The 72,089-nt window shown below is 45.3% G+C and overlaps 2 protein-coding genes across 3 annotated transcripts; one reads left to right on the plus strand and one right to left on the minus strand.

Annotated features, from left to right (window-relative positions):
- The first annotated feature begins 4,619 nt into the window (after nucleotides 1-4,619).
- METTL5 (methyltransferase like 5) lies at nucleotides 4,620-30,496 on the plus strand. 2 transcript variants are annotated; one of them, XM_040357785.1, is made up of 9 exons: nucleotides 4,620-4,731; nucleotides 8,302-8,460; nucleotides 9,865-9,966; nucleotides 13,248-13,362; nucleotides 15,797-15,981; nucleotides 24,487-24,569; nucleotides 24,740-24,791; nucleotides 28,492-28,541; nucleotides 29,698-30,496. In XM_040357785.1, the coding sequence occupies exons 3-9, from the start codon at nucleotides 9,867-9,869 to the stop codon at nucleotides 29,737-29,739; spliced, it is 627 nt and encodes a 208-aa protein (XP_040213719.1). In that variant the 5' UTR covers nucleotides 4,620-4,731; nucleotides 8,302-8,460; nucleotides 9,865-9,866; the 3' UTR covers nucleotides 29,740-30,496. The 2 variants fall into 2 exon arrangements, with proteins under 2 accessions (XP_040213719.1, XP_040213720.1); XM_040357786.1 differs by lacking the exon at nucleotides 8,302-8,460 and having other exon boundaries at nucleotides 4,630-4,731.
- Nucleotides 29,499-57,128, minus strand: SSB (small RNA binding exonuclease protection factor La). Its single transcript, XM_040357783.1, has 12 exons — nucleotides 57,021-57,128; nucleotides 45,201-45,274; nucleotides 44,432-44,535; nucleotides 44,186-44,360; nucleotides 42,582-42,689; nucleotides 42,396-42,496; nucleotides 42,149-42,220; nucleotides 35,215-35,257; nucleotides 33,410-33,550; nucleotides 32,219-32,408; nucleotides 30,498-30,620; nucleotides 29,499-29,937 (listed from the first exon to the last, which is right to left on the minus strand). Exons 2-12 carry the CDS (start codon nucleotides 45,264-45,266, stop codon nucleotides 29,831-29,833), a joined length of 1,230 nt encoding a protein of 409 aa, XP_040213717.1. The 5' UTR covers nucleotides 45,267-45,274; nucleotides 57,021-57,128; the 3' UTR covers nucleotides 29,499-29,830.
- Between the last annotated feature and the right edge of the window lie 14,961 nt (nucleotides 57,129-72,089).

A 72,089-nucleotide genomic window follows, 5' to 3' on the forward strand; every position in this document is an offset into this window, starting at 1 on the left:
CACTGATAGAGCCACACTGATATAACATGAGACACTGATAGAGCCACACTGATATAACATGAGACACTGATAGAGCCACACTGATATAACATTGGGGACACTGATAGAGCCACACTGATATAACATGAGACACTGATAGAGCCACACTGATATAACATGGGACACTGATAGAGCCACACTGATATAACATGAGACACTGATAGAGCCACACTGATATAACATGAGACACTGATAGAGCCACACTGATATAACATGGGACACTGATAGAGCCACACTGATATAACATGGGGACACTGATAGAGCCACACTGATATAACATTGGGGACACTGATAGAGCCACACTGATATAACATTGGGGACACTGATAGAGCCACACTGATATAACATGGGACACTGATAGAGCCACACTGATATAACATGGGACACTGATAGAGCCACACTGATATAACATGGGACACTGATAGAGCCACACTGATATAACATGGGACACTGATAGAGCCACACTGATATAACATGGGGCCACTGAGACTAAAGCAGTCCATATATACGGTCGAATTTCGAACAAATTTTCTTTTCAAAATCAGAAAGTTCGTTTTTCTGTGATCCGGTGTCGGTGATGCCGCCATTGATTTTCGAAATTCGGCGACCAAACCTTCATGTTGCTACAGAAAAGAATTTTCTCTAGCAAGGGATTATTCTTTTCTCTCCGGGAATTTTCTTTTCTTGCACATTTTTTTTTCTATTACATTTCTCTCACCATTCTCCCATCATTGATTAGAAAATCGTTTGTTTTTCCAAAAATTTCCAACATGTCCGATTCCTCAAATTTGATTGCCGCACGAAAATAGTCTGTTGCTGCAGCCCACTAACGGTGCGAAATTCGTACGAAAATTCTTTTGAAATTCGAACTGTATATATGTCCGGCTTTATCCAACACATGGCTGTGCGAACATTCAATCGTACCTCTTATATCTACCTGGAATTCATCTTTAATTCAAAGTGGAACTAAACCCATCGCTTTAACAGTTAAAAAAAAAACAGTTAAATTCCTGACACTTGCCTGCAATGTAAAGGCCACATGATTGTGTTCTTAACCACTTCATCCTGGGTGGACGTCAAATGACATCCTGGGCTTTGCGGGTGGATATCTGAATGATGCCTGCAGCTAGAGGCATCATCCAGATATCCTTTTGTCCTGCCGGCGATTCTGCGCAACATAAGAACGATCATAGCGGCATCCCCCCCCCTCCCGCCGCCATCCGGTGCTTCTCCGGGCTCTCCCGTGCCATCGGGGGCCCGGAGAAAGAATCGTCCGGCGCTCCCAGGAAGCATAGAGATGACTGGTGACCAGATGGTCATCAGTCATCTCTATGACCGTCGGAGGACCCAGGCGCAATGTGATGACATCACGCCCGGGTCCCCGTAAGTAAACAAAGCCGCGATTGCGGCTAGTAAGCAACAGTATTTATGAGATCGGTGAATTTTTTTCCACCGATCTCATGGTTTCCAACCTGGAGGAGAGATGCAGGGTCTTATTTACCCCGCATCTCTCCATAAAGAGGACTCGTCACACACATTTCCTATTACAAGGGATGTTTACATTCCTTGTAATAGGAATAAAAGATTAGAAAAGAAGTGTAAAAAAATAAATAAAAGAATAAAAAATAAAATTAAAACGCCCCTGTCCCCGGTAGCTTGCGCGCAGTAGCGAACTCACACGTAAGTCCCGCCGACATATGTGAACGCCGTTTCAACCACATATGTGAGGTATCGCCGCGTGCGTTAGAGTGCCAGCAACAAATCTAGAACTAGATCGCCTCTGTAAATCTAAACTGGTAACCTGTAAAAAAAAATTAAAGCGTTGCCTATGGAGATTTTTAAGTACCGAAGTTTGGCGCCATTCCATGAGTATGCGCAATTTTAAAGTGTGACATGTTAGGTATCTATTTACTCGGTGTAACATAATCTTTCACATTATACAAAAAAATTGGGCTAACTTTACTGTTTTGTTATTTTTTTAATTCATGATTTTTTTTTTCCAAAAAAGGGTGTTTGAAAAATTATTGCGCGAATACCGCGCAAGATAAAACGTTGCAATGACCGTCGTTTTATTCCCCGGGGTGTCTGCTAAAAAAACATATATAATATTTGGGGGTTCTGCGTAATTTTCTAGCAAAAGAATGAAGATTTTTACATGTAGGAAAGAAGTGCCAGAATAGGCCCGGTAATGATGTGTGTATAAAAGGCCGGTATTGAAGTGGTTAAACAAACTGTCAAGCCATTAAATGGCTGGTGTCATAACTGATCACATGTGCAGCACCATGGCAGTTGCAGATCAAGCAGAGGCCAAGATGGCAGCTTCCTTGGCTGAAAATGATAGGAGGGTTTAGTTCTGTTTTTTTTTTTTTAACAGAAGGTTTAGTCCTGTTTTAAAACTTCAATGGAATTTTAGTGATTAGATTCTCAGGTATTTTAACCACTTACTGGGCACATATACCCCCCTCCTGCCCAGGTGAAATTTCAGCTTCCGGCACTGCGTCGCTTTAACTGACAAGTGCGACGTGATTCCCAAACAAAATTGACGTCCTTTTTTCCTCACAAGTAGAGCTTTCTTTTGGTGGTATTTGATCACCTCTGTGATTTTTATTTTTTGCGCTATAAACAAAAAAAGAGCGACAATTTTGAAAAAAAAATCAATATTTTTTACTTGTTGCTATAATAAATAGCCCAATTTAAAAAAAAAAAAATTCTTAGTCTAGGCCGATATGTATTCTTCTACATATTTTTGGTAAAAAACATTAAAAAAAAAGCGCAATAAGCGACTATTATTATTACTATTATTTTTTTTACTAATAATGGCGGCGATCTGTGTTTTTTATTGGGACTGCGACATTATGGCGGACATATCGGACACTTTTGACACATTTTTGGCACTATTCACATTTATACTGCGATCAGTGCTATAAATATGCACTAATTACTGTATAAATGTGACGGGCAGGGAAGGGGTTAAATGTGTACCCTGCATAGTGTTTCTAACTGTGGGGGAAGGGGACTGACTGGGGGGAGTGACCGATCGGTGTCCCTATGTACAAGGGACACAGATCGGTCTCCTCTCTCCCTGACAGGACGTGGATCTGTGTGTTTACACACACAGATCCACGTCCTTGTCTGTGTAACCGCTGGTCGCGGGAGCCTGGCGGAAATCGCGGCCGCCAGGCACGCTCACCAGCATCTCAGTGATGCGGCGGGCATGCGCGTGCCCCCCAGTGCCCATATATAGACGGCCTCCCGGCAATTGGCATCCACACTGCGGCAGTACAACGTCGTACGCCGGCAGGAAGTGGTTAAAGATTTCTTACTTAGCTTTGGATAGAGTGGGGAAGGACTACTAGACCCTCTGTCAGGGTTGTATTGTCTGTGTCCCTGCTCAGTAGATTCACCCCTGTATTTGTCCCAGTGACCATTATTACAGACACAAGTCTTTAAATGGAGCAAATAATACATTTGAATGTTCTAACCGCCATGTTAGGAAAGAATTCTTCTCACCTTGGAGAGTTTTCATCTCACTTCCTGTTGCATATCCAAGACATTGGGCCAGATTCACAAAGAGATACGACGGTGTATCTACAGATACACCATCGTATCTCTGATCCTATCTATGCACCTGATTCATAGAACCAGTTACGCATAGATAGTGCTGAGATCCGACAGTGTCACACTGTGTTACACTGTCGGATCTTTTTTTGGATTTAAAAATGGCGCCGGGGGCGTTCCCGCTGATTTACATGATGAATAATATGTAAATCAGCGAGATACGCAAAATTCACGAACGTACGCGGACCCGACGCTGTGTTCTTACGTTGTTTCCGTAGCGCGGTACCCGTCGTATACTTACCCCTGCTAAAAGCAGGGGTAAGTATTGTTAAGTATGGCCGTCGTTCCCGCGTCGAATTTGAAATTTCCTACGTCGTTTGCGTACGCCGATTCACGAACACGCGCGTCGCAAGTCCCGCTCACGTCGCAACCACTGACGTCCTATTGACGTGGGAGCAATGCACGCCGGGAAATTCCCCGGACGGCGCATGCGTATTTAAATCGGCGCGGGAGCGCGCCTGATTTAAATAGTACACTCCCCCAGCCGCGGAATTAGAATTCCGCCGGGGGAGTTAGGATCCGCCGTCGCAAGTTTGGAGGTAAGTGTGTTGTGAATTTGACACTTTCCTCACAAACTTGCGAGGGCGGATCTTAAAACACATAGGTTACACGGATCTAAAGATCCGCTAACCTTTGTGAATCTGGCCCAAGAAGTGAAGGGAAATCTCCTAAGCAGGACTCAACAAAACATACGATTGGGACTCTAACCCCACTCTATCCTAAACTGAAATGAGTCGTGGCTCTGGGTGCACTTTGTTCTATGGAGCTGAACACATCCATAGCTTCTGTCTCAATCATATGTTAGCTTGTCAGGAACAGTGTCCAATATATCGGGAAACATTCATAGGAACATCATTTGTTCATAAACAACGTGGGATGTCGCCCACCAGGCAGCAGATGGCAGTGTAACACTCCCATCTGTCTCTGGTCGGATGTATTCTTCTCCGGAACTAGAAGCTGGCTTGTATTTGTGGGAGGAAGATTTATAGTGATGGACAGGACTCGTGTGGATGTGAGCCACTTCCTGTGTAGGATTGTATCCCTGCATAGAGAGATCAGCTGGAGGCTGTTGTGGTAGGTTGTGTGTGATTGATGGAAAATAGTAATAATGTTATTCTTATAGGCAGTAGATGTTTTATAAAGATGATCACATCCCATCACTGTCACCTGAGATTACATGTGACATTATACTATCCACATGTAGCGTGTGTGTGTGATATGTGACCACTTCAGCTCTGGAAGATTTACCCCCTTCCTGACTAAGGATGAGCTCCGGCGTGTTCGCATAGAACGCGTGCAGAGCCCGTCAGGAAGTCGGCACCAGCGCTGCGCTAATCACAGCCAGGGAGACATTGTCCGATGCTCGGCTGCAGAGATCGGGAAATGTCTGCCTGGCTGTGATTAGCGCAGCGCTGGTGCCGACTTCCTGGTGGGCTTTGCACGTGTTCTATGCGAACACGCCGGAGCTCATCCTTATTCCTGACCAGGCCATTTTTTGCGATACGGCACAACGTTACTTTAGCTGACAATTGCACGGTCATGCAATGCTGTACCCAAACATAAGTCCCTTTTTCCCCCCCACAAATAGAGATTTCTTTTGGTTGTATTTTTTGGGGTTTTTTTTGCGACTGACAATTTTGAAAAAAAAATTAAATGTTTTTACTTTTTGCTATAAACACTTCCAATAAAATTAAAAATTAACCACTTGCTTACTGGGCACATATACCCCCTTCCTGCCCAAGCGAAATTTCAGCTTTCAGCACTGTCACGCTTTGAATGACAGTTGTACGACGTGGCTCCCAAACAAAATTATATAAATATATATAAATAATAAATATCCCAATTTTTTTCCTCAGTTTAGGCTGATATGTATTCTTCCACATATTTGTGGTAAAAAAAATCGCAATCAGCGTATAGTGATTGGTTTGCGCAAAAGTTATAGTGCCTACAAAATAGGGGATAGAATTATGACTTTGGTTTAAATTTATTTTTTATTTTTACTAGTAATGGCAGTGATCTGTGATTTTTTTTATTTTTTTTGTCAGGACTGCGATATTATGGCGGCCACATCGGACACTTTTGACACATTTTTGGGACCATTCACATTTATACAGCGAACAGTGCTATAAATATGCACTGATTGCTGTATAAATGTGACTGGCAGGGAAGGGGTTAACACTAGGGGGCGAGCAAGGGGTTAAATGTGTTACCTGGAAGTGATTCTTACTGTGGGGAGAGGGGACTGACTGGGGGAGGTGACCGATCTGTGTCCCTATGTACAAGGGATACACCATCGGTCTCCTCTCCCTGACAGGACATGGATCTCTGTGTTTACACACAGAGATCCAAGTCCCTGGCATGGGTATCTGGTGGACATTGCGGCCGCCAGTGATGCAGCGGGCTTGTGCGCCCCTCAGTGGCCGGGAGGCCCGAGGACATCAATAGATGTTTTCCCGGACCTGTAGAGCCGCCTTGTGGCCGTCATTTGACAATGGCCCGGGCTCCAAGGAGTTAATTTCTTCATCAATTTAGGCCAATATGTATTCTGCTACATATTTTTGGTAAAAAAAAAAAATCTCAATAGGTGTCTACAAACTATGGGATATGCTCATGGTATCTTTTTATTTTTTTTATTTTTATTACTAGTAATGGTGGCAATCAGTGATTTATAGAGGTACTGCGGCGGACAAATCGGACACATTTGGCACTTTTTTGGGGGGACCAGTGACACTAATACACTGATCAGTGCTTAAAAAAAATGCACCGTCACTGAACTAACGAAACTGGCTGGGAAGGGGGTAACATCAGGGGCAATCAAAGGGTTAATTGTGTGCCTAACCAATGCTTGTGTAGCACTACCCCCGGAGGAGCTGCTGGTTGTTTTGGGTGACTCTCCCAATTCCTAGGGGTGTATGGTGCATATAGCAGTAGTAACGAAATGTCCGCAACAAGTGTCTTTTGCTGTGCTCTTTATTACCCAGCCGGGTAAAAAAAATAAAACTTGTGGTGAAGAAGGTAGAGTTGAAAGAAGAAGGAGAATAGCAAATTCAGGCGTAGTATAGGGAAACAGTCCTGCTCCCACGTGTAACACTTTTTGCGCCACTTCTGCCTGAGTGGAATAGCGTACCTGGACAGGCCTCTCTCACTGACCTGCCATCCAGAGTATCACTCGAACCTTTGAGGAAAAGTCTCTGCCACAGACCCTCCTGAAATGAATTCAGTGAGAAACCTCTGCCACAGGCCCTCCTGATTGTGATTATGGAGATAAACCTCCTTGGTGAAATTACGCCTGGATCTCCTTCAAATTGCCTTCAGGTACCGACTGACAGGTGACCAGCCTCTCAGTGTCCGGATACCTCGATCCCCGGTGGATTGTCGAGACCCTATTGGATCACCAGCCTTTCATTGGCTCTCCTCAGTTGGACTCCCCACCAAACGGCTATACCGCTTGGGATCTTCAGAATTGGGAACCCAGTCGACCACTGGGCTCCCGGCCACGACTTAAATGTTCCGGACCAGCCTGGTCCCAGAACCAGGAACTCCATGTGGCACGTGCGCCCCGGCCCAGTAGGCCATAACGCCGGGTCGCCGTGGTTCAGACACCCTAAAGGTGGATGCCGCACTTGAAGAAGGACCCACAACTAATGGCGTCTGCCCCATAAATACCCTCCCCCAGCATGCATAGCAAGGCTCAACCCTCCTGATTGGCTGCTGGGAAAGAGCACCCAAACCTTGACTCCACTGCTGCCATCTACTGCACTGGGGTGGGAAGAACACCCAAGCACAACAGAATGAGCCCACAGCACAGGCAAGCTGAGACAGAGACCCAATTTGAACAGTTTAACCAGATCAGAGTTTAACTACACTCTGATCTCCCTCTAGATTTAAATAGCAACGGTACTTTGAAGTAACCAGGAGCTATACTTGTGTACTGTGTAGGAGGTGATTTTACTGGGCAAAGGCAGGAACACAGGATCCATGCCTTCCCTACTGACAGAACGTCAATCTGCCTTGTTTACGTAGGCAGACTGCCATTCTGCCTCTGTACAGAATGATTGGCATGTGCCGGTGGACATCGAGTCTATGGTACCCGCTGTATAATCACAGTGGTAGCAAGCTGCCTGTGGCGTGCATTCCTGCCCACTACCCAGAAGAGACAGATCGCGTATGTATACACGTGATCCGATGCACAGCTGACAGTAAAACTGCTATAGGGCAGTCAGCAAGTGATAGAGTAAGGGAGGTTTATAAGCCCCATCAGGTGTTTGTTTTTGTTGTTTGATTTGCATCCCATTGGGGAGATTTCCCTTCACTTCCTGTTTCATAGCCAAAACAGTAAGTGAAGGAATCATTGGCGATCACCATAACTAGTGTCCCCATTGGAAGATTTCCCCTTTGTTCCTGTTCTGGGGACAGCCCAAAGTTTTGAATTTCTTTCTCATTTTAAACATGAAACAAGACAGAGCGTGTAAATCTTCCTAAAGGGGGCATAGTCAACAATTAAAACCTGACAGGCGTTCTAATCCCTTTCCACGCTATCCAAAACTAAACACGGTTTGCTTTTAGTTTTATGTTTGAGCTGTCTCTGATTTAAGCATCGCCTAATTATTACCTGAACCTTGGTGCTTTGTGTATTTCTTCCAGATCTGTGCAGTAATCCATTATAAAGAGCTTCCTGTGATAAAGACTGGTCATTTCTGCTCTCTCTGCTTGTGCCAGGTGACTGGTCTTACCGTTTTCTGCAGGAACCCTGTAGTGGGTTGAGCCTGCTGAGTCCCTCCCACAGCTTTGCACCCTGTACAGGTAGGTACATTTTTCTAAAGGCCTTTGGCACACACAAAGTGGATTTCTAGCATTTGGGGTTTCTGAAAGATATATTTTAGGTGGAAGAAAAAAAGAATCCTCACAGTAAGATTATTTGCTAAATTATACGTCCCCTTTGCTCTGATCCACTCTGCTTAAATTTTGAATTAAAGTGACACTAAACTCTGTTTATAAAAAAATACATATATATAGTATACAAGTTAAAAGACCAGCTATCCGTTTACGACCCGATCAAGCCAAACAGAAGGGAATGAATCCTCTTCTGTATTTTTTTGGCCAGATCGGATTGGACCTAGAGGTTGCTGGGTGTAAACTGACACAAGTCCGTTTACATCTGACTACCAAAAGAGGAGAATGGAGGGTCAGATTGGGTCTGGTTGAAAAACAAAAAGCCGGATTCTACCGGACCTCTTGTGTTAAAGGTTGCCTAAAGCTTCTCCTTTTTATAAGTGGGGTTTTGTTTTAATATTTTTGAGTTGCAATAGGGTTGTTTTAAGAATAAAATGTCTTTAATGCAGGGTTCAACAAAACCCAGGGCGCCAGGTCGCAATTGCCGCACGGGCCGGTAATTGAGGCTACGGGTTTGCGGCCTTCTGCAGGTCTATGGTTCCTTCTGTGATCTGGCACCATCTTATGGTGGCTGTTGGTATGACAAGACAACCAGCAATGCTAATGGAGTTTCCCCTGTCTGTTTTCACTGTCATCTTCTTCCCTCTAATTAGAACCCCCAAACATTATATATTTTTTTTTATTCTAACACCCTAGAGAATAAAATGGCGGTTGTTGCAATACTTTCTGTCACACCGTATTTGCACAGCGGTCTTACAAGAGCACTTTTTTGGGAAAAAATACACTTTTTTTTTTATTAAAAAATAAGACACCAGTGAAGTTAGCCCATTTTTTTTTATATTGTGAAAGATAATGTTACGCCGAGTAAATTGATACCCAACATGTTACGCTTTAAAAATTGTGCTCGCTCGTGGAATGGCAACAATCTTTTACCCTTTAAAATCTCCATAGGCGATGTTTAAAAAAAATTCTACAGGTTGCATGTTTTGAGTTACAGAGGAGGTCTAGGGCTAGAATTATTGCTCTCGCTCTAACAATCGCAGCGATACCTCACATGTTTGGTTTGAACACCGCTTTTATATGCTGGTGCTACTCACGTATGCGTTCGCTTCTGCACGTTCCTGGCTCCTAACTTTTTTAGCTGGCTCCTAGATTCCAAGCAAATTTGCCAAGCCCTGCTTTAATGAATAAGTCTTCTTGTCTCCTTAGCACCTAGTGAGTTGTTTGATGCACACTTTAAAATATTCCCCTTTGGAAAAAAGTAACGTGTTATTGTTTCATTTGCTATATTTATTTTACTCACTTTCCTTTTAGAGATGAAGCTTAAAGAGTTAGAGAGCTGCCTTCAACAGGTTGATACCTTTGAAAACCCAAAACTACTCCTGGAGCAGTATCCTACCAGACCACATATAGCAGGTTAGTGGATGGTGTCACTCACTTGTGACTTGTAATGTTCAGTCAGCTATGACTAAACACTAGATACAGTGTGAAACGCGTCAGCTGTCCAAGTTTTGTTTGTTTGCTGTGGCTTGTAGTGCTGTCCGAATTTTAATAAAGGCTACAATTGTTCAGAGTGGGGCTGTCCAGAAATACATCCTTGTTATATTCCTGATCAGCTTGTATTACCTGGAATTTATTTGTACCATATGATGTGCAAGTACATGGTTGGCTCAAAGTTGTCCAGTGTAACCCCAAAAACAGTCCACACAGCATCAACCTACTAAACATTGTCCAACTCAAAGCGTAAGCTCACCCTACAAGTTACAATCTGCTTGTACAATCTCTTCCATGTAATGCAAGGTCTGTTTGGATACAGATTGATTGAATAGTTTAGGTCCCTGTCCTCATATTAAGTACCCTATATATCAGTGTATAACACGCACTTTTTTTCCCCTTAAAATTGTGGGTGCGCGTTATACGCTGATCCTGTCTTTGTCGGCTGTCTCAGAGCGCCGCCGACAAAGACTGACCCGAGTATACTGGGCACTCGGCTCGGCCACGCGAGAGGAGCTGAACACACCGGAAATCCGGCTCTGCACAGCTCGACCGAGGCGCCAAACTCAAACAGACGGACGCCAGGCAAGACAGCAGACGGACACCGACAAGGCTAGACGGACCCTGCGCAAGGCCGCAGACGGATGCCAGACAAGGCAGACGGGCATGACAGCAGACGGACACCGACAATGCTGGACCGACCCCGCGCAAGGCCGCTATGCCGGACAAGGCCGCTGATGGACGTTGGGCAAGACATCCAAAATGTAATTTTTTTCCTTAAACTTCCCTTCTAAACTTGGGGTGCGCGTTATACGCCGGCGCGCGCTATACCCCGATAAATACGGTACTTTATGTAGGTTTAAAATAGATTTTACAAGTATTGTACGGCCAGATTGTAATGTGTATGGTGACCCCTAGGGCTGCACTACCGTATAAATGGCCTTAATTCTTATTTTCTTCTTTTATATTGTAAAAGGGGCTCTTGTAAAGACTAGGTTCACCTTCTAAAAAAACGTGCACATGTTTTTTCAGGGAAAAAAAAGTGCAAAGCATTCTACCCACTATCGGTGCGATCAGAAAGCAGGTGCACATATGAACACATTACCTCTTACTCAATAAAAAAAAGTGTAACGTGTTCCTAAGGGCCGGTTCACACTGGTACGACATACTCTCCGACTTCGAGAGCAGAAGTGGCATGATATGTCAAAATCAAGGGTTCCCTGTGAGAGCCATCTTCACTGGTCTGACTTTTGTCGGTCCCGCTTTGAAAAAGGTTTCTGTTCCCATATCAATGGAAAACTATAAACAATCCCTACTACGCCATCTTATAACAGCCGCAAAGGCGTGCATACCAATCCTATGGAAGAGTACCGCCTCCCCAACAAAACTGCAATGGCTTAGCAGAATAAATGAGATACAGATGATGGAAAACCTCACAATGGGAATACAGGAACGAGAGGAGATTTATTGGAGGACTTCAACTCCATACATTGAATATAGGGAGCGGAGCTTATAGGGGGGGGAAGGGGGAGAGACCAGGGCTGAACGGATTTTTTTTTTTTTTTTTTGGGGTGGGGAGGGAGGATTCAGGGTGGGTGATTAATATTTCCTCGGGCTCAGGGTACCTCTCCGAGGATGGTAGATGAAGATCGTGGGGCCATGAAGGATAGGGGACCTTGGCCAGTATAGAGGAGATTAGAAATAAAATAGGAGGCTGTAACATAGAGTTCATGAGATGTTAAGGTGAAGATTTCAATGAATGTTATAATGGTGAAGATATTGTAAAAGCTGTACCTGTTGTTATATGTTTGTGGAAGGAACAGAGGAAAAGAGAAAAAAGATATATAAAATAAAGAATTATAAAAAAAAAAAAAAGGTTTCTGCACTACTTTTGTTTGACTTGGGCATGATTTCAGCCCATTGATTTGAATGTAAGGCCATTTATACAGGGGCCAAGTCCAACCCCTGAAAAACAAAACCCACACCATAATCCCCCCCCCCCCTTCTTCACCAAATGATTTGGACCAGTGCACAAAGCAAGGTCCATAAAGACATGAATGAGTGAGTTTGGGGTGGAGGAACCTTGACTGGCCTGCATAGAGTCCTAATCTCAACCCAATAGCGCACCTTTGAGATGAATTAGAGCTGAGACTCTTCAAAACCTTGTGGACAGTCTTCGCAGAACAGTTGAAGCTGTTATAGCTGCAAAGGGTGGTCCAACTCAATATTGAACCCTACAGACTAAGACTGGGATGCCATTAAAGTTCATTGGGTAGATTCAGGTACGGGCGCGCAATTTTAAGACGGCTTAGCCTAGCGTGTTTACACTACGCCGCCTTAAGTAAGAGAGGCAAGTACATGATTCTCAAGGCACTTACCTCCTTACTTAGGGCGGTGTAGTGTAAACGCGGCTGGCGTAAGGGCGCCTAATTCAAATGGGTTGGAGGGGGGCGTCTTTAATGGCAATGAGGCTTGACCTCACTTTTTTTACGTTCTTTGGCTACTGCGCATGCGCCGGGCGCCTACATTTCCCAGTGCGCATTGCGACTAAGTACGCCGTACGGGCCTATTTATTTTGACGTGGACGTAAATGACGTAAATCCCGATTCGCGGACGACTTACGCAAACAACGTAAAAATTTCGAATTTCGCGGCGGGAACGGCGGCCATACTTGACATTGCTATTCCACTAGAGCCTAGCTCTAACTTTACGCGGACTATCTCTTACGTAAACGGCGTAAAAGTACTGCGTCAGCCTGGCGTACGTTTCGTGAATCGGCGTATCCCCTTTACATATTCTACGCCGACCGCAATGGAATCGCCACCTAGTGGCCATCCAAAATATTGCAATCTAAGATAGGACGGCGCAAGCCGTCGTATCTTAGATAGGTTTAAGCGTATCTCTGTTTGAGCATACGCTTAAACTTAGGTCGGCGTAGATTCTGAGTTAGGTCGCTTATCTACTGATAAGCCGGCCTAACTTTTTGTGAATCTACCTATATGTGCGTGTAAAGGCAGGTGTCCCAATACTTTTGGTAATATAGTGTAGTTTGACTATAAAGGTAAATAGTCACATGTGTACAGGTTCACCAAGTCTTTTAAAGCGGAGTTCCACCCATTTCTGTGTTTATTAAAAGTCAGCAGCTACAAAAAGTGTAGAATGGGTGTGATTTGATCTTGTGTATTTCATTCATGTCATTTCAGCGTGTATGCTGTACACGATCCATAACACGTTTGGTGATATCGAAGACAAAGTGGTTGCAGATCTTGGCTGTGGATGTGGGGTGTTGAGTATTGGAGCGGCTATGTTGGGTGCTGGGTGAGTATAACCTGTTTAGTGAGCTTTCTTCCTCTAAAGTGGCATATTAGGGTTTAGTGAACAACATGTTTAGTACAAATGTATGTTCTGACCTGCAGTAAACCATCAACATATTTTTTTTTTTTTTTTTTTTATTGTTCTCTTTCTGATTTTGCTCTGAAATCTGAAGTCCAGTTGTATGGCCTCCTCTTCTGTGCTAAAATTGCTTCCTCCGCTTGTGAACCTTTTTCAAATCAGAACACACTTCACCTCTGGGCTAGAGGACATCCAGCTATATCTAGTTCTTTCCTCCTCTGCCTGGCTTTCCTTTTCTTCATTCAATTTCCGGTTCTTTCCATCATGGAGGCTCAGCATTACATGTTAGCTAATGCAGCCCATACATGATTCATTATCTTTCGTTCAACCGGCACTTTGAATGAGAATGAATCCCTCCTGCGGAGCTAGTATATTCTGACAGTGAGAAGGTTTTACTGCCGTCGGCATACACTAATCAGCACTGCCGGCTATTGCCTGCTGCATTGATTGAATGAAAATTTTCCAACAGGCTGGTTGTACAGAAGTTGATTGAGAGATCGAATTCTGTCTAACCGGCCTGGTCATAGATTAATCAAAAATGGTCCCGTCCCTGCTGGCCAGCTTTAGAAGGCCTGCATGCAGATCCAGCCTGCCTAGAAATGCACACTCCCTTTAGACTGACATCACCAATCTGCGCATATTTCATAGAGAAGCACAGAAACATAGTGATAACATCACTGCGTCTAAAATAAGATTTGTAATGAAAACGGGTTTCATTAATATAAATAATTAGCATATTGGGGAAGGGGGAGGTGCAAGGAAGGCAAAATAAAAGCAGATTAAACTTTTAGGCACATCCCCTTTTTGTTTTATTTTGGATAGAGTGGGTAAACCTTATGGGTTAGATAAGTGGTCATCAACCTTGTCCTCAGGACCCACTAACAGGCCACATTTTATGTATTACCTTGGGGAGATGCAGTCTAGAATACTGCAATCACTGAACAGCAAATGATATCACCTGTGATGTATTTCAGTTATCTTGCAAACCTGGCCTGTTAGAGGGTCCTGAGGACAGGGTTAATGACCACTGCTTTAGATGACCTGTCAAGTTTTGATTGCCGAGTCCCCATTGGGGAGACTTGCCACTCTTTTGTACAAAGTAAGAAATGAAAAGGGAGTGGAGAAATCTAAAACAATAGCATAGTCCCCAAAACAAGAGGTGGGGGGAAACTGTCTAAGAAGGGAATGCCCTTCGCTTTGGGAACTTCCTGTTGGGTCTCTGTGGCAAAAAGTGAAGGGAAAGTTCCACAATGGTATGCAGGCTACAAAAAAAAATAACCAGGCAGGGGTTATAACCAGTGTTGCTCATCTTCCTTTAAAAAGGTAATTAGTTACAGTTACAAGTTACTTGTCCGAAAAAGTAATTGAGTTAGTGACTCAGTTACTTTATTGGCAAAGTAACTAGCTACTCGGCAAAGTAACTGAGATTTTTTTTTTTATATTCTACAATGCAATTACGGTTAATCATATGCCTTTTTTTTCTTTGTGTGACTTTTCTACTGCAGGGCATGTTTTTTTAAAATCTATACCAAACCTAGAAATCTAGAAAGGATTTTAAAGGTTGTCCCGATACCACTTTTTTAGGACCCATACTTTTTTTTCAAGTACTCGACGATACCGAATCCCGATACTTTTTTTTCAATGTGTCCCCAAATACAGCCATGTCCATCCACAGATGCAGCCATGTCCCCCCACAGATGCAGCCATGTGCCCCCATACCTAGATGCCGCCGCTGCCTAGTTAATCAACGTGCGGGGAACATTACAACTTTCATTTGAATAGCTGTGTGTTCCATGCCGCGTATAGACACTCCCCCTTGCTCGGTATGGACGTGTAATCTGCACTTTGATAGACAGATCACCCGTCCAATCCCGAGCAAGGGGGAGTGTCTATACGCGGCGCGGAACACAGCTATTCAAATGAAAGCTTTAATGTTCCCCGCACGCTGATTAACTAGGCGAGGTTGCGGTATGCGGGAATACAAGTATGCGGTAGTATCGGATCTGGCATCAGGGGCATTTGCGGGAGTACAAGTACTCCCGCAAATGCTCAGTATCGGTAATCTCGGTAACGCCACCCATGTAGTGGGAACGGCGTTGCCGAGAGGGTAAAAGTAATCAGGTAGATTACTAGTTACCGGCAAGAGGCCAATCGTTACGTAACGGCGTCTATTTAAACGCTGTTACTTGCAACACTGGTTATAACCCTTTGCTATTTTATCCAAATCCAAAGAACGTTTTGACTATACCTATGTTTTCATTAATAAAAAGCACATTGTCGTTACTCTTACACCACCTTTAAACTATTTCTGGTCTTGTGTCCATTAAACAAAGTTCTGACATCATCCTATGTCCTGCAGTTTATGCATAGGATTTGACGTAGACGAAGATGCTTTGGAAATATTCAGAACCAATGCTGATGAGTTTGAACTTCCAAATATTGACCTAGTTCAGTGTGATATCTGCTCATTGCCGGCTCACTGTCTGGTGAAAGCTGTGGACACGGTGATAATGAATCCTCCTTTTGGAACTAAACATAATAAAGGTATGGTTGTATGTTTGAAAAATGGTTATAAAAAAAAAAAAAAAAAAAAGCATTGTTTTACATTTAAAAAAAGAATGGATAAGTAATATGGACTATTATCAGTTGTATAAAAGAAAAGGGACTGGGTGCCTGAATGATCAATAATTGATATGGGGTGCTGCCCAGATTATAGGGGCAGAGTGTATTCACACAGCAAATAATCATCCAAAAGAAAAAAAAGTGAACACCCACAAGCTATTTCCTGTTTCTTTATTGAATAGGTGCAAACGACATCACAAGGTGTACATGATATTTACCACAGTGTCCATCTTCACTCGGGAGTGCCCCTCCCCCCCTACACACCAAAGTTACCCCCTAAGACCTTCATAAAAGGACTCCCCAGCTAGTGAGCTCCCCCAGGTTCCCACACCCACTATTTGCCCTAGGGCCCCTGATCAAATGGACCAGCTGACAGAGACCTCCCTTAGGAGCTGGGACAGCGCGGCTGCAACTAACTGCCCCCCACAAACAAACCATACCCCATAATGACAACGTGAAAGAAGTATGTTTGAAATCTTTGCACGTTTATTAAAAGTATAAAAAAGAAAAAAAAAAGAAACAAATCACATGTATGTAATTATTCACAGCCTTTGCTTAATACTTTGTTGAAGGACCTTTGGCCCCAATTACAGCCTTAAGTCTTTTTGAGTATGATGCTACATGCTTGGCACACCTATTTTTGGGCAGTTTCTCCCATTCTTCTTTGCAGGACCTCTCAAGCTCCATCAGGTTGGATGGGGAGCGTCGGTGCACAGCCATTTTCAGATCTCTGCAGAGATGTTCAAGTCTGGGCTGTGGCTGGGCCCATCAAGGATATTCATAGAGTTGTCCCGTAGCCACTCCTTTGTTATCTTGGCTGTGTGCTTGGGGTCATTGTCCTGTTGGAAGATGAACCTTCGCCCCCAGTTTGAGGTCCAGAGCAGGTTTTTATCAAGGATGTCTCTGTACATTGCTGGGCCTCAATCCTGCCTAATCTCCCAGTTCTTGCCAATAAAAAAACATTTCCACACCACCATGCTTCACTGTAGGGATGGTATTGGCCAGATGAGGAGCGGTGCCCGATTCCCTCCAGACCTAACGCTTCCATTCAGGCCAAGTGTTCAATCTTTATTTCAACAGACCAGAGAATTTAGTTTCTCGTGGTCTGAGAGTGCTTCAGGTGCCCTTTGGCAAACTCCAGGTGGGCTCTCATGTGCCTTTTACTGAGGAGTGGCTTCTGCCTGGTCACAGTGCCATACAGGCCTGATTGGTGGAGTGCTGCAGAGATGGTTTTTCTTCTGGAAGGTTCTCCTCTCTCCACAGAGTAACGCTGGAGCTGGAGTGACCATCCGGTTCTTGGTTACCTTCCTGACTAAGGCCCTTCTCTCCGATCGCACAGTTTGACCGGGCAGCCCATTCTAGGAAGAGTTCTGGGGCTTCCAAACTTCTTCCATTTTACAGATGATGGAGGCCACTGTGCTCATTGGGACCTTCAATTCAGCAGAAATGTTTCTGTACCCTTCCCCAGATCTGTGCCTCCATACAATTCTGTCTCAGAGGTCTACAGACAATGGCTTGGTTTGTGCTCTGACATGCACTGTTAACTGTGGGACCTTTATATAGACAAGTGTGTGCCTTTCCAAATCATGTCTAATCAACTGAATTTACCACAGGTGGACTCCAATCAAGTTATAGACACATCTCAAGGATGAGCAGTGTAAACAGGATATACCTGAGCTCAATTTTAAGGCCCCTTTCACATTGAGGAGTTTTTCAGGCGGTACAGCGCTAAAAATAGTGCTGCTATCGCGCCTGAAAAACTCCTTCACTGCACACTCAATGTGAAAGCCCGAGGGCTTTCACATTGAGGCGATGCGCTGGCGGGAGACAAAAATCTCCTGTCAGCAGCATCTTTGGAGCGGTATACATGAAAACAATGGTAAACCGCGGCAATACCGCCCACAATGCGCCTCTATAGAGGCGCATTGCGGGCGGTATTAACTCTTTATCGGCCGCTAGCGGGGGTTAATACCATACCGTTAGCGGCTGATACCCGCGGAAATTCCGGCGGTATAGCGCCGCTATTTTTAGCGGCGTTATACCGCCACCGCAGCTCCCGCCCCAGTCTGAAAGGGGCCTTAGTGTTGTGGCAAAGGCTGTGATTAATTTTATGTACATGTGATTCACGTTCTCAATATGGGGTATTGTTTGTAGAATTTTGAGGAAAATAATGAATTAAATCCCTTTTGGAATAAGGTTGTAACATAACAAAATGTGGAAAAAGTGAAGCACTGTAAATATTTTCTGGATACACAGTATTTCAGATTTAAATAATGGGTAAGCGTTGGAATCTGTCAGGGTTTTTTCTTAGTGCTAGGCATGCATGCCACATAGAGAAGCACGTTCTGCAATAGCACAGGAAGTGTTTGTAGGTCCCAATAGGATAAAACTACAAAGTCTTGAGTAAACCGTTCCGTGTTGAAGGAGATTCTCCAAACTTCTGTTTTGGGGACACCATGTACTGAATTTTCTGGAATGCTTGCTCAGTAGTAGTGTCACCGACACCTACTGGATTCTCCAAACAAAAATACAAGTTCTTTAGGTAAGGTTAACAGTGAGCCCCATTCACACCATGCGGGTTGGGCTGCATTGCTCAACACAGGCCCAATGCAAAAACAATCCAACAAGCCCAGTTCACACTAACATGTTGTTTGTATGCTGGTTGACGATGGAACATGCTGCATCGAATTTACAGCACACATGAAGAAAGAAAAAATAAATAAAAATTGTATTTCTAAGAGCCTTTAAGGACAACCTTGTAGAGAACGCAGCTCTGCCTCTTTTACAGGAAACGCACGTAGCCTTTAAATCCCTCCTCTTCCACCATGGCCTCAGTTATTGTGTGGTCTCCATCAAACTGGAAAACAAAGCACACAAGAACTACAAAAACTATGATACACTTAACCAATACTAAGATATAGTAGGGAGGGAAATAGCGGTTGTCCTGAAAGGCTCTTAGAAATGCCGTCGCCAGTAAGTCTAACTAGGCCTTTCTCAAATCGCCTTTCAGGGCAACTTTGGAGAGGATAACCGAGTAACTTACCCTAGGGTGGGACTATTGCCTGCAGTACCTTCCTGCCGAAGGCTTGATCTGCGGTGGACAGTAAGTCCAACCTATAGTGCCGGAAAAATGTTGAGTAGTTGGACCAAGTGGCAGCCTTGCAAATTTGATCAGGCGTAGCACCGGCCCTTTCGGCCCAGGAAGCTGCCGTTGAGTGAGCAGCAATACCTGAGGGAGGTACTTCTCCTTTAGCTTGATAGGCCTCTGTAATTGCTTTTCAAAGCCATCCACCCAACGTACTTTTAGAAGCTTTCTCCCCTTTACGGGGACCTGAGAATACTACAAAGAGAGCGTTTGATTTCCTGAACTTCTTAGTAACTGAAAGAAACTGTAGCAGGCATCATCCCACATCCAGTGTATGGAAAGCTTCTTCTCCTGCATTGATAGGAGCTGAGGAGAAAGTGGGTAGGATTATTTCTTGTGACTGATGAAAAGTTGAAGACACTTTCGGTAGGAAGGCGGGATTTGTTTGGAGGATCACCCAGTCTGAAAAGACTCTAAGAAAAGGTTCTGTATTTCCAGAGCCTGGAGCTCACTGACTCGTCTTGCCGATGTAATGGCAACTAAAAAAATTGTTTTGAGAACTAAACTTTTTAAGGATGTATCTTGTAAAAGTACAAATGGAGCTCCCGTGAGACCCTGCAAAACAATAGACAAGTCCCCTACTGGGAAAAACTTTGAGGGCTACAGGCCTGTTCCGAGCAAGTGCCCTAAAGAATCTAGAAATTAAAGCTTCTCTGGACAGAGATTTTTCAAAATAAAGTGTCACGACACGCCTATCTGGGTTCTAAATGTGTGGATCACAACTGCGGAGGCTTCTCAGGTTTGAACCCAGGTTTCACTCTCAATCAGTGTAGAGAGTTAGGGTTCAGTCATCACAGCCTCAGAGGAGTGATTGACACTTATTCCTTCATAAGCGTCACAAGGCTAGTAAGGGCTATGAGCGTGCATGAAAGGCTTCTTGAAACACTTGGTATGAATAGTACAGATCAGAGGTATGTGAGAACTAGTCAGCAGGCATGAAAGACTTCCAGTAATACAAGGCAAGACAAGCACAGATCACAGGCATGAGGAAACTACTGAGCAGGCATGTGAGGTTTCCACATTACTTGGTAATGATAGCACAGTCCTTAGGCATTCAAGGACTACTAGGCAGGTTAGCCAGGCTGTGTACTTGCGGTTCAGGTGGTGGCTGACTGACGGTGCTGGAGGTCCTGGTGGTCCAGATCAGGGATGGCCTGTAGCAGGTTGCTGGCTGTGGAGGGATGGCCTGTAGAGGAGTGCCGGTTGTGGCTGCAGATTTGCAGATGACAGCTGGCGTCCTAACAAAATAGAGGAACGCCTAGCTGTCTGTCCTGGGCGTTCAAATAGAGCGCCGGGTAGGAGGGGGAGGAGCTGCGACTAACGCGATCGCACTTCCGCGTTCCAGAGTGGAACGCACATGCCGCGCACCAGAAGTGACGCTCACGATGCCCAGAACGGGGGCGTAAATAACGGGGGCGTCGTTACATAGAGCCGCCACCTGGGTTTTCAGGGTGCTGGCTGCTAGTCCTTTCCATTTCTTCATGGAGAAATTCCAATGCTGAAACAACACTCTTAACTTTAAGGCTTTTGGAAGAACACCAAGAGTTGAACTTCTTCCACACTTTTACGTAAATGGCCCGAGTTACCTCTTTTCTACTAAAGAGTAGGGTCTTTACTACTTTATCGGACAGTCCATTTAGCTTTTTGGAGGTCTTCCTCAGAAGCAAAGCAGTTGGGTGTAGCCGGTCTGCTTCCGGATGGTTCACAGAGTCCTGTGTTAGTAGGTCCTTCCTGGATGGTAATTTCCATGGAGGTTTTGCAGCCAAGTTTAGGAGTGTCGCAAACCAAAGCCTTTTGGGAGTGATCAGGATTAAGTTGGTATTTTTTTCCCTAAATTTTCTTAGGACTAATGGGATTAGAGGAAAGGGGGAAAAGGCATAACACAGCTGGTAATGCCATGGGTGTTCTAGAGCATCTGTGCCTACAGCCTGGTCCCTTCTGTGGAGAGAGAAACATTTCCAAATCTTTGAATTTTGCTGACTGGCAAACGGGTCTACTTGAGGTTGCCCCCACTCTTTGGAAATCATGGTGAAAATTTCCTGGTTCAGACTCCACTCTGCCTCCACCACATTTCTTCTGCTTAGAAGGTCCGCTAGCAGATTCTGAGATCCTTTTTAGATGGACTGCTGATAAGGTCACATTTAGCTCCGCCCAGGATAATAACTGACTGGCTAGTTCCATGAGACCTCTGCCTCCTGGTTTCCCCTTGTTTGAGCACGTAAGCTACCGCTGTCCTGTTGTCTGACAGCATTCTAGGTTCCAAGCCACCACTGTGGAGGCCATAGCAGGTTTAAGACTGGCTGATGTGGAGTCCCATGCCTTTTTAAGGAGGGAGTCCGCCCTTTTGTCCATTGCATCCTTCAATACTCCCATGTCCTCAAAAGCGAGGTCTGTACATTGGGAAACCTGTGAGAAAGCAGCATCTATTCTTGGTTTCTTGTTCCAAACCTCCGACTCTTTATTTTCAAAAGGAAACCTTCTCCTAAGGGTCTTGGAAAGAAAAGGTCCCTTCCATTCTTTTTTAATCGTGTCCGATAAGACTCTATGGGTTGGGAACACTCTATGTTTGGAATCATCCAGATCCTGGTACATTTTATCGTGGACAGATAATTTCTACTCTTGAATATCTAGAGTAGTGTAAATTTGCTTTTAGCAAATTGTCCACGTCCTCTAAGGACAGTTTTGTATCTGGAGGCTCTTTCTTCTTCCTTCACATTGCCTTTTGCCATGAATCCCTCAGAGGGTTCTTGCAGGAGGGACACTTCCTCTGGTTTCGTGGATTTAAATGTTTAGATTTGCCTATAGTTTTTTTTTTTTTCCTGAAACGAGACAAAAAAACAACTCGCCTAATGTTCTAACCTAAAACAAAACCCAGTGCCAATAGACCACCACCAGACAGATAAAGTGTCCCCAGCAGTGTAAAAAAATTAATAGCAACCACCTAATCCAAAACTGCAGGGTCAGAAAGAAGTAACTTCCGACCAAGCAGCCACAGGCCCATAAGGATCAGAATCAAATGCACCACTGTACCCCTCTTACCTGGGCCTGACCGGTGCTTGCGGTGCCTGCTTCCGCCATTGCTGTTGATCTCTCCTCCATCTTTGGTAGAGAATGCAGTGGGAAAAAAACGCTGGGTTTTTAAATTTCCCGGTTTCTGCTGTCATAAACCGGGGCTGGAAACGGAAGCACTGGTCTGAGGACCCACCCCTAGTCACTGCGTTCCAGGCACTTAGAACCACGAGCGCCGCGCCACGCCCCCACAGGAAGCCGCATCACCGGACATGACGTCACCCGGAACAGACATGCGAGACACGCCGCTGACCACCAGAGCCATGCCTCCTGTGGGTCCTTCGCTCATGAGCAGGCAAGACTGGGGACTCCAGAACACCCCCCGTTTGAGGTGGGGTGGGATGTTCACTGCACTCCAGGCAATAGAAATTAAAAGGAAAGCCTATCCCTCCAACCTTGGAGAGAAACGCAGCTCCCTGGTTCCCCTGCTGCTTCCACCATGGCGGAGGAAACACAATAACTGAGGCCATGGTGGATGAGGAGGGATTTAAAGGCTATGTGTGTTTCCTGTAAAAGAGGCGGCGCTCCCTTCGCTCCAAGATTATCCTGAAAGGCGATTTGAGAAAAACAAAGACAACTTGAGTGCATTTATTCAGAACCAGTGTTAATTTTGTGGCAGCAAATTTCGATTTAGTTTTAGGCTACTTTAACACTGAGGCGTTAGAGGCACTTTACTGTCTTTTGTGGCGCTAGCGGGCGAAAAAGGGTTAAAATCACCCACAATGATTTCAATGGGCAGGGGATGCTTTAGGAGTATACACTGCTGCAAAGATGCGGCTTGCAGGACTTTTTTTTTTTTACTGTCCTGCCAGCTCACTGCTCCAATGTGAAAACCCTTAGGCTTTCACATTGGAGGGAGAGGAGTCTCTCTTTCAATAAGGCGCTATTTTTAGCATTATAGCGCCTGTAATGCGTCACAGTGTAAAAGTAGCTTTAGGCCAGGTTCACACCTATGCGAAATAAATGCGCGTTTCCCTGCATTTAATTTGCATAGCAGGAGAATGTGACTTACTCTCTATGGAGTCGGTTCACATATCTCTGCAGCGGGTGCGGTGCGCCGGAAAAACGCGTGCCTTTTTTGGTGCGTTTCAAGATCTATTTCAGGCTGAAATCGGACCTGAACTGGTGAACCAGCACGCACTGTGAGCCAAATGCGGGGACGGTATGAACCCGGCCTCAGCCGTATTTGGTCGACTAAAACTCCATTGAAATTTGACGTCAAAATTAACACTAGTCTGTAGTGCGTGGTCTTACCTCAATTCCATAAATAATAACATATTCGATTTTTCACTCCAGCAGTATATAATGAGTTTGGAAATTGGAGAGAAATGCTTAAAAACTCCAATACAATTTAACTACATCCATTACATTTTTAGATGACTATTTAGATGAGTATTTAAGCATTTCTCTCCAATTTCCAAACTCATTATATACTGCTGGAATGAAGAAATCAAATATGTTATTATTTATGGTATTAAAGGGGTTGTAAAGGTAAAAGTTTTTTTACCTTAATGCATCCTATGCATTGAGGTAAAAAAAAACATCTGACAGCACCACCCCCCCTCCCCCGTTTTACTTACCTCACCCCTCGAAAGTCCCATGCGCGTTCTCGTCATCCTGTTCGGTTCCCAGCCTGGCCGTTGATTGACTAGGCTGGGCGGATTGATAGCAGCGCAGCCATTGGCTGGCGCTGATGTCAATCACAGCGGATGACGCGGGGCCGAGTGATACAGTCGGCAGCTATGGCCGCCGCTGTATCACGGGAGCGCGCTCACAAAAGCTTTCCACCATGCGAGGGAGCTCGCATGAACGTGGAAAGCTTTTGCAAGGAGGAGCCGAGACAGCCTCCGAGGGACCCCAGAAGACACGGATCGGGGCCACTCTGTGCAAAACGAACTGCACAGCGGAGGTAAGTATAACATGTTTGTTATTTTTAAACTAAAAAAATCTTGCCTTTAGTGTCCCTTTAAGGTAAGAACACGCACTACAGACTAATGGTAATTTTGATATCAAGTTTCAATTGTATTTTAGTCGACCAAATTAACAATGTTTAGGGCTAAATGCAACAGAGGTAGTGTGAATCCAGCCTGCATGTTCTTTGGATAGAAATAAAAACACTTGTGTAACCGTATATGCTGATGACTGTTCCGATTTTAACATTGCTGTCTGTACAAGGTCCACTGATGTGCTTTGACATTTTTTTTTTGTATTAGGTATGGACATGACATTTCTTAAGACAGCTTTGCAAATGGCAAGGACATCTGTATATTCCCTACATAAGACATCTACACGAGAGGTAGGGTCCTTATTGAAAGAGATCATCTTTCCGAGTACTGAAGCAAACGATTTGCATTAGGCTATAGTTATCTTGGTGCGTCCAAGCATGCACAACTGTGATATGAGAAGTGTTACAACACAACTGTGTACAATATTTGTTGCATTTTAACAAGGACATTGTTTGTTTAGCATATCCAGAAAAAGGCTGCCGACTGGAAAGTGAAGATGGAAGTAGTAGCAGGTAATTTCCTTTATAAGACCATTACATTTTGAAATCTGGCATTATATTAACCCCTTCCTGTCCAGCTTATTGTAATATGATGGCCTGGCAGGAGCTCTGTTATGCTGGCCAATCACCTGACAATTGTACACAATGAATGGCTTTGTTTTATGCCATTCACTGTGTACTGTTGTGATGCGCTCTGCAAATGGTCACATGGTACAGACAGGGCCAATCACAGCCCATCTGTACCATGTGATTAGCTGTGGGTAATCACAATAGTAAACACTGAATAAATAGTTTTCATTCAGAAAAAATGGTTGCTTAAGACCCCTTTCACAGGTGCTATTGCGCTAAAAATAGCACCTGCAAACTGACCCGAGCAGTGCGCTAGCAGGACAGTAAAAAAAAAAGTCCTGCTTGCCGCATCTTTGGAGTGGTGTCTATACCGCTCCTTCACATTGAACTCAATGGAACACTGCGGCTACACACCTTTGCAGTAGTTTAACCTTTTCTTGGTCGCTAGTGGGGGGGGGGGTAAAACTGCCCCACTAGCGGCTGAATAGTGTTGCTAAAAATAGTGGCGCTTTATCGCCGACCATGCCTTAAACGAAGATTCAAGAGTTATAAGAAAATCTGTGTACAAAAACAAATCACCTCCCAAGTAGTAGAGTGTTGCTCTGGCCACTACTATTTTCCCTATTGACATACTGTCACTAGTCTGTGTCCTTAATCACATTGTGCTGCTGCAATGCATTTAAAAAAAGTTTATAGTTTTCCAAAAAAATGGAGCACACCATGCCTTTTTATACAATTTCCCCCCAAAAAAAGGGGGGTTGTTTGGATATCTAGACTGTCTTGGCATATTAGGGCCTGAAGAAATGAGGCCATTAGTAAATCAGGTGTGATTAATTTTCAATGATTGGCACCATATCTTGTAGACTAACTTTTTTTTTTTTACCAAAGAATTGTAGCAGTATAAATTGGTCAAATTTTGTAAAAAAAAATTGAAAAACAAAACAGCGACGATTAACCACTTGAGACCCACGCTATTGACAAAAGACGTCAACAGCGCGGTTCTCAGGTGCAAAGTGGACGTCATTTGAAATGCATTACCCGCGCGTGCCACTAGGGGGCGCGCAACCACTGTGCCGCCGCATCGCTGGGGACCCGATGCGGGTACCTGGCGGCCGCGATGTCCGCGATCGTCGGTGACACAGCCGGTAACAGCAGGGACGTGGAGGTCTGTGTGTAAACACAGAGCTCCACGTGCTGTTAGAGGAGATCGATCTGTGTCTCTTGTACATAGACACAGCATCGGTCACCTCCCCCAGTCACCCCCCTCCCCCCCACACAGTTAGAACACACCCAGGCTACACAGTTAACCCCTTCCCTGCCAGTCACATTTATACAGTAATTAGTGCATTTTTATAGCACTGATCGCTGTATAAATGTGAATGGTCCCAAATTTGTGTCGAAAGTGTCCAATATGTCCGCCGCAATATTGCAGTCTCAATAAAAATCCCAGATTGCCGCCATTACTAGTAAAAAAAAAAATAATGAAAAAAAATCATAGTTCCGTTCCATTTTGTAGGCGCTATAACTTTTGCGCAAACCAGTCGCTTATTGCGATTTTTTTTTTTTTACAAAAATACGTCAAAATACGTATCGGCCTTAACTGAGAAAAATTTTTTTAAAAAAAAAAAATGGGAGATTTATTATAGCAACAAGTAAAAAAAATATATAGTTTTTTTTTTAAATTGTCGCTCTTTTTTTGTTTATAGCGCAAAAAATAAAAACCGCAGAGGTGATCAAATACCACCAAAATAAAGCTCTATTTGTGGGGAAAAGGACGTCAATTTTGTTTGGGAGCCACGTCGCACAAATGTCAGTTAAAGCGACGCAGTGCCGGAAGCTGAAATTTCGCCTGGGAACGAAGGGGGTTTATGTGCCCAGTAAGCAAGTGGTTAAAGATCACCAAAAGAAAGCTGACCATGCAGTTGTCATTCAAAGTGCAACAGTGCTGAAATATGAAAATTGGCCTGGGCAGGAAGGGGGTAAAAGTGTCTGGTATTTAAGCAGTTAAACAACAGACAAGACCGTTTTATAAACACTCCAAAAATGGAGACTCAAGGCCAGACAGGTGCTTAGTACTGCTTAATGGGTTGTGACCCATACAAGTCTATGTACTGTACTGAGTGGGTAACATTTACTAAAACTGATGCAGCCATGCATAGTAACCAATTCGCTTGTTTAACCACTAGGGGCCCACGCTATAGTCGAATGACGGCTACAGCGCAGATCCCAATTGCTGGGAGGACGTCAATAGACATCCTCCCCTTTACACGTGTCCCCACTGTGATCATGGATCCGAGTAAGGGGCTGGTCCCCGGCCCCTTATCAAGTGATCTAAACAAAGCTTGGTAAACTTTTGTTTTCCTCCTTGCGCTGACAGCGTGAGAAGAGGGGAAAAAAAAAAAAGGCAGATTACTGGCTGCTGTGAAAGAGGCAATTCTGCCTCATGAGTGCACACAAGTACTGCCTGCCAGTGCCAATCAGTACCACCTACCAGTGCCCATCCTCATCAGCGTACTTCAATGAAGGAGAAAAATTACACATTTGCAAAATTTTATAACAATATAAAACGGTTTTGTATTTTTTTTTTTTTTTAAATAAAAAACACACGAGGTGATCAACTACCACCAAAAGAAAGCTTCCATTTGTGGGGGGGAGGTAGTGTTGTATGACCGCGCAATTGTCAAAGAGTGAACGCTGGTCTGGGCAGGAGGGGGGTTTAAGTGCCCAGTAAGAAAGTGGTTAAGCTTCAACAATAAAACCTGATTGGTTACTGTGCATAGTTGCCCAAGTTTTAGTAGATTGCCTCCATTGTGAGTAAAGATAAAATGCCACACAGTTGGTGCCGATCTGGTTTGAGGTCGTTAATCTTATTTGTAGGGCAACACATTTTCCATTCCACTTAAAAATGTGGGCAAAGCAGCAACTTAAAATTGTATCTTGTTTTACTCCTTGGTTGCTGCAAAGAGATAGCTTGTATTCAGGGGTTGGGGTTTGTGACTTGCTCCCCTGCTTGTCACACAATAGTGCTGCCGTTTTGTCTACCACCACTGTTACATGGGAGCAGGGAGACTCCTCAGCCCTGTAGAAGCCCAAACAGCATTTGCTCCTTTAATGCTTAGCAGCTCGTGTCCAACAGCTGTAGCCTCCTGGAAACAGGACAAGAAGGCTGACATTCATTTTTTTGCCAGGCTTTGGGGAGCCCTTGCCAACATAGCCTACAGTTAAGCAACCTAAATTAAGACATTTACAACATAGTGCATTATATATCTAAAAATGGTTACCCCACAGCTTGTGCTGCTTTATGCAAAGGGTTAACTAACCTTTTATACCTGTGCATCACATGTGAATGATTTACTGTACAGCTAGGCTGCGAAATCAATGACAAGTGGCACATATCTGCAAGCATATCTATGCACAGATCAGAACAGCCTGCCGTGTCTCAAACTGGTTGCCCTTCTACTGTTGCAGAACTAAAATTCCCATGAGGCATTGCAAGGCTGACAGTTACAAGCAGGACTCAAAGGCATGATGGGACAACAGCTGGAGGGCTGCCAGTTTAAGACCCCTGCCTTAAAGTGATTGTAAACTGCAGCTGGTAAACAAAAGTGTGTGGAACAGTTGTAACTTTTCACTTTGTTTATAGAGCTTCGGTATGATCTTCCAGCATCTTACAAGTTCCACAAGAAGAAATCTGTAAGTTCATATGCATTGTTCTGTGTCAAATTGTATAGTAAACTATAATGTGGTTGTACATGCAGGAGTTTGCGAAAGCAACCATTTACTAAGGTAGCAAACACCTCTCTCCACTCCTGCATTACAGGATAAATCTGGCACCAGTAAACAAAGCTCACAGGAGCTGATGCATTGAAAACAGCCTTATCCCTTCAGTAAAGAAACAAAGCCCCCTACAAAAAGAAATTTCTATCAGGCGTGCAGCGATTCCAGCAAAGATTGGAGTTGCTGGTCACCAAAAAGGCTTTCAGTAAAAATAAAAGGAAATGGGGGTTGCAGAAAGTTGCTTTGGCCATAGATTATGAACGCAAAGCCCAGATCTGGTTGCTGTGAAAAAAAAAGTTAAAGTTTTACTTTAAGCGTTTGGATAGGGTAGAGAGGGATTTAACTCCTGTCAGTTTTTAGTGCTACACGACACCTCATTTAAAAAAAAAAAAAAAATATTCCTCCCGTTTACCATATTCAATGAAAGTATATAGAAAAGCAAATTGATAACATTTTGGGTAGTCCCAGAAAAGAGGGGAAATCTGACAATAGTTCTAATGGCTCGGAGGTGCCCCCAAGGAATTCCCTTATTTTGCAGTAATTTCTTCACTTTGTTTTGGCTATGGGAAGTGAATGGAATCTACCCAATTGGGCACAGATGGCAAAAATTAGACCAGGGGACCTTTCCTAATCTGTCCAGAATGGGATTTATTTTTTTATGGCAAAAAAAAGACACCCCCCAGGTACCCTCTCTATCCCCCCTCAAAGTGCCAAATGTAGGGGGTGCGAACAAGTGGAGCTTCCTTTAAACATTTGATTTTGCTCCAGTTTTCTGGGAATAACCCTCCCAAACCACCCCAGAAAATCAATTTGCTGTTAAAAAAAAAAAAAAAAAATGAATAGGTTTTCTGTTAGTCATTAAACTGAGAGAAGCCAAGTACAATCTACTTTTTATTGAATATATTACATGTAAGGTGTCAAAGTACATACTTCCCAGAAGAGTTACTAACCTGTATTAAACAAACAAAAAAGTGTTTGTATTAACATAAATATAAAGTTTCAGTTAGCAAATTTTACAAGTGCCATTCATTCAATGACTCAAAAAGTAACCAAAATAAAAAAATCGTTGCAGGTTGACATAAATGTGGATTTCATCAGATTCTCACTCGACTGACATTCAGCATCTGTAGACTTAAAATATGCATTCGCTATTTTTTGGAATTTTATTTTTTGTTATAAAAACACATCTAAAACCCCAGGCAGAGTTACTGGTCTTCTGCAGTCTTCTGTTGCTTTGCCACTGGTGCTTCAGGGGATTTCTCCTCCAGCTGCCTCTTCTTGGGACTTCCATTCCTGGCATCACCTGTTCCTTCTGTAAAATGAAGAACTGAAAATAAACATCTGCAACAGATTCTCAATCTATACTAAAACCAAATGCTTCAATGCCAAGGAGCCAACAAGGATGTTTTTCTGCAAGACCGTGCTTATTGAGTGAAAGGGACAGCTGCTGCTGGATGACGCCTCAGAGAACCAGCCATGAAGATCATACTTGGCTTACAGCTGAACTCCAGGAACAGTCTGGGGCAAAGGATTTGTTTTTCTGCAGTTTTGTGAGCCAAACAGCCCTTCAACAGAATACCCAGGTTCTCAATTAGTACAGCACAGGATGTGGCGACTCACTCCCCAGCCTCCTAAGGCAACACGCTCTACAGACACCTACTTGGGTTACTAAAGTTAGTTGCATTAAAGTTAGAGGCCTCCTGCAGTTGCCTTTTTAATCTGCATTCTTTGCTGATCTTCCGGTGACAAAAGAAAAAAAAAAGTGTAAAGACGGCCCACAACACCCATTTACCCCAAGTTTACATTAAACTGTGTAAAGCTGCTCCCGTGGGGCACTTGTTGAATAAAAGCTGTACTGAAATAAAAACCCACCTTCTGCGTCCTCTTCATCACTGCTTTCAAACTTCTTTTTCTTTCCTTGGTACTGGATTCTCTTCCTGGATGAACTGTCATTTCCTTTACCTCCCCTTCCTTTGCCTTTAAATTTCTTACCACCTGTATTTTAAAAAGGAAAATTAAACGTTAAGAGTTTTTTTTTCACACAAAGCTCATTAAAAGTTTAATGATACACCCAACATCTAATCCTACTCCTGTAAATTGAATGCGTGAGGCAGATTTTTTAAAGTTAGTGTACAAGCAGCCTCATTATGCAAAGTTTACTGTAAGGGGCCTGTAAACACGCTTAAAAAATAAAGCAAGTTGACACAAGCTCCCGAATGATTGCTAGCTATTCTACATTTGAGGGCAGGAACCATCTATCCTGTCCATTTTAGCAGCATTGGTAATCAGATCTCTTGAGGCTGTCCACTGCACACCCAGCTAGTAGTTTCAGGCGGCTTGGAAACATTGCAATTCCTGAAAGTCAACTTTTAATTCTAGGGAATAAACTGCTTTGCAGGCTCCTTTGAAAATATCAAAAAAATAGACCCCCCTTATATATGCGAGTATAAGCCGGAGGCACCTACTTTTTGTGTGGTAAAAGGGGAAATTTATGGACTCGAGTATAAGCCTAGGGTGAGAATGCAGCAGCTACTGTAAGTGGAAAAGTCAACAATGGGCATTTGCATGCCTCAGCCTCATGCCACAGGTACCTTGATCGGCGTTGTCTCCCAGTGCTGTAAAGAGTGGCTGCAGGAGATTAGGAGCACAAAGATGCAACGACCAGGTGAAATAAAGCATTTATTTTTTAAATTGGCAATTTTAGTCTGCTTTAGCACCTTAAATGTCTGGCAAGAATACCTGGCACTTCCACATATAAGGGAGCATTTGACCTGCTCCCCAGTGACCGTGCCCAGGCTTAGCAGACAGTTGACCTAGGAAGAGACATTACTAATCCCCCCTGGGTTGCCAACACAGCACATTTTTGGTGCCAAATGCAGAGGAGGAAGACGCAACAAGCGACCACAGGAAAAAAAAGGGAGTATAAAGGTGGACAAGGGATTCTGTTTGCAAAGACAGTAAGTAAAGAAAGTATCCAATACAACAATCTGCAAGTCTTTCCTTTTATGAAACAACCTTAAAAGCAGTTTGTTAGGGACAGTACTGTGCTGGAACACGCAATATATTAGCTCACTATATATATATATATATATATATATATATATATATATATATATATATATATATATATATATATATATATATATATATATATGCCCATCTGCAGTCTTATCTCCCGGCACTGTGATGCATTCAGTGTAACCAAGCGCCGCCTCCGTGATGAAACACGACTCCGTTTCCAGCAGCGAGTCAGTGTTTAGCCTATTGAGGAGGAGGCGGTGCTTGGTTACACTGCACGGCCACCGATGACACTGAATGTATCGCAGTGCCGGGGGATTAGGCTGCAGAGGACAGAGTATAAGCAGAGTGGGAAAGTGCTGAAAAACTCGGCTTATACTAGAGTATACGGTACGTGCATTTATTTTTTCCTCAGAAAAGTGAATTTAGCTATCAATACAAGGAGCCAAGAAGTTCAGAAATCCCTGGTGCACTGACTAGCTGTGTACTCAAATGCTGTTGGGTCCAAAAAAAACAACCTAATTAAACTAGTCATAGGCCATGTCCACACTGCACTACTAAAAGAATGTACCAACCTTTAGGGCCTTTCCACTTATTGTAGCTTTCTTGTTGGGCTTCCATGATTTTCTTCAGTGCAGCCATCTCTACATCACCCTCTAGAAGCTCCCAAGTTACATCCTTTCCTTTCAACTGTAAGTTGTCTTTATTTGCTGCCTTGGCCTTCTCCAAGGCTTCCTTTGCATTACTCTTAAACAGGATAATTCCCTAAAAATAAAGAAAATAAGGACAATTCAGCAAAATAACTCATGTGATCACTGGCCACCTAACTATTTCACACAGCAGTGAAGATGATCATTTAATCATTACAGGGTTTAATGTCTACCTGCCTAGAAAGTTTTAAACCAAGTTAATGCAAAATGTTTAGCAGTAGCAGGTGCAAAATCTCTAAAGCAGTTTGAAGATCTTGTGAACCTGCCGAGATTTGAACTGTCTATGGCTAGTCTTGGTCAGTCTTTTTGCTACTGCTATGGCCAGAGTGTCACTTAAAGCGGAGTTCCGGCCACAATTTCACTTTTTAAATATAAATACCCCTGTAATACACAAGCTTAATGTATTCTAGTAAAGTTAGTCTGTAAACTAAGGTCCGTTTTGTTAGGTTGTTACAGCATTTAGACACTTTATAAAATATAAATTGACTGGGGCCATCTTAAGTGTGGGCATCATGAAGCCAGACTGTATGACTTCCTGGATTTCAGCCTTGCAGACCTCGCACATGCTCAGTGCTGCACAAGAAGTGTCAGATCAGGTTTCAGCACCTGTGCTGTCCAAGTCGCATGATTCTTTGAGACAGGGGAGTGCACAGACTCCTGGAAAGTTACACCCACTACATTCCCAGGAGTCTGTGCGGTGTGGGTTAGGGAGCATTAAGCACCTAGGTGCAGGAAGTGGGAAGATTAACTATTCTGCCTAGCAACAACACTTTGAAGGCATCTAAAAAATATATATATATATATATATATATATATATATATATATATATATATATATATATATATATATATATATATATATATATATATATATATATATATATATATATTTTCGTAAAGGACTAATGACATTTTTTTTTAAAACTACTGATGTAATGTTATATTTATGGGTGGAACTCCACTTTAAGATTGACTATCCTTTTTAATGCAAGTAAGTAATAAGGCAAGCATTTACGGGGGCAATATTCTAGACGTTCTACTGGGCATTATACGCACCTCCTTAGCACCCCTACTGAAGTCAATCCACTTTATTTCACCGTGATCTTGAAATAAGTCATGAAGATCTTCTCTGGAAGTCATATTGTCCAAGTCTCCTGAGAATTTTAAGAGGCAGCCAGTCTGTTCTTCCAAGGTTTTCTGTACATAAAAAGCCATTTAATATTTTAAATTATATTTTTTCCACTACATTTAAAAAGGCAAACAATTACACCCAAAAAACATTTTAGCATCCAGCACTGAATTAAGGCCATTCACATGGTACCCCGTGTAATGAGAGCCGATCTGCGTACAACCCTGCCTACCTGGCAAAACTCAGCTGTGGCATATCTATACAGCTGCCGCTTATCCACTCACTTTATATGGGCTACCTGCGTACGATTCAGCATTAGAAAACCTAAAACCACTCTTCACACTGCACGATGAATGCCGGTGTGAATGAGCCCCTAAGCCAACAATGCCAGACACACAAAATCTCTCTGAAACAGCAGCCTCAGCCATCAAAACAGACATGAACAGGACTAACAACTATAACTTGGGCACCTTTCATATATAAGGACCGTTCGTCCGTTTTTCATCCATCTGTTGACTGATAAAAAAAAAAAAAAAACACTATGGAAAAAACAGGCAACTGGTGATCACTTGCAGTTTATCCTTTTTTTTATGAACGGAAAGGATGTTAGCAGACGACATCTGCGTACATCAGATGACATACATTTTTGCAACCTTTCCCTTGTTTTACATTTCACTGTTTTGGGGTGAATGGGTAGGGGTATGAAATACTCGATATTCATTCACATAGGGGCGGGATCTGGGGCTCCCCCTTGTTAAAGTAGGCTTCCAGATTCCAATTAACTCCCCGCAGACCCCCCCTACTGGCCAGGGTTGTCAGGAAGAGGCCATTATCCCCCAACATTGGGGCGCTCACTCCCTTTCCTGACCCGTCGGGCTGCATGCTCGGATAAGGCAGGGCTCGACAAAACCCGGGCGACAGGTCGCATTTGCAACTAGAATTGGCGACCTGGGGCGGCACAGCTGAGGTATCCCGTCTCTATGCGCCGCCACAGTTAAGAATGTGGCAGCTGGCTTCCCAGCCCCCCTCCTTACCAACCAGCTATATAGCTGAAGTTCATTTCATCAGTTTTTCATCCGTAAAGTGACTGAACTGAACGGTCTGTATGCGTAAAAGGGCCCTAAATGTAGTTTTCAGAAACTACCATTTTAAATAACCATTATCTTATGTGCCACCTGGATAAGGCCAGCAACACACAAGTCACAGTGTATTTAAAAGACAAGAGACTAAAGATTGCTTAAAGAGGAACTAAACCAGTCATTAACATTTTCCAAAAACCATACCATTCCTTGAATGATTACTGACGCAGTTGCTTGTCAAACCATCAAATGGCTGATTAAATGTGCAACACCATGGAAATTGAGTAGACCAAGATGGCAGCTTCCTTGACAGTAAAGGATTGGAGGATTTAATTACACATTTCATTTAGGTAGAATTCTAGCCAATGATCCACCTATGAAAAGGCACCTAGTCATCCCAAAATAAACCTCTACAATCTAGAAGGGGGAAGGAGGGGTAGACCCCAATGAGCCTTTACAGAGATATTCAGGTTTTAATGCGTAAATAAAAATTGTTCATGCACTACTTTTGGTATGGTGCAATTTCAGCCCATTTTGAAATCGCACTGCACAAAACTGAAAGTGAATTGCATCCTTGTGCGATTCACATGATTTTCCTAGTGTAAATGGGCTCTTCTAGCACAAGCTCTAGGGGGGCTAAAGTTTATGCCTACCATTTCAGCATCTTCGGCTTGTTTCTGGGCATCTGCCTTCTCCCTGGAGACAAAAATAAATTGTAATCTGTGATCTAGACAAGAAAAATGGATTATAAAAACATTCCTTTGAGTGGACATAAGCATTGCCAACTGTTGGCTTTAAAAGCAGATCCCAGAGAGATCAGGTTCCAGCTCAATATACAATATATTCCTGCGATCATTCCTGCCCACCCCAAAAATCACCTTTCCTGTTAACATTGCATAAGCCAAAATTTTACACATAAAAGCACACACCGTATTAAATTGTTGCGTTAAAAGAGTTCTTCATACCCAAATATTTAGGCCATAGTTACTGGCTGGCAGTTATGCCGATTCACTGACCCAAAACAAGCATGCACATCAGAGGTTCTGAGGCCACTGGCTGCATATTCTCTACACATCTTACCCTTCCCATATAAGAGGATGAAGATGACCAAAAACCCCCGTTTCTGATCTGGATTCTGCCATTATTCCCTTGAGTGCTAAATGCACCGACCAGTCCAGATCCGATCCTTTCGGACTAGCTGCTCTGTGTGGCAGGTCAAGATTCCTAACTAACCAGCTGCAAATGGCATATGACTCAATCCTTCCCCCTCGCTGGGTATAATTAGATTTTAATATTCCCTTTCACTGCTAGACTACCACCATCAGGAATGATGCAGCAGAATAGTGGTGCACTGCCAAGATCTGGCCCATTCAGGGGCCCCCCCCCCCCCCCTTTAATGTTCACTCGGTAGTCCCCACAATAAAAGTTTAAATCTTAGTGGGAACAAATGTTACCTGACCATTTGAAAGGCAGTTCCTCTCACTTCCTGTTGTGAATCTGGGTCAGAAAGTGAAGCAAGCAAAAATATACAAGCTTTTATTAGCTCATTGCTTTAGATATACTTTTAAAGTGGTAGCAAGCCACCGATTGTCACTTTTACCTACAGGCAAGTCTAGAATGAAGTTTATGAATAAAATAGGAAGTGGAAAGATCTACTAAACATGCGCCGTTTGTAGTGTGCCGACGATTTCATTGGTGCACATGCTGTGAAGAAAGAGGCTTCTGTGCCGTTTCTTCTTGCAAGTGCCGTGACTGATGGCTCCCACGCATGCCAATTGGACACAGCGGAAGCCAACCAGCTGGTGCAATGGCTGCCGGCCACCCACAATCGTTTAAAAGGAGAGACTGAACAGTGGTCTGCTATGTAAACAAGGCAGACTGCCTGTCTGAGGGAAGAAAATGGATATTGTGTTTCTGCCAAGCAGAAACCTGGATCTATTTTCCATCAGCATTACTCTCAGAAAGCACTCTTTAGGAACACACTTAACCCTTTGATAACTCCTGATGTTGACCCCTTACCTGCCATTTATACAGTGACAGTGCATTTAGCACTGATCACTGTATTGGCATCACTGTTCCCCAAAAAAGGGTCATGCGCTATAACTTTTGCGCAAACCAATATACGCTTATTAGGGTATTTTTATCAAAAATATGTAGTAGACTATATATTGGCCTAAATTGAAGAAATTTGATTTTACATTTTATTTGGTATGTTTTATAGCAGAAAATAATGTTTTTCAAAATGGTCGGTCTTTGTTTATAGCGCAAAATCTAAAAAGCCACAAAAGGGTGATCAAATGGCATTGCAAAAAAATGGCCTGTCATAAATTTTTCAGAGCTGAAGTGGTTAAAGACATTCTATTGGCCAGAATATAAATGGGCAAAGTGCATTATTATGCTTTTTTTTTGCCCAAACACTCCTCTGAACACCCAATTGCATGGAGAGAATATATATATATATATATATATATATATATATATATATATATATATATATATATATATATATATATATATACACACACACACACACACACACACACACACACACACACACACACACACACACACACACACACACATACACACACTATTTCCTCTTATCGTCCATGGAAGGACACAGCTCCTTAAATCTTGACATTTGGGACATCCCCAAGCAGTGTCAGAAAAACAAGGGGTGGGAACAGCAATCAAAAACCAACTTCACCCCAAACAAGCAGAGCTCCTCAACGGAGGCGTTGCAAACTCAAACAGCCGCCTGCAAAACCTTGTGGCCGAAAGAAAGCATCTGAAGATGCACTCACATCAACCTTGTAAAATTTGGAAAAAGTGTGAATGGACGACCAAGTCCCCGCTTTACACACCTGTGAAACAGACGCTTGTTGTCGAGAAGCACCAATGGCCTTGGTCGAATGCGCTGTGACAGGGAAAGGAGGCGCCCGCCCCGTAAGGGTGTAGGCCTGGATGACAGTCTGCCTTATCCACCGAGAAATTCTGTGGACCAGATACCGCCACAGTGAGTCCAACCTTCGGAACGAAGCCGTGGCAGACAGGTACACCTGCAGAGCATGTACCACATCCAAGGTATGTAGCGCAGCCTCTTTGGGATGCGACGGTTGAGGACACAAGGACGGAAGTACAGGTGAAAAGCTGAAACTACCTTCGAAAGGAAGGCTGCGGGCGTAGCACCGCTTTATCCTTGGAGGACCAAGGAGACTTGCAAGACAAGGCCGCCAACTCAGAAACACGTCCGACAGATGTAATGGCTACTAGATAAGCCACTTTCTGAGATAGCGTTGAGAGGAATTTCTCTGATGTTCTCAAAAAGAGGATCCTGAAGAGCCGAGAACACCAGATTCAAATCCCACAGAGGAAGCGGTGGTCTAAAATCGGGGGAAGCACATGTCAAGCCCCCTGCACAAAAATACTTACCAGCGAGTGGGTCACAAAAAAAAAAAAAAACAGCCAAGGCTGAAATCTGCCCCTTAAATGGTGCTTAAGGCAAGTTTCTGATCCACTACACGCTGTAAAAACAGCAGAACCCTGGAATCCACTCCATCTCCTCGCACATGGAAATGTAGGCCTTTTAATTGCGATGGTAGGGAAAACTTCTGTGCCCTCAGCATGGTTGAAATGACCGAATCCGACAGACCTCAGCCCCTTAGTACCTGGCTTTCAATAGCCATGCCGTTAAAGCCAGCAACTGTAAAGCAGGATGAAGTATGGGACCTTGAGACAGAAGGTCCTCCTGCATTGGCAGCCGCCAGGGTGCATCCGCCACCATGCGCACAAGGTTGGCGTACAATGGACGCCGGGAGCAATTAGAATTACCGGGATCCCCTCAGCCTCTACGGAGCAGACAAGGAAGCAACTTCAGTCGGAGGGGGGCATAAAATTAGCCGGTACTGACCCCACGGGGCCACAAACGCATCTGCCCAGGGATCTCTGGACCTGGCCACGAACCTTGACACCTTGCGATTGAGTCGACAAGCCAAGAGATCCATGTCCGGTGTGCCCCACCTCCGTCAAAGGAATTGAAACACCTCTGGATGCAACAACCATTCCCCCTGATCCAGCATCTGGCGACTTAGGTAGTCCGCCTGCCAATTTTTTACCCCCGGAATGTAAACGGCTGACAGAGGAAAGCAATGAACGACTTTCCCGGACAGAAGAGCCGGGGATCTCAGCCACCACCTCAGGGAAGCCCTGACCAGGTGACTTGCCTGAATCCGACGATCCAGAGACAAAGGAGACTTGTTCCATATGGACATGATCTCCTTCTGCAAGACTTGTGTGGAATTGGGCATACAGTACCGCCTCGGAGGCCACCATGAGGCCCAGAACTCTGATGCAAAAAACGGAGCGACGACCATTTGCGGGATGCCAACAATGTCACCGCCGACTGGAGTGTCATCTCCGAAGGAAGACCTTCGCCTCTGAGGACTCTAGAATTAATCCTAGGTGCTCCAGAGTCAGTACCAAGACCGACTTCTGAATGTTCAATACCCAACAAAATTCTCAGAGGGTCTGACTAGCTATAGACACGTCCTCCAATTCTCAGCCAGAAGCAGCTCTCAGAAGATAGTCTAGGTAGCCCACGACAGCAATGCCTCTGTCTCAGCAAAGCTTGAATCGGGGCGAGCACCTTGGTGAACACTCTTGGGGCCGACGCTAGGCCAAAGGGAAGAGCCACGAATTGATGGCGGTCTTCGCCGATCGCAAAAACCTGATGGCTGGTGCAGATGGGGACATGCAAGTATGCGTCCTTGATGTCCAGGGACGCCAGAAAATCCCCCGGTGGAGTGCAGCAACCACTGAACGAATGCATTCCATCCTAACCTTTTGCACCCTCACAAAGACATTGAGGGCCTTGTGGTCCAAGATTAGACGGACACCGTCCTTCTTTGGGACTACAAACAGATTTGAATAGAATCCCTGAAACCTTTCCTCCAGGGGCACAGGTAAAAATTACTCTGCACCTGAGCAAGTCTTGTACTGCTCCCATCAAAGCAGGCAGACGAGCCGGAAGGAGAGGAAAATTTGAGGGAAAGAATCTGTTTGGCAGACAAGAAAAACTTGATCTTGTACCCCGAAGTGACCACCTCGCAGACCCACTGGTCGGAGAGCAGGGAGGTCCACCGAGCTGAAAACTCGCAAAACAGTCTACCCACCCTTGAGTCAGGCAGGGGCAAAATTCTATGTGGTAGCAGGCTTGTTAGCCGGCTTGTTCAGCTTACGCACCCAGGGACGCGTCTGTCCCCCAGCTGGAGCCTTGTCAATCTGGGAAGATCTGCTGGCTGACCCTGACTGACAAAAATACCGCTTCTGCGAGGAATAGGAGGACCCCCAGCTTACGACACGGCTCCTTCCCCTTAGAAGACTGCGGGAGAAGTGTGCTCTTACCTCCAGTCATTACATCCTTAATGTCATCCAGTGAGGTACCAAAAAGCCTCCCACCTTTAAAGGGAAAATGTGCCAGAGCTTTTGGATGCTTCGTCAGCGGTCCAGCATTTCAGCCAAATCATGCAGCGCAATACCACCGCAGAAACAGAGGCTCTGGAGATCAAGGGGGCCTCGTCCAGAGTGGCATCACAGACATACACAAGGCCCTGTACCAATCGTCAGCCAGCCTTACGCACTCTAGAGGAAGCCAATGCTCCTCTACTGTCTGTTGCAAAATCTTTGCCCATTCAGTGAGTGTGAGACACCAAAGTCGCAGCCAAAATAGGCCGCAACGCAGACCCCAGCATGGTGAACATGGAGAGGGTCACCGCTTCGGACCTCCTATCAGTAGGGTCCTAAAAGGCACCGAGAGTGGTTACCTTATTGAGCCAAGAGACCAGGTGGTCCATGACCAGAGGAGAGGCCCATTTTTTTCAAAAGGCTCTCCTCAAAAGAATAAACGGACCGCCATGCGCTGAGGGACCACAATGGACATCTGCGGCCATTCCCATTCCTTATCTATGAACTTATCAAAAGAAAGTAACATAAGGAAAAACTTTCACATAGCAGTTAGATTTATGTGCCCCAAAGGAGACAGACCACTCTGTGGAAGTCCCAGTTGCATCTTCCAGCTTGAGAGAGTCCCTCACAGCATCAATAAGTGCACTCACAAGTGCCCTGTCTTGCACTGACCCGGACGAGGGGTCCTCCTCACCAGGGAGGTCCTGGTCTGCATCCTCTGACATACCAGGACCAGGGTACTGAGCCACAGCCAGGCCCGAGTCAGCATTCCACAGAAGAATGGCGGGGGAGGGGCGCTTTTTTACCCCCCTTATGCCGCTTCTACCCTGGCAACAAATGATTCCAGGACTGCCGACAGCATATCCATGGGAACAGCAGGTGCACCGTTTGCTACCTCTGGCAATTTAGGGGAAGAAAGGTCAGATGCTGACTCCCTTATCACCCACTGACAGCCCTCAGGGACCAAGTGAAAAACACTTAAGTCCACTCTCCTTGCTGCACCGACCAGGGGGAGGAAGACCGCTGCCCACCTTCCTTGTCAAAATCTGAGGAGAATGAGCCGTGTGCTGTTCAGAAAGTCAGTGCTAGAGGCCAGAACTTCAAAATGGCTGCCAGACGCCTCAGATAAAAGGGCGTGGACCACAAGAAAATGGCCGCCCGCAATACCGACCTGCGCCACAGCGCGGCCACGACAAAATGGCTGCCAATGGAAATTTTCAATAGAGAAAGCAGGCACACTAAAAATGGTGTCGGCGCTGCAAATAATGGCGCCCAAGCCCCGGGATGTGGACGAGAAGGCCGTGCAGAGACTTCCCAGGAGACAGACCCCTCACCCCCCCCCCCCCCACAGAAAGCAGACCCCGGGCACCCCACAGGTACACCCCGGTCGCAGGAGGAACCGTACTTACCCGTCCTTGCTGGCACGTCCCTGATAGACCCACAACCGATGGTACGGAGTAACTGTCAGCCCGGTCCACTGAGTGAGACAACAGCAGCCCAGTCATATGTGGACCCCAGAGCATATGCTCACCGGCCAGCCCTGGAGCCAAGGGGGTAGGTCGTGGCCGACCCAGCGCGTAGCTAAGGACTGCTCACGCTCGATGGCCAGACTGGGGAGACTACAAGGATCTATAATATCCAGCCTTGTCACCCAGCTGGCAGTTGATAGAAGAATCACAAAAATAAATAAATTCCTCAGGACTTTGAGCCCAAAGGGAGCAACGTCCTTCTCTGTTAGGCAGAAAAAAACTGAGCTGCAGGTAGGGTTGCCACCATCCCTTTAAAACAGAACACATATGAATTATACACAGGTTCTGAGGCTAATTTCATGTTTTAAAGGGATGAGGTGGCAACCCTAGCTGCAGGGTCAGGGGTTACGACCGGAGGTCCGCCCCCTTGGCAGGGCTGTTCAACTGTTAAAGTTACATGTTTTAAGATTAAAAAAACACACACACACACACACACACACACACACACACACACACACACGTCCTGCCTAGTCCTCTATGAACAGGAACATAACCCAACTGTCAAGATTTAAGAAGCCGTGTCTGTCCATGGACAAAAATAAATAAACCTTTCCTGTGTCCATCCTTTTTCACCAACATTACCACTCATACTTACTGCTTGTTTTTTGCTTTTGACTCCGACTGCTTCTGCTTCCTTTCTTCACTCCTCTTTGAAAAATATTCTTCCCTAATAAAAAGTGATGAGACATTACACAATGAGACAATCATAGCTGAAGTCATGATAAACACATCACCCAACACTTCCTCAAAAAACAGATCAGAAAAGCATATGTAATCTTGGACTACAAGTTACCAATTACTACTACAAAAAAAAAAAAAACAAAAAAAAAAAAAAAACTTACTTGGATAATATGATCATATCAGAGTCTTTATATTTAAGGTCTTTTTTCTCCAAGAATTTCTTGGCAGCATCTTCTGTCTCAAATACAATAAAGACTGAGCCCTATGTTGGAAAAGACGACCAAGATAAATACACAAATACATTTTTAGCTATAGCAGTCATAATAAATAGATATAAAAACCCAAACCTTGAAGGTCTTATCGAGTGCTCGCCTCATTTGGATGTTCTCAATGGGACCCTTGTCTTCCAACCATCCCTTTATTTCATCAAGGGATGTGTCCAGCTGAAAGCCTTTCTGTGAAAGTACATATTGCCTTATTAGAAATGTTTGATCATTGCTGCACATCGTAGATCCTACCGTAGCAGTGTAACCAGATTACAAGCTAGGAGTCCCACCAAGCCTTACCAGCCAAAGAAGGCACAATGAGAATTCGTTCAGCTAAAATTGGGAAGACCTAACATTTTAAAACAGATAAGAAACATGACTGTCTGACCTGTGCAGTTGAGACATATGGTTAACCCATTGTTGAATCACTAAAGGTCACTGGAAGATTTTAACCCTTGCCTTTCATCAAGCGTTGTTAGACCGCCTATAATAAAAGAGGCCAAATTTTAAGGCGAGGGTTTTGACACGGTGGTGAAGAGCACACCATCAGTGGCACTGGAAAAGTTAAAGATTACTTGTGGCCTTGTCACTCAATTTCTTCAGGACACTTTGCACCGTTTAATGGTCATGACCAATTACAGTTTTGTGCAAAAGAAAAAAAAACTATTCAAAATTTAGTTGGTACATTTGGTTCACTTTTGCTTATGAAGTTACAATGTGTGTTTCTGTTATATAAATGCAGGGAAGAGCTCAGGCGGTTAGCAGAAGAGCAGAGCGGCGTTATAACGAAGGTATTTGGCACAATTATTTTACACAAACCTATTGTACATTATCATTATATACTACTGTAAGAGTGGATTATAGGATTTTATAAGCATTTTAAACAAGGGCTTATTTTCAGGGCAGGGCTTATATTGCAGCCCTCCAGGAAAATATCGCTAAGTCTTATTTTCGTGGTAGGTCTTATTTTTGGGGGAACACTGCCCTTTGTTATTCAAGGACACAAATTCTTTCAAGTGGATATCCATGTTTTACCATTAGACACTTAATCTGGACCAAGATGATCCTAACAAACCATTTACTTCAACAGTTGCAGTAGCTGTATGCATTGTACAGACTGTATGCAGCCTCAGCTACCCCCAGTATACAGTACTGTGTTCTAGCAGTGGATTGAAAACTTCCCTTCTGGCTCCGAGAACAAGAGTCAGGCCAAGCACTGCTCAGCCAGAGAAAGCTTTGTATTTCATAAATAACGAGTTGGAATTTAGAACGTCATCGGCCCACCTCAGCCAATCAGAGGAAACTTTGAAGACCAAGTAGTGCTAGCAAAATTTTTGATCGTCTACACAACAGAGCTAAAGATGTCTCTTCCTGGGCTGGCCTTAATTTTTGTGGTTGCCAGTGTCCATTATCTTGTAGATGGCATTGTGACATGCAGGTTATAGACTTCCTGTGTCCTTTAATTGAAGTTCTGAGACAATATCATTGGTCAACTGCACTACATTTTACCATACTCAATCATCATATGAATGTTAGTGCCAATATGCAGGTTTAAACTTTCCTCCACTTTGTAGAACGCAAAGTGGAAAACATGTTGAATTTGGGGGACAAGTGACATTTCTAGTTTCCAAAAACAGATGTAATGCATGCGTTTTACAACAGCTTTATGGCTCCTGTCTACTCACAATGTAAACCGATTTATTCTTAACAGTGTTTCTGTACTCTTCTGTGGCTTCTGGCAAAGGTTTGCTGGGATTTCTTCTAATTTTGGATTTTTCTTCATCAATTTCCAGCAGGCCCGACTTGGATTTTTTAAGTGCCCCCAAAATTATTCCAAAATCAGTCGTCAATTTGTTTAACCTAGAAGAAAAGAAAAATCAGACATTCTATACGACAAACTTACACCAACCCAGACATCACCAGAGAATTACCTGTTAAACTTGATCATAGTTTCCAGAGGCACCCAGCCATCATCAAGGGAAATCTGTTCCTTTAGGAATTTGTCTCGTGGAAGGTTATGATCGCCAAAGTAGTACTGGAAAAACAAAATAAAAACAAGTTAGGTTCAATCAGTACTGTAAGCCACAACACTGGTAACTTGGAACTTTTAATCCCAGGCAATGGATGGCTCAGTGGTTTCCACACTGGAATTGGCAGTAGTAAGTGACCTGGCCAGAGGACTGGGTGAGTATATCTGACTTCACCACTTAAGAGATGATAAAGGACTACTAAAAAACAGACTGGGAAGAGGTATGGAGGAAGGCAGGCTTAAAAATGTGTTGTCTGCCCAGAGTAAGGATTTAAACCGAATGCACCAAAGGGTACACAGATATAAAGCAACATCAGTTAGTTTCAATCCTTAAAAAGCAACATTGCATCGCGATCTTGGGTGCAATCGCCACCATCCAACCCCCCTCCCATGCCAGGGTACACAGCACTTGGCATTTCAAAATGTAGCCGGCTCTCCAGTTATACTGCATTTGTTCAGTACCCAGCCAATAGAAAATCAATAACTGCACCATCAGACAATCCTATATTCCTACAGGGACAGAAGAACACAGGTAACCCAGGTGCAGAGTGCAGGACAGAGCACAAAACAGCAAAAACTGTCCTCATCCGAAATCTGTATACCAAATCTCCTCTACAAAACACTATGCTTACTAGCATTTTTTCAGAATACAGAATAGACCATAAACTTACCTCAATCTGCTGACAGATCTTTGTGTCCAGATCGGACGCTTGTTCTTTATCACCATTTTCTGCCATTACAAATCCTAAAAAAAAAAAAAAAAAAAATGTAAAACCAAACCCATATAAATCCCCCAGGATTACAACACTGTTCCATAAACAGCCATCAATGCACAAGCTTGATGTTTGTATAATTTGGTTATCTGCTCCCTGGCAGTTGTTATAAGAGACTGAATTGTGATGACGGGGAAGTACAATGTTATGTCATGCAGATTAATTTCAGCATAATAGACGGGTCACAAAAGTACTATGAAACCCAAAGCAATCATTTACACAAGGCATCCCCCCCCCCGGTCATCCCAGAAGGGCTGTACCAGAGATATATGTGCATACAGTCATGGCCAAAAATATTGGCACCCCTGCATCTGTCAGATAATGCACCACTTCACCCAGAAAACGGGTGCAATTACAAAGCTTTAGGCATTCTCAGGTTTATTCCATTTGTATTGGTATGACAAAAAAGGTGGAGAAAAAGTCAAATCTGACACATTCCATGCAAAAATGCATTGGACAATATTGGTGCCCTCAACTTAATATTTAGTAGCGCACACTTTTTGGGAGAAAAATAAATAAAATTGCTTCCTGTAACCATCAATGAGTTTTTACACACCTACTGGTAAAGACCCATGACCTCTGATGGAGACCCAACTGACACTGGGCCCTACATTGCATCCCAGAATGCAATCTTAGTTTTCAGATTTCATAATGCCATGCGCACAGTCAAGATATACAGTGCCTGAAGCAGCACAGCAACCCCAAATATCATTTAATTCCTTTATTTTCAAGAAGTTGCAGTTTACAGTCAGGTAAACAAAAGTGGAAAATGCATTGCTTATCAAATGACAAACAAGATGGTCACACCATACAGAGCCATAAACCAACAGGCTAGGCAAGAAAAAAATATATATAAAAAAATAGTCAAACGCTAATATAAAAATATATATATAGATTTTGACTATTTTTCTTTAACCCCGCACAACTATTTACATCGGCAGAATGGACGTACAGGTATGTCCCCTTTAAGAAGCCCAGTCGTGGGTCGCGAGCGCGCCACCAGCGGTGTGCTTACGACCCGGTCCCGTCCTCCGTGACCCGCGATCGGGTCACAGAGAGGAAGAACTGGGAGAGGTAAGTGCTTCCTACCTGCTGTCACTGATCGTCGGTTCCCTGTGTTAGGGAACGACAATCAGTGATGTCCCCAAAAAAAATGAGGAGATGCCACCATAGCGTAAAACCATTTAATAAATGAAAATAAAATACAAGTGCCAAATGGCCTCTTACTGTTGCTGGTGCCCTTTTCCCGGCACTGAGGCTGTGGGTTTTGTAGGGATATTAGACGAAGATTAGAGGTGGCCGCGTCCTGGTCTGCTAGCGTGCGTTTCACCGCTAGCTGTCCCATCAACCAGTGAGCCCGGAAGTGCGTGGCTGTGCGTGCGTGCGTGCCCGGATACCGCCTCAACGTCACGTTTCAGTTAAACCGTCATCAGGAAGCGTCCCGATGACGGTTTAACTGAAACGCTATGGTGGCATCTCCTCTCATTTTTTTTGGTACACCATCTGCTGCAATTGCTGAAACTGGAACCCATGAGAGACTGCTGATTTATATTACTACTAAGCCTCATTGACCACATTTTAATTAATCTGGTCAACATCATGTGGTAAGGAGCCATCCATTATTACTTTGGTGACCTATAGGTGAAGGCGGACCACTCCTTTCTCGCACTTTGTTTGAAGATCTACAAGCACTTTGCATTTGCACTTTATCTCTGCAATCTGGGATTGCACTATTTGTATTTGCACTTGGACTTGATCCAATCTTGGAACGTTGCACTCATCGTGCGTTTTTTTTTTTTTTTTTGGATTTTCCATTTCACATCATCTGGGCACTATTGCATTTAAAGATATATTACCATCATCTGTATTTTTTTTTTTTATTATTTTGCAAGTTGGCATACAGTATGGCAATGGTCTCCCTGTAGTAGTTTCATTTTTCTTGAGTGGGTGAAGAGGCCTGTAACTCAGGGTTTGACAAATTTGCTTGGAATCTAGGAGCCAGCTAAAAAAGTTAGGAGCCAGAAAACGCACCCCGTACCGACGAGCTTGCGCGCAGAAGCGAACACATACGTGAGCAGTGCCCGCATATGTAAACGGTGTTCAAACCACACATGTGAGGTATCGCCGCGATTGGTAGAGCGAGAGCAATAATTCTAGCCCTAGACCTCCTCTAACTCAAAACATGCAACCTGTAGATTTTTTTAAACATAGCCTATGAAGATTTTAAAGGGTAAAAGTTTGTCGGCATTCCACGAGCGGACGCAATTTTGAAGCGTGACATGTTGGGTATCAATTTACTCGGCGTAACATTAACTTTTATAATAAAAAAAAAAAAAATGGAGATAACTTTACTGTTTTATTTTTAAATTAAAAAAAAAGTGTAATTTTTTCCCAAAAAAGTGTGCTTGCAAGACCGTTGCGCAAATACAGAAAGTATTGCAACGATCGCCATTTTATTCTCTAGGGTGTTAGGATAAAAAATATATATAATGTTTGGGGTTTCGCAGGCGTCTCAAACTGGCGGCCCTCCAGCTGTTGCAAAACTACAAGTCCAATGAGGCATTGCAAGAATGACAGTTACCAGCATGACTCCCACAGGCAGAGGCATGATGGGACTTGCAGTTTTAAAACAGCTGGAGGGCCACCAGTTTGAGACCCCTGAATTAGAGGGAAGAAGATGGCAGTGAAAATAGTGAAAAAATACATTAGAATTGCTGTTTAACCACTTGCTTACTGGGCACATATACCCCCCTCCTGCCCAGGTGAAATTTCAGTTTCCGGCACTGAGTCGGTTTAACTGACAATTGCGCGGTCGTGCGACGTGACTCCCAAACAAAATTGACGTCCTTTTTTCCCCACAAATAGAGCTTTCTTTTGGAGGTATTTGATCGCCTGTGCGGTTTTTATTTTTTGCGCTATAAACAAAAAAAAGAGCGACAATTTTGAAGAAAATACAATATTTTTTACTTGTTGCTATAATAAATATCCCTATTTAAAAAAAACAAAAAAAAAAACACATTTTTTTTCTCAGTTTAGGCCGATACGTATTCTTCTACATATTTTTGGTAAAAAAAAATAAAAAAAAAAATCGCAATAAGCAACTGGTTTGCGTAAAAGTTATAGCGCCTACAAAATAGGGGACAGAATTATTATTTTTTTTTTACTAGAAATGGCAGCGATCTGCAATTTTTATTGGGACTGCGACATTATGGCGGACACATCGGACACTTTTGACACATTTTTGGCGCCATTCACATTTATACTGCGATCAGTGCTATAAATATGCACTAATTACAGTATAAATGTGACTGGCATTGAAGGGGTTAACACTAGGGGGTGAGGAAGGGGTTAAATGTATTCCCTGCATTGTGTTCTAACTGTAGGGGGAGGGGGGGGGTGACTGGGGGGGTGACCGATCTATGTCCCTATGTACAAGGGACACAGATCGGTCTCCTCTCCAGAGACAGGACGCTGTCTCTGTGTAAAACGGCAATGAGAGATGATCTCATATGTTTACATATGAGATCATCTCTCATTGGCCGCACAGATCGCATCGCAAACGGCCACTCTGATTGGCCGTTCGCGGCGATCTGTAATTGGCTGTGTCCAAGGGACACAGTCAACACAGAGTTTCCCCGCTGAACGCGCAAAGGGGCGGACGTCAATTGACGTCCTGTTGGATTTTGGGATCCGCGCTGTAGCTGTCATTTGACTATAGCGCGGGTCCCAATCGGTTAACTTGTAATGCTTAACTTGTAATACCAACGGCCACCACCAGAGGCATTTTAGTCCCATTTTAGTCTTATGCCATTTAACCACTTCCATACCAGGCACTCCCCGCCCCCCCCCCCTGCCTAGGACAGTTTTTAGCTTTCAGCGCTGTCGCACTTTGAACGACAATTGCGGTCATGCAACACTGTACCCACACTAAATTTTTTAGCATTTTCTTCCCACAAATAGAGCTCTTTTTTTCCAGGCCAGTAATGGTTTGCATCTGGCGAAGGCGCATGTTACGAAAATGGCTTCCAGTTTTGGACCATAGAGAAGGTAAAGGACGTCCCAGTCAGCAGGAGGAACTGCTGGTGGTACAGGAGAGCCCAGTAAGGTGGTGGGCAGTTGATCCCCTTCCCCCACCTGTAAAAACAATCGAGCGGCTAATTGGCCACTAGGATTGCATTTACAAAAGGATGAGGCAGTCATTCTGGTATAAGCACCTAAACCCTTCGCCACAAACTTCACGGAGGCTGATGTGGTCCAAAACAAATAAAGTCAAAATCAAGTAAACTGGGACAGAGCCGCTGCTACCAATCTGACAGCCATGTGGGAGCGCGGCCCAATCACACACTGCCTACGATCCGGTGCAGCCGCCCCATCCCAAGTGATGTGAGTGGAACTTGCCACACGGAACACCTGTGCATTCTCCCACAGCCAATCATGGCCTCACATGGATGTACATTACAGGACACGTGTGTGCAGTCTGAGCGCTCATCATACAGGTGAGATGGAACATTGTGCAGGAAGACTCCTCCCTCCTCATTCCTCCTCTGTACACACACTCCTCATTCCCTCTCCTCCTCCTCTGTACACACACTCCTCATTCCCTCTCCTCCTCCTCTGTACACACACTCCTCATTCCCTCTCCTCCCTCATTCCCTCTCCTCCTCCTCTGTACACACACTCCTCATTCCCTCTCCTCCTCTGTACACACACTCCTCATTCTCATTCCCTCTCCTCCTCCTCCTCCTCCTCCTCCGTACACACACTCCTCATTCCCTCTCCTCCTCTGTACACACACTCCTCATTCTCATTCCCTCTCCTCCTCCTCCTCCTCCTCCTCTGTACACACACTCATTCCCTCTCATTCCCTCCTCCTCCTCCTCTATACACACACACACACACTCCTCATTCCCTCCTCCTCCTCCTCTGTACACACACTCCTCATTCCCTCTCCTCCTCTGTACACACACTCCTCATTCCCTCCTCCTCCTCCTCTGTACACACACTCCTCATTCCCTCTCCTACTCCTCTGTACACACACTCCTCATTCCCTCTCCTCCTCTGTACACACACTCCTCATTCCCTCTCCTCCTCTGTACACACACTCCTCATTCCCTCTCCTCCTCTGTACACACACACTCCTCATTCCCTCCTCCTCTGTACACACACTCCTCATTCCCTCTCCTCCTCCTCCTCCTCTGTACACACACTCCTCATTCCCTCTCCTCCTCTGTACACACACACTCCTCATTCCCTCCTCCTCTGTACACACACTCCTCATTCCCTCTCCTCCTCATTCCCTCTCCTCCTCCTCTGTACACACACTCCTCATTCCCTCTCCTCCTCTGTACCCACACTCCTCATTCCCTCTCCTCCTCCTCTGTACACACACTCCTCATTCCCTCTCCTCCTCCTCTGTACACACACTCCTCATTCCCTCTCCTCCTCCTCTGTACACACACTCCTCATTCCCTCTCCTCCTCCTCTGTACACACACTCCTCATTCCCTCTCCTCCTCCTCTGTACACACACTCCTCATTCCCTCTCCTCCTCCTCCTCTGTACACAAACTCCTCATTCCCTCTCCTCCTCCTCTGTACACACACTCCTCATTCCCTCTCCTCCTCCTCCTCATTCCCTCTCCTCCTCCTCCTCATTCCCTCTCCTCCTCTGTACACACACTCCTCATTCCCTCTCCTCCTCCTCCTCTGTACACACACTCCTCATTCCCTCTCCTCCTCCTCTGTACACACACTCCTCATTCCCTCTCCTCCTCATTCCCTCTCCTCCTCCTCTGTACACACTCCTCATTCCCTCTCCTCCTCCTCTGTACACACACTCCTCATTCCCTCTTCTCTGTACACACACTCCTCATTCCCTCTCCTCCTCCTCTGTACACACACACTCCTCGTTCCCTCTCCTCCTCCTCTGTACACACACTCCTCGTTCCCTCTCCTCCTCCTCTGTACACACTCCTCATTCCCTCTCCTCCTCCTCTGTACACACACTCCTCATTCCCTCTTCTCTGTACACACACTCCTCATTCCCTCTCCTCCTCCTCTGTACACACACACTCCTCGTTCCCTCTCCTCCTCCTCTGTACACACACTCCTCGTTCCCTCTCCTCCTCCTCTGTACACACACTCCTCGTTCCCTCTCCTCCTCCTCTGTACACACACTCCTCATTCCCTCTCCTCCTCCTCTGTACACACACTCCTCATTCCCTCTCCTCCTCCTCATTCCCTCTCCTCCTCCTCTGTACACACACTCCTCATTCCCTCTCCTCCTCCTCTGTACACACACTCCTCATTCCCTCTCCTCCTCTGTACACACACTCCTCATTCCCTCTCCTCCTCCTCTGTACACACACTCCTCATTCCCTCTCCTCCTCCTCCTCTGTACACACACTCCTCATTCCCTCTCCTCCTCCTCCTCTGTACACACACTCCTCATTCCCTCTCCTCCTCCTCTGTACACACACTCCTCATTCCCTCTCCTCCTCCTCTTCATTCCCTCTCCTCCTCCTCTGTACACACACTCCTCATTCCCTCTCCTCCTCCTCCTCTGTACACACACTCCTCATTCCCTCTCCTCCTCCTCCTCTGTACACACACTCCTCATTCCCTCTCCTCCTCCTCCTCTGTACACACACTCCTCATTCCCTCTCCTCCTCCTCCTCTGTACACACACTCCTCATTCCCTCTCCTCCTCCTCTGTACACACACTCCTCATTCCCTCTCCTCCTCCTCATTCCCTCTCCTCCTCCTCTGTACACACACTCCTCATTCCCTCTCCTCCTCTGTACCCACACTCCTCATTCCCTCTCCTCCTCCTCTGTACACACACTCCTCATTCCCTCTCCTCCTCCTCTGTACACACACTCCTCATTCCCTCTCCTCCTCCTCTGTACACACACTCCTCATTCCCTCTCCTCCTCCTCTGTACACACACTCCTCATTCCCTCTCCTCCTCCTCTGTACACACTCCTCATTCCCTTTCATCCTCCTCCTCTGTACACACTCCTCATTCCCTTTCATCCTCCTCCTCTGTACACACTCCTCATTCCCTTTCATCCTCCTCCTCTGTACACACACACTCCTCATTCCCTTTCATCCTCCTCCTCTGTACACACACTCCTCATTCCCTCTCCTCCTCCTCTGTACACGCACTCCTCATTCCCTCTCCTCCTCCTCTGTACACGCACTCCTCATTCCCTCTCCTCCTCCTCCTCCTCTGCACACACACTCCTCATTCCCTCTCCTCCTCCGTACACACTCCTCATTCCCTCTCCTCCTCCTCTGTACACACACTCCTCATTCCCTCTCCTCCTCCTCTGTACACACACTCCTCATTCCCTCTTCTCTGTACACACACTCCTCGTTCCCTCTCCTCCTCCTCTGTACACACACACACTCCTCGTTCCCTCTCCTCCTCCTCTGTACACACACTCCTCGTTCCCTCTCCTCCTCCTCTGTACACACACTCCTCGTTCCCTCTCCTCCTCCTCTGTACACACACTCCTCATTCCCTCTCCTCCTCCTCTGTACACACACTCCTCATTCCCTCTCCTCCTCCTCATTCCCTCTCCTCCTCCTCTGTACACACACTCCTCATTCCCTCTCCTCCTCTGTACCCACACTCCTCATTCCCTCTCCTCCTCCTCTGTACACACACTCCTCATTCCCTCTCCTCCTCCTCCTCTGTACACACACTCCTCATTCCCTCTCCTCCTCCTCCTCTGTACACACACTCCTCATTCCCTCTCCTCCTCCTCTGTACACACACTCCTCATTCCCTCTCCTCCTCCTCCTCTGTACACACACTCCTCATTCCCTCTCCTCCTCCTCCTCTGTACACACACTCCTCATTCCCTCTCCTCCTCCTCCTCTGTACACACACACTCCTCATTCCCTCTCCTCCTCCTCCTCTGTACACACACTCCTCATTCCCTCTCCTCCTCCTCCTCTGTACACACACTCCTAATTCCCTCTCCTCCTCCTCTGTACACACACTCCTCATTCCCTCTCCTCCTCCTCTGTACACACACTCCTCATTCCCTCTCCTCCTCCTCTGTACACACACTCCTCATTCCCTCTCCTCCTCTGTACACACACTCCTCATTCCCTCTCCTCCTCTGTACACACACTCCTCATTCCCTCTCCTCCTCCTCCTCCTCTGTACACACACTCCTCATTCCCTCTCCTCCTCTGTACACACACTCCTCATTCCCTCTCCTCCTCCTCTGTACACACACTCCTCATTCCCTCTCCTCCTCCTCTGTACACACACTCCTCATTCCCTCTCCTCCTCCTCTGTACACACACTCCTCATTCCCTCTCCTCCTCCTCTGTACACACACTCCTCATTCCCTCTCCTCCTCCTCATTCCCTCTCCTCCTCCTCATTCCCTCTCCTCCTCCTCTGTACACACACTCCTCATTCCCTCTCCTCCTCCTCTGTACACACACTCCTCATTCCCTCTCCTCCTCCTCTGTACACACACTCCTCATTCCCTCTCCTCCTCCTCATTCCCTCTCCTCCTCCTCATTCCCTCTCCTCCTCCTCTGTACACACACTCCTCATTCCCTCTCCTCCTCTGTACCCACACTCCTCATTCCCTCTCCTCCTCCTCTGTACACACACTCCTCATTCCCTCTCCTCCTCCTCCTCTGTACACACACTCCTCATTCCCTCTCCTCCTCCTCTGTACACACACTCCTCATTCCCTCTCCTCCTCCTCTGTACACACACTCCTCATTCCCTCTCCTCCTCCTCCTCTGTACACACACACTCCTCATTCCCTCTCCTCCTCCTCCTCTGTACACACACACTCCTCATTCCCTCTCCTCCTCCTCCTCTGTACACACACACTCCTCATTCCCTCTCCTCCTCCTCCTCTGTACACACACACTCCTCATTCCCTCTCCTCCTCCTCCTCTGTACACACACTCCTCATTCCCTCTCCTCCTCCTCTGTACACACACTCCTCATTCCCTCTCCTCCTCCTCTGTACACACACTCCTCATTCCCTCTCCTCCTCCTCTGTACACACACTCCTCATTCCCTCTCCTCCTCCTCTGTACACACACACTCCTCATTCCCTCTCCTCCTCCTCTGTACACACACTCCTCATTCCCTCTCCTCCTCCTCTGTACACACACTCCTCATTCCCTCTCCTCCTCCTCTGTACACACACTCCTCATTCCCTCTCCTCCTCCTCTGTACACACACTCCTCATTCCCTCTCCTCCTCCTCTGTACACACACTCCTCATTCCCTCTCCTCCTCCTCTGTACACACACTCCTCATTCCCTCTCCTCCTCCTCTGTACACACACTCCTCATTCCCTCTCCTCCTCCTCTGTACACACACTCCTCATTCCCTCTCCTCCTCCTCCTCTGTACACACACTCCTCATTCCCTCTCCTCCTCTGTACACACACTCCTCCTCCTCCTCTGTACACACACTCCTCATTCCCTCTCCTCCTCCTCTGTACACACACACTCCTCATTCCCTCTCCTCCTCCTCTGTACACACACACTCCTCATTCCCTCTCCTCCTCCTCTGTACACACACACTCCTCATTCCCTCTCCTCCTCCTCTGTACACACACTCCTCATTCCCTCTCCTCCTCCTCTGTACACACACTCCTCATTCCCTCTCCTCCTCCTCTGTACACACACTCCTCATTCCCTCTCCTCCTCCTCTGTACACACACTCCTCACTCCCTCTCCTCCTCCTCTGTACACACACTCCTCATTCCCTCTCCTCCTCCTCTGTACACACACTCCTCATTCCCTCTCCTCCTCTGTACACACACTCCTCATTCCCTCTCCTCCTCTGTACACACACTCCTCATTCCCTCTCCTCCTCCTCTGTACACACACTCCTCATTCCCTCTCCTCCTCCTCTGTACACACACTCCTCATTCCCTCTCCTCCTCCTCTGTACACACACTCCTCATTCCCTCTCCTCCTCTGTACACACACTCCTCATTCCCTCTCCTCCTCCTCTGTACACACACTCCTCATTCCCTCTCCTCCTCCTCTGTACACACACTCCTCATTCCCTCTCCTCCTCCTCTGTACACACACTCCTCATTCCCTCTCCTCCTCTGTACACACACTCCTCATTCCCTCTCCTCCTCCTCTGTACACACACTCCTCATTCCCTCTCCTCCTCTGTACACACACTCCTCATTCCCTCTCCTCCTCTGTACACACACTCCTCATTCCCTCTCCTCCTCTGTACACACACTCCTCATTCCCTCTCCTCCTCCTCTGTACACACACTCCTCATTCCCTCTCCTCCTCCTCTGTACACACACTCCTCATTCCCTCTCCTCCTCTGTACACACACTCCTCATTCCCTCTCCTCCTCCTCTGTACACACACTCCTCATTCCCTCTCCTCCTCTGTACACGCACTCCTCATTCCCTCTCCTCCTCCTCTGTACACACACTCCTCATTCCCTCTCCTCCTCCTCTGTACACACACTCCTCATTCCCTCTCCTCCTCCTCTGTACACACACTCCTCATTCCCTCTCCTCCTCTGTACACGCACTCCTCATTCCCTCTCCTCCTCCTCTGTACACACACACTCCTCATTCCCTCTCCTCTGTACACACACTCCTCATTCCCTCTCCTCCTCCTCTGTACACACACTCCTCATTCCCTCTCCTCCTCCTCTGTACACACACTCCTCATTCCCTCTCCTCCTCCTCCTCTGTACACACACTCCTCACTCCCTCCCCTCCTCCTCTGTACACACACTCCTCACTCCCTCTCCTCCTCCTCTGTACACACACTCCTCATTCCCTCTCCTCCTCCTCTGTACACACACTCCTCATTCCCTCTCCTCCTCTGTACACACACTCCTCATTCCCTCTCCTCTGTACACACACTCCTCATTCCCTCTCCTCCTCCTCTGTACACACACTCCTCATTCCCTCTCCTCCTCCTCTGTACACGCACTCCTCATTCCCTCTCCTCCTCCTCTGTACACACACTCCTCATTCCCTCTCCTCCTCTGTACACACACTCCTCATTCCCTCTCCTCCTCTGTACACGCACTCCTCATTCCCTCTCCTCCTCCTCTGTACACACACTCCTCATTCCCTCTCCTCCTCTGTACACACACTCCTCATTCCCTCTCCTCCTCCTCTGTACACACACTCCTCATTCCCTCTCCTCCTCCTCTGTACACACACTCCTCATTCCCTCTCCTCCTCTGTACACACACTCCTCATTCCCTCTCCTCCTCTGTACACACACTCCTCATTCCCTCTCCTCCTCCTCTGTACACACACTCCTCATTCCCTCTCCTCCTCCTCTGTACACACACTCCTCATTCCCTCTCCTCCTCCTCTGTACACACACTCCTCATTCCCTCTCCTCCTCTGTACACACACTCCTCATTCCCTCTCCTCCTCTGTACACACACTCCTCATTCCCTCTCCTCCTCTGTACACACACTCCTCATTCCCTCTCCTCCTCTGTACACACACTCCTCATTCCCTCTCCTCCTCTGTACACACACTCCTCATTCCCTCTCCAGATACGAAGATGAAGTCAGACCGCCCCTCCCCCGCACACATGGAGCCGGACACACCACGTGTATAGTGAGTGACGTATACAGGAGAGTCCGGATATCGGTGTGTCGGTAGGATGCTCTCCGCACTCCCCCGGCACACATCCCAGGCTGCCCGCCTCCCCCGGTCCTCACCTGAACTCGTCGTCTTTCCTCCACACTACCACTCGGCTCCGGCCGTTGTATGACGCGCAGATTTAAAGGCAGTGCCGGCTCAGTACCGCCCCCTCCCGGCATGCACTACCTGGATGTGACGTTTTTGTGGGCGGAGCGTTCCCCGTGTTACTTCCAGCGCACATGTCATGGTGTCCATAGACTGTTATTAGAGGGGGGTGGGCACCTGAATACTGGGCTCTACAACGTGTTCATTACGTATATTATAAATCCCTTCCATAAATGAACCAATCACATGAATATGTTTTGGGCACATTTCACACACTGTCATTCCTTCGCTCACCTTTTTTCTTCTGCCCGCCGGCGTCCTAATGCCCCGCCGGCGTCCTAATGCCCCGCATACACGATCCACACAACAGTTACGAAATTTCTCATACGACAATAAAAAGTTCGGAAGTGATGTCATGTGTTGCAGTGTATTTGTATTGTATTTTCTGACGACAACTGTACTGATTGAAGGAAAATCGTACGATCTGATATCATATGAGAATTTTTTTGTGTCTGTCCGATCAGATAACATCAGATGAACTGACCTGATCGGCTCTCGAAAGCTCTGTACTAACATTCCGATTATCGTACGATTGATTTGAAAGCGGTATTTATCGCCAGATTTTCGGATCGTGTGCAGGCCCGGAGGTGACAGGGTCAATAAAGAGAACCTGTCACCTCCAAAACCTTGTTTTCTCCTGTATGATAGCAAAAAAAATGATAAAAAAATAAATAAATACGAAATAATAATTAAATTATTAAAATAAAGTAATTAAAAAGTAAAGAATAAGAAAATTATACAAAAATAAAAAAAAGTAAGCGACATGCTACAAATAAATAAAAATAAAAAAAGTGATAAAAAAAAAAAGAAAACAAATATTTGAACTAACTGTGCCGCCCCTGCCATCCGGTTGCCATTCTCCGTTGATTTGGGGGGGGGTAGTTCGGTTGGCGAGGAGGGGGTGCATTGTGGAACCCGGCCTTGGGACGGCAGGGAGAGCAAATCCAGCCCTGATCGTGTGTATGGGCTGGGTTTACGCCACATTCGGTTGGACTGTATTAAGCGGTTACTCTGGCACAGTCTCACCAAATAGGGAATGCAAAATGCCTCCTATGTGCCCGCTGTGCTGGCACGGTCTGGGCCAGGACAAGGGGTGGCAGAAGGGACCACAACTCCTATCTAGGTAAACAATCTCTGCGGGAGACTCTTTACCACTCTTTACCACGTAAACAGGAAAAGCCATGTATCAGCTTTTCCTCACTCGCATCTGTCAGACACGAGTAGCGGAGAGCCGATCGGCTGCTCCTTTAACGGGGGGGGGGGGGTCTGCGCTGATTGATTATCAGCGTAGCCCTCCTGAGGACCACCAGGGATTCCCAGCAATTGTGACTACCAGTTATGCCACCCATGGCCACCAGGGATGTTAATCAGTGTCCATAATTGATGCCAATCAGTGCCCACAATTGATGCCAATCAGTGACTACAATTGATGCCAATCGGTGACCATCACTAATGTCTGCCAGTGCCTGCCAATCAGTGATGCCCATCAGTGCCCAGCAATGTTGCCTATCAGTACCACCTATGCATGCACACTAGTGCTGCCTATCAATGTCCAACAGTGCTGCATATCAGAGCCACATATAAGCTCCCATCACCAGTGCCCATTAGTGCCACCTCATCGGTGCCCCTAATTGCCACCTCATCGGTGCCCATCAGTGAAGGAGAAAACATACTTATTTACAAAGTTTTGTAACAGAAGCAAAAAAAAATGTATTATTTAATTTTTATTTGTTTAACCACTTCAGATCCGCGCTATAGTAAAAATACGTCTGCAGCGCGGACCTGAAGTGCCAAGTGGCCGTTTTTAAACGGCCTGTCGTTTCTCTGCTGGAAGCGCGTCCCCGCGATCGCGCTTCTGCAGAAAACTGTGTTGGCCGTGTCCCTCGGACACAGCCAATCACAGATCGTGCTGAATGGCCAATCACAGCGGCCATTCAGCATTCGATCTAGCCGTCCAATGAGAGATGATCTCGAATGTAAACAAATGAGATCATCTCTCATCGCCGGCTTTCTCTCCTTACACACAGACCGCGTGTGAGGAGAGAAAGCCTTTTACAGTGCAATCCATCGTTACAGTCTAAAAAAAAAAAAACAGTGAGTGACATAAACACTACCCACAGTCCCTGCCAGTGCCACCTTCCAGTGCCACCTTCCAGTGCCATCAGCCAGTGCCACCAGCCAGTGCATTTATCAGAGCCACCTGCCCCTGCCATCAGTGCCACCTGCCCCTGCCATCAGTGCCACCTGCCCCTGCCATCAGTGCCACCTGCCCCTGCCATCAGTGCCACCTGCCAAAAGTGCCACCTGCCAAAAGTGCAATCTGCCAAAAGTGCAATCTGCCAAAAGTGCAATCTGCCAGTGCCACCTGCCCGTGCCATCTGCCCGTGCCATCTGCCCGTGCCATCAGTGCCGTCAGCCATCAGTGCCACCTGCCGCCAGTGCCACCTGCCCATGCCACCTGCCCGTGCCATCTGCCCGTGCCATCAGTGCCGTCAGCCATCAGTGCCACCTGCCGCCAGTGCCACCTGCCCGTGCCACCTGCCCGTGCCATCTGCCCGTGCCATCAGTGCCGTCAGCCATCAGTGCCACCTGCCATCAGTGCCACCTGCCGCCAGTGCCACCTGCCGCCAGTGCCACCTGCCGCCAGTGCCATCTGCCCGTGCCATCAGTGCCGTCAGCCATCAGTGCCATCAGTGCCACCTGCCATCAGTGCCACCTGCCATCAGTGCTACCTGCCATCAGTGCCATCTGCCAGTCCCATTTGCCGTCAGTGCCACCTGTCAGTGTCATCAGTGCCACGTGCCATCTTTTGTCATGGCTAAAAGATCTTTTTCACTTACGGAGGCATACGAAATTATTGCGGCCGACGAGAGCAACGGGGAGCTCTGCGATTCGGATTCCTCCGCAAGGTCAGACGCCGGATCTGATGTTGACTATGAGCCGATAGTTAGCAGTGAAGAGGAAGAGGAGGAAGAGGGGGAAGATGAGGAAGAGGAGGAAGAGGGGGAAGATGAGGAAGAGGAGGAAGAAGAGGAAGAAGAGGAGAAAGAGGAAGAAGAGGAGGAAGAGGGTCCGCCCGCCAGACGAAGGCGTATTGCTAAGGAGGCAGTGCCATCCACCAGCACTACTGTGCCATCCACCAGCACTGCTGTGCCATCCACCAGCACTGCTGTGCCATCCACCAGCACCGCTGTGCCATCCACCAGAACCGCAACACCTCGTCAAGCAAGGTCACGTACCAGTAGGTCCCATGCCAGCCTTCCCTATTCCCTTCAGTACCCCTTGTGGCTTCCTCCTAATTCAGGAGAAGCCAACATTCCCCCTTTCACTGCCCAGCCAGGAGTCCAAGTGGACACAGAAAATTTTGCCCCAATAGATTTTTTCAGTTTAATTTTTACTGAGGACTTGCTTTCCTCAATTGTTTCCCAGTCCAATCTCTATGCCCAACAATTTATTTCCAGTCACCCCACATCCTATTATGCCCGTCCCTTCCAATGGAGACCCCTTACAGTGGAAGAGTTTAAAAATTTTTTGGGCCTCGTATTCTGTATGGGACTAAACCACAAAAACGAAGTACGTTCATATTGGTCAAAACGCCCCATATACCACATGCCCGTCTTTTCCTCAAAAATGCCCAGGTCCAGATATCAAATGATCATGCGATTCCTACACTATAGTGACAATACCCAGTGCCCTCCCCGAGATGACCCAAATTTTGACAAACTTTATAAGATTCGGCCACTACTAGATTATTTTTCCCAAATTTTCCCCCAGTTGTTTACCCCGGACCAAAACATCTGTGTTGACGAGTCACTTGTCAAATTTTCTGGCAGGCTCGGCATAAAGCAATTTATGCCCTCCAAAAGGGCCCGCTATGGAGTGAAGCTCTACAAATTATGTGACCGTGCCACCGGATATACCTATGCCTTCAACATATATGAAGGAAAGGACAGCCAGCTACACCCCCCTAATTGCCCAGACTACATAGGAACCAGCGGGAAAATTGTTTGGCAACTCCTAAACCCGCTCATGGAGAAAGGCTACCACTTGTATGTGGACAATTTCTACACAAGTTTGCCCCTTTTCCGAAACCTGTATAGAAAGAAGACACCCGCATGCGGCACCGTACGGTCGAACCGGAAGGGCTTTCCTCAAAGCCTCGTCACCAAGAAGCTAAGAAAAGGGGAGACGGCGAGTGCACGCAATGAGGAAGTTCTGGCCGTGAAATGGAGGGACAAAAGGGATGTGTACGTGCTTTCTACCATCCACAACAATACATGCGTTACCATCAGAAGGAGGAATGGGCAAATCCAGAAACCTAAATGTATCCACGAATACAATAAGTTCATGGGGGGTGTCGATTTCAATGATCAAATGATCGAGCCCTACCTTTCCACAAGACGATCATACCAGTGGTATAAAAAAGTTTCAATTTACTTATTCAATTTGGCCATATACAACACGTACGTATTATATCGAAAATCCACTCCAAGACCCAAATCCTACCTTTACTTCCAGGAGGAAATCACCACTGCCCTTTTATACACCAGCAACCCACCAGCAACCATTCGATCCGATGTGGTAAGCCGACTCTACGAGCGCCACTTCCCAGATAAAATCCCTCCCGGACCAACAGGCCGAAATTCCCAAAAAAAATGCCGGGTGTGCTCCAAAGATGGAGTGAGAAGAGACACCCGTTTTTATTGTGCCCAATGCCCTTCCCAACCAGGCCTCTGCATAGACGGCTGTTTCCGCCGTTATCATTCCTTACTAAATTATTAGTCACTTCCTGCCATTTACCTTTACACCCCTTATGCCTCTGCTTGCTCTGTATTTGACCCTGGCTTGTTATTTGACCACGATTCTGCCTACCGATTTTGTTTATACCTCTGCCTGATATGGAACTGACCCTGGACTGTTATTTGACCACGCTTATGCCTACCGATTCTGTTTATACCTCTGCCTGATCTGGAACTGACCCTGGACCGTTTGACCATTCTTTTTGCCTGCCTCTTGGACTGATCTTTTACCCTGTTAGTGGACTAGTGGGATTCAAAGCACAGGGGTCTCACATGTGAGGGGCTCCAGAATTGTTTTTCTGGATGAAGAAAACTATTGTTTTTGTTTTCTCATTCTAGATTAGGGTCTGGTTGCCCGGAGGCTTCAAAGAGATTTGGGTGGGAGAAGCCTCTACCCCTGTCCCCATTCTGTCCTGAACGAGGCCCTACTTCTGCCTGCTGCCTGTAGGACCTATGCCATCATGCCTGTTGCCTGGACAATTGCATTTTCTTTTGCTGACCAAGTCCCTGCCTGCTGCCTGGACCAGTGCTATCGTCCCGTGGACAACTGCGCTACTAAAACCACAGGTACATTTTTTGTTTACCCTTTGCTTAGCATAATGTATTTTGGTGTGTAATTCTTGTCATGTGTATGCTATGTGTCCCTAGAACACCGGTTGGTCTTCCTTGCATGTTGGGCCTCTGTATGTGGTCAGGCTGTGAAAAAGTCCCACACATGTGGTATCGCCATACTCAGGGGGAGTAGCAGAATGTATTTTGGGGTGTAATTTTTGCTATGTACAGGCTATGTGTTGGCAATATCTTATAAATGGACAACTTTGCGTAAAAAAAATGCGTTTTCATTTTTTTCCCACATTTTCCAAAAACGTTTGTAAAAAAATGAATCGTTCAAAAGACTCATTATGCCTCATAGATTATACGTTGGGGTGTTAGCTTTCCAAAATGGGGTCACTTTGTGGGCATTTCCATTGTCCAGGTGCTCCAGGGCCTTCAAAAGTGTAATAGGTAGTCAACAAGTTAGATGTGTAATTTATGCTCCTAGAACACCTGATGGTGCTCCCTGCATATTGGGGCTCTGTATGTGGCCAGGCTGTGAAAAAGTCCCACACATGTGGTATCGCCATACTCAGGGGGAGTAGCAGAATGTATTTTGGGGTGTAATTTTTGCTATGTACAGGCTATGTGTTGGCAATATCTTATAAATGGACAACTTTGCGTAAAAAAAATGTGTTTTCATTTTTTTCCCACATTTTCCAAAAACGTTTGGAAAAAAATGAATCGTTCAAAAGACTCATTATGCCTCATAGATTATACGTTGGGGTGTTAGCTTTCCAAAATGGGGTCACTTTGTGGGCATTTCCATTGTCCAGGTGCTCCAGGGCCTTCAAAAGTGTAATAGGTAGTCAACAAGTTAGATGTGTAATTTATGCTCCTAGAACACCTGATGGTGCTCCCTGCATATTAGGGCTCTGTATGTGGTCAGGCTGTAAAAAAGTCTCACACATGTGGTATCGCCATACTCAGGAGGAGTAGCAGAATGTATTTTTGGGTGTCATTTGTGGTATACACATGCCATGTGAGAGAAATAACCTATTACAATGACAATTTTGTGAGGGGGAAAAATAAAATAAAAAAAATATTCATTTTGCAAAGAATTGTGGGAAAAAATTACAACATCAAAAACCTCATCATGCATCTTACTAAATACCTTGGAATGTCTACTTTCTAAAAAGGGGTCATTTGGGGGGTATTTGTACTTTCCTGGCGTGTTCAGGGCCCCAAGAAATGAGATAGGCACCGGTACAACAGGTGTGATATTTTTTTTATGATTTGCACCATAGCTTGTAGACTCTCTAACTTTCACAAAGAGCAAATAATATCCACTAATTTGGGTTATTTTTACCAAAGACATGTAGCAGTATAAATTGTGGCCAAAATTTATGAAGAAAAAATAATATTTTGCTAAATTTTATCGCATAAACTAAGAAAAATTCATTTTTTTTCAAAATTTTCCGCCTTTTTTCATTTATAGCGCAAAAAATAAAAAGTCGAGAGGTGATCAAATACCACCAAAAGAAAGCTCTGTTTCTATGAAAAAAAGGACAAAAAATTCATTTGGATACAATGTTGTATGACTGAGTAATTAACATTCAAAGTGTGAGAGTGCTGAAAGCTGAAAATTGCTCCGGGAACGAAGGTGGTTTAAGTGCCCAGTAAGCAAGTGGTTAACAGAAAATAAAAATCCCAGTGGTGATTAAATACCACAAAAAGAAAGCTCTACTTGTGGGAACAAACTGATAAAACTTTTGTTTGGGTACAGTGTAGCATGGGCAGGAAGGGGAGGGGGGGCCTGTATTGAAGTGGTTAATTAATTATCTCTGCATTCAGTGGCTCTCTGCGAGGGGAATATATCCTAAACCGTAAAGGTTTAGGAGGTAAGCCTTATTATAGGCTTACCTGTAGGCAGTGCTTTAAGTGGGCCAAAAGAGGTGCCGGTACTCTATTAGGCGCCGGTGCTCCCCCCCCCCCCCCCCCAATACTGAACATGAAAATATATATATTTTACAAACCCTCTCTTAGACGAAACCTAACATTTGATTTTGCTGCTAAAATTACATAAACCAGCTGATGATGTCAGAAACTAAAAAAAAGAGAAGATAAAATGGGCACAAAGCATGACAAGGGACAGACACCACAGAAAATAGATAGAATAATGGATGTTATTCATCAGTCACTCTGAGCAGTCCATGTGCAAGCTTGCAACAATAATCATACAATGAACATCTTCCTACTTTTCAAGACGGTTTAAAATAAACATAAAAGGAATATAACAGGGCAAGTCTGCATGGCTGTCTGAAACGAGCCATGATAAATTGATAGGAGAAGTGTATACATATCAGTCTGTGAGCAGCCATAGGTAGCAACAAAACACTCACCAGTACTCTGTACTTCAGAAGTTCAGATCCAAAGCAAAGTCCGGTGTTTTTCACTTTGCTGCACCGTCCTGACTCCTAGGAGGGCCAGTCACCCGCTCACATTCACCACGCCGCACTGATCGCTCCTCACAGGCGCGCGGAAAGGAGTTGACGTCACCTAACGTGAGGTCAACTCCCTGCCTGCACCTGCACGTACGGCTCAAGCCGTACTCTGCACATGGCCCGCCCCCCTCCACTAGCTGATGGCCGGCCCAGCCAATGACATTATGGAGGAGAGAGACGGTGCGCGATGTAATTCGCCCAGCGCCGGCCAGCCACTACAATGCTGAAACCCACGTACTGGGCGCACGGAGAGGTGCTGGTACTCTCCAGGGCCATTTTTGGAAGTGGCCGGACTGAGTACCGCCGCGTTCCGGCCCACTTAAAGCACTGCCTGTAGGTAAAAGTTAAAAAATTACTTTACAACCACTTTAAAATGGAAAATACAGCCTTTTGCCTCTAGATGGCACTATGTATCATAAGAATTTCCTATGTCTCTGCCTGGTGAAGTCTTGTTCAATAAACCTTCTTGATGGGGCGACCATAGCGTGAATAATAACACTGCATGCAAGATGCGTGTTTTGGCTTGTTTTACAGGAAAGCTCGCAGAAGCATTCATTTCTGCATGCGCTTCTGAAAAGCGAAGGTGTGAATGGGGCAAAATGGTAAATCAAGTCCCTTGTTTGCTGCTTATTCTAGATCAGAAAATAATTCCTTACATTCTTCTTTCTGTTGGGTGGATTTGGAAATATTGGGCCGGATTCAGAGAGACTTACGACGGCGTATCAGTAGATACGTCGTCGTAAGTCCGAATGCGTGCCGTCGTATCTTTGCGTGCATTCTTAAAATGAGATACGCCTCACTGTTGCTAAGATACGACCGACGTAAGTCTCCTACGCCGTCGTATCTTATGTGCATATTTACGCTGGCCGCTAGGGGCGTGTACGTGGATTTACGCGTCGAATATGTAAATGAGCAAGATACGCCGATTCACGAACGTCGCAGTAAGCTACGCCGTTTGCGTAAGACATACGCCGGCGTAAAGATAAACCACCAAAAACATGGCGCAGCCCATGCAAGGTATGGACGACGGAACAGCCGTCGTATTTTACGTCGTTTGCGTAAGCATACGTGAATGGGGCTGGGCGTAGGTTATGTTCACGTCGAAAGCATTGAGCCGACGTCGTTTCGTAGGTAGAATTTGCGACGTGATTCTGAGAATGCGCGCGCATGCGCCGTACGAACGGCCCTCATTTACATGGGGTTACGGTTAATTTAAATGTAGCCAGCCCACTACATGCCTACTTTAAATTATTCAGATAGAGATACGACGGTCGGATCTATGCGGCTGATTCATATAATCAGGTTCCGCATAGATCTCCCTAAGATCCGACAGGTGTAAGTGACTTACACCGTCGGATCTTAGGCTGCAATCTCCCGCTGGCCGCTAGGTGGCGTTTCGTTTTTTGTACGCGACGAATATGCAAATGAGGAGTTCCGCCGATTCAGAAACGAACGCCCGCCAGTCGCTTTTTTTTACGTCGCTTGCGTTCGGCTTTTTCCGGCGTATAGTTACCCCTGCTATGTGAGGGGTATCCTATGTTAAGTATGGCCGTCGTTCCCGCGCCGAGTTTTGAATTTTTACGTTGTTTGCGTAAGTCGATTCAGAATACGGCCGGACGCAAGTTACGCTCACGCCGAAACCAATGACGTCCTAGCGACGTCATTTGGAGCAATGCACGCTGGGAAAAATCGCGGACGGCGCATGTGCTGTTGGATCGGCGCAGGGACGTTGATGCACGTGGCCGGCGGTCACTCGCGATCGCTCCACAGAGAGCCAGAACAGTGTAATGTAAACAAACAGATCCCTGTTCTGTCAGGGGAGTACAGAGTGATCGTCTGTTCCTAGTGATCAAGAACAGCGATTTCTCTCTACTCCAAGTCAGTCTCCTCCCCCCCACAGTTAGAAACACCTCATAGGGAACAATTAACCTCTTGATTGCCCCCTAGTGTTAACCCCTTCCCTGCCAGTGACATTTATACAGTAATCAGTGCATTTTAATATCACTGATCGCTGTATAAATGTCACTGGTCCCAAAAAAAGTGTCTGATCTGTCCACCGCAATGTCGCAGTACTGCTAAAAATCACTGATCATGGCCTATACTAGTAAAAAAAAAAAAAAATAATAATAATAAAAATGTCTATATTATTTTGTGGATGTTATAACTTTTGCACAAACCAGTCAATATACCCTTATTGCGTTTTTTTTTTTTAACCAAAAATATAGAATATAGAAAAATACACATCGGCCTAAACTGATGAAGAAATTATCATTTTTTTGGGGATATTTATTATAGCAAAAAAGTAAAATATATTGGGCCGTCGCAACTTTAAGCGTATGCTCAAACTGAGATACGCTTAAATGTTGCTAAGATACGGCCGGCGTAAGTCTCCTACGCCGGCATATCTTAACTGTCTACTTAACTGTCTATTTATGCTGGCCGCTAGGGGCGTGTACGCTGATTTACGCCTAGAATATGTAAATCAGCAAGATACGCCTATTCACGCCCGCATAAAGGTATCTGAATCTAGCCCATTGTTTTCTTTTCAAAATTGTCAGTCAAAAGGACGTCAATTTTGTTTGGGTACAACGTCGCACAACCGCACAATTTCAGTTAAAGTGACGTAGTGCCGTATCGCAAAAAATGGCCTGGTAAGGGAGTAAATCTTCCGGGCTGAAGTGGTTAAGCAGTGATATCTTATCAATGCTTAGTACACGGACAGATGACCCACTTCAGGTTAATAAAATAAATAGTCCACCTACATAATATATATATATATATATATGTATGTATACACACATCTCTCTCTCTGTCTCTCTCTATATATATATGTATACACATAAATATGACGGGGGACGTGTTTACTGTCTTGGAGGTCTGATCGAGGTAGAAAGAAGTTAATAATCTTCCTCCTTCCCCCTCAGTTCCCCCGGAATTCTCTCTTCACTCCCCAATTCACCAACTTTGAGATGGTGAATCTGGGAGGGGAATTCTGACCCAGATCGCCAGTGAGGTGCTGAGATCGCAGCTTCATAAACTGTCCGGTTCTGTGTCAGTCAATGTGGAGATCATCAGCAGAGAACGTGTCATCACGTCATCAGCAGAGAACGTGTCATCACGTCATCAGCAGAGAACGTGTCATCACGTCATCAGCAGAGAACGTGTCATCACGTCATCAGCAGAGAACGTGTCATCAGGTCATCAGCAGAGAACGTGTCATCACGTCATCAGCAGAGAACGTGTCATCAGGTCATCAGCAGAGAACGTGTCATCAGGTCATCAGCAGAGAACGTGTCATCACGTCATCAGCAGAGAACGTGTCATCACGTCATCAGCAGAGAACGTGTCATCAGGTCATCAGCAGAGAACGTGTCATCACGTCATCAGCAGAGAACGTGTCATCAGGTCATCAGCAGAGAACGTGTCATCACGTCATCAGCAGAGAACGTGTCATCAGGTCATCAGCAGAGAACGTGTCATCACGTCATCAGCAGAGAACGTGTCATCACGTCATCAGCAGAGAACGTGTCATCACGTCATCAGCAGAGAACGTGTCATCACGTCATCAGCAGAGAACGTGTCATCAGGTCATCAGCAGAGAACGTGTCATCACGTCATCAGCAGAGAACGTGTCATCACGTCATCAGCAGAGAACGTGTCATCAGGTCATCAGCAGAGAACGTGTCATCACGTCATCAGCAGAGAACGTGTCATCACGTCATCAGCAGAGAACGTGTCATCACGTCATCAGCAGAGAACGTGTCATCACGTCATCAGCAGAGAACGTGTCATCACGTCATCAGCAGAGAACGTGTCATCAGGTCATCAGCAGAGAACGTGTCATCAGGTCATCAGCAGAGAACGTGTCATCACGTCATCAGCAGAGAACGTGTCATCAGGTCATCAGCAGAGAACGTGTCATCACGTCATCAGCAGAGAACGTGTCATCAGGTCATCAGCAGAGAACGTGTCATCACGTCATCAGCAGAGAACATGTCATCACGTCATCAGCAGAGAACATGTCATCACGTCATCAGCAGAGAACGTGTCATCACGTCATCAGCAGAGAACGTGTCATCACGTCATCAGCAGAGAAAGTGTCATCACGTCATCAGCAGAGAACGTGTCATCACGTCATCAGCAGAGAACGATCATCTCTGTTTCATAAACCGTTTATGAGCTGAGACCTGCGGCGATCCTCAGGATCACTGCTGTTCAAAAGCTCCAAAAATCAAGAAGAGCAATCAGCCATAACTGTGAATTAACACTGGGCCGGATTCAGATAGGTTAGCGGATATTTAGGTCCGCATAACCTATCTGATTTATGATCCGCCGCCGCAAGTTTTTGAGGCGAGTGCTTAATTTAGAAAGCACTTACCTCAAAACTTGCGGCGGCGTATCGTAAATCCCCCGGCGGAATTCAAATTCCGCGGCTAGGGGAATGTACTATTCAAATCAGGCGCGTCCCTGCGCCGATCGAACAGCGCATGCGCCGTCCGGAAATTTTCCCAGCGTGCATTGCTCCAAATGACGTTGCAAGGACGTCATTGGTTTCGGCGTTTACGTAAATTACGTCCGTCCGTATTCGCGAACGACTTACGCAAACGATGTAAAAAATTCAAAACTCAGCGCGGGAATGACGGCCATACTTAACATAGGATACGCCGCACTTACCCCTGTAGCAGGGGTAACTTTCCGCCGGAAGAAGCCGAAAGCAAACGACGTGAAAAAAAAAAGCGGGCGGTCGTTCGTTTCTGAATCGGTGTAAATGCTCATTAGCATATTCGACGCGTAAAAGACACGGAAGCGCCACCTAGCGGCCGGCCTGGAATTGCAGCCTAAGATCCGACGGTGTAAGTCACTTACACCTGTCGGATCTTAGGCATATCTATGCGTAACTGATTCTATGAATCAGCCGCATAGATACGACCGGCCGGCCTTGGAGATACGACGGCGTATCAGGAGATACATGTAAAGGATCTACAGCGCTACTACAGTGAAAGTAATTATATTACTTAATCAATGAATAAATGATAAAGCAGCAATTAAAAACGGTGAACTAAACCAAACAAAATAAGTGAAAAGGATAATGCGCTAAATCAACTAATTAAATAAGGTGTCAAACACATCAAAATTACTGGAGAAAAAAGAGAAAATGATACAAAAAATAGAGTTCCAAATTCCATGTGTATCGTCCCTAGTTGCTATGATCCTGAAAGCAACTCAGAGGCACTTTGCCAGACCACACACACAGATTGTGTGCGAGATATAATCAGCTTGATGGTGTAGTGATCAGACCTGTCAGGTCAAAATGCTTTTCACCAGGTATTCACATGTTGATATATGCAAAGAGAAGGGAAAAAAAGAGACCAATAGTGTGATACTGTAATTGAAACACCAATGTTTCACAGCACTCAGAACATTACTCACGAATCCCCGATATTAGATAGGCTTCAGCGTGTGTGCATGTAAACTGCTCAGCTTGTCAGGCTCCTCATCCGGCACCTCCGTGCGTCCCGTCACTCAAGCTCCTCCCCCACGCGTATCGTCACTAGACACGTGACTTAATCATGGGTCAATGTGTGACTGAGGCTTACTAAGGCTATAAATAGCCTATCACACACTCGCAACGGCGCGAACGGACCAATGGGGAGGCACCAATGACTACATCATTGCAGATACACCACAACATTTCAGCCAATTGTGGTTAATAAAAGTATCTCTTTAACAAGTTTTAATATGATACAAATTGAGTTTTTTTACAAATTGTCGTTACAGAAAACACAAATAGGTTTCTCTCAGGTTCTGTTACGTACGAATCCGTGCAACTCAGGGGAAAAAACAACTTATGTATATGCAGACAGTATCCCGTAGTTCTCATTCAGTGTTATTACCACATAGGCGGGAGAATATTAATATGTATATAAATATAAATATATATAAAAACTAATATATAAAAAACTAAAAATACATATATGTAAAAAATCACCATATTTGATATTACATGTAAATCAGACCAAGGCCGATAATCACATATCCCAATCTACATTATCAATTAAATAGCATAATGGACATAATATGCATACCAATATATAAGAGCACTACCCCACTATCCAACCAGTGGGTGCAAGCTCAAATTAAATAGCAAATAAATAGCATATGGGATAGCTATTTGGGAGATGTGAGAAATATGTACATATATATGGATAAAATATTAAAAACTTATAAAAACTTTAAAAATCAGATATAAAACAATTAAGATCAAAGTCGATATTTAAACCATTCGGAGAGAGAGATCCCATCTCATGGATCCATCTCGATTCTGCTTTACTGATCTCTCTCACCCTATGGCTTCCTCTCCAGTGGGGACTATATTTTTGTATGCCCCAAAATTTCAAACCCTTTGGGTTCCCTTGGTGACATACCTCAAAATGACGGGAGACATTATGTTTCGGGTATGTATTTATAATATTTTGTACATGCTCTCTTAATCTTTTCCATAAGGGTCGTTTGGTGCGGCCTATGTATTGTAAGGAGCATGGACACTCCAGGACATACACGACACCCTCAGTTCTGCAGGTAATCAGGTCATCAATATTGTACTCCTTCTTGGTGACATTTGAAGTGAATTTGGTACATTTTTGACCATTAAAATTCGTATTCTTACATGCAAAACACCTCTTACATGGGAAGAATCCCTTACCCTGGAAGAAGGTGAGTGCATTTTTCTTTAATGGAGGATCAGGAACGTTTTTAGCTACTAAATCCCTTAGGGTGGGAGCTCTACGGTATACCACCCTAGGGTTACTCGGTAGAATACCCTGTAATTGCTGGTCAGCTCTCAGGATAGGCCAATGCCTTTTGAAAATGGTTTCTAACTGTCTATGTTGGACAGTATAGTTTAAAATAATCGGGAGATTTTTATCCATTTGCTCAGGTTTCACTTTATCCTGGATCAGGGTAATTCTAGGTGTGTCATATACTTTCCGGATTTGTTCTTTAATAAAATCCTCATTGTATCCTTTGTTCACAAACTTTGTTCCTATTAAATTGGCTTGCTCCAAATATGCTTTTTGATCAGTGCAATTTCTACGGATGCGTAACAACTGTCCTTTGGGGATATTAATAAGCCAGGGCTCGTAAT

The sequence above is a fragment of the Rana temporaria genome, chromosome 6 (genome assembly GCF_905171775.1).
Source record: "Rana temporaria chromosome 6, aRanTem1.1, whole genome shotgun sequence".
In the NCBI taxonomy this organism is placed as follows: Eukaryota; Metazoa; Chordata; class Amphibia; order Anura; family Ranidae; genus Rana; species Rana temporaria.

What these genes read in the sequence shown, in the direction of transcription:
- METTL5 (XM_040357785.1), top strand. Translation starts at nt 9,867, where the DNA reads ATGAAGCTTAAAGAGTTAGAGAGCTGCCTTCAACAGGTTGATACCTTT. An exon ending in TGGAACTAAACATAATAAAG is followed by an intron (nt 15,982 to 24,486) that starts GTATGGTTGTAT and finishes TTTTTGTATTAG; the next exon opens with GTATGGACATGACATTTCTT. An exon ending in GAAGATGGAAGTAGTAGCAG is followed by an intron (nt 24,792 to 28,491) that starts GTAATTTCCTTT and finishes CTTTGTTTATAG; the next exon opens with AGCTTCGGTATGATCTTCCA.
- SSB (XM_040357783.1), bottom strand. Translation starts at nt 45,266, where the DNA reads ATGGCAGAAAATGGTGATAAAGAACAAGCGTCCGATCTGGACACAAAG. An exon ending in TAAGTGGAAAGGCCCTAAAG is followed by an intron (nt 30,621 to 32,218) that starts GTTGGTACATTC and finishes TTTAAAATACAG; the next exon opens with GTGGTAAGAAATTTAAAGGC. An exon ending in TGATGAAGAGGACGCAGAAG is followed by an intron (nt 29,938 to 30,497) that starts GTGGGTTTTTAT and finishes TTCATTTTACAG; the next exon opens with AAGGAACAGGTGATGCCAGG.